A 72,089-nucleotide genomic window follows, 5' to 3' on the forward strand; every position below is an offset into this window, starting at 1 on the left:
CAAGTGAACAAAGTGTAGGCAATAGAGAAATAACATATGCAAAACATGAGCATATAACCACCTCAAGGTCTAATGTACCTTTTATAATTATCGGACTTCCATCTCCCCAACAATTTAATATCGGGAACGGAGGCCCCTCCTATGGCAGCAGCTGTAGCTGCTCCAATACGGAACGAATGAGTTCCATAAAATTTTGGGTCTAAACCCACTTTTATCACCGCACTTTTAAAAATGGCATTAAACTGAAACTTGGACAAAGGAGACCCATCAATGTGTACTAACCAAGCCTCGCTATCCCTAGGCCTTATTCCTGCAAACTTAGTACACCAAGCCACCGGACATATAGCCGTATCATTGCAAGGAGACAAGGTGACCCAATGACCCCTACTAAACTGATCCGTTTTGGATCGTGCAATTTTTACGGAGACCTGTGTACTAGCAACTAAAGTATATTTTCCCAAAAGGGCTGTACCTAGGGAAACTCTCGATTTAGCCACAAGTTCGCTAATTCTAAACGCTCCGTGAAACGCCATAGAAAAAGCTGCGCTGAATAAAGTGGACTCATAGGAGCTAGAAGTGACCTCCGCAAGCGATATAATCAACTGCCTAAGCAAGGGAACCGTAATAGGACGCCCAGAGTCAGGAACCGAAGGGCGGGTTCTAGCCCACCCTTTCATAGCCTTGGAAATAATAAAACCTCTTGTGGGATCAACTTTTGAATGTAATTGGGCCATGAAAGAAATGCCTGCTAACGCTGAGGCCATGGCCGCCTTTTTAACACCCGAGTTATATTTTTCCCACATAAACTCTAAAATCTCCTCCGCCTGACCTGATGTACTTGGGGCCCTGGATTGCAAGAAAGCCTCCCACTGACTCCACGTTGACTGATACGCTCTTGTGGATTGCGCCAAGGATGACTCCGCCAACTCGATCATTCCGACTCGACCCACTGCCATGCATAGAAAGGACAAGGGATGACGGTTAATTGAGCCAAAGGAGCTAGCTCCCTAAAGCGGCGCCATTGGAAACGCGAAAGCGCATCTGCCACCTTATTCACCTCTCCGGGTACATGTCTGGCCCGGAAAATGATATAATTTTCCAAACATTTCAGAACAAGTCTACGTAACAGGTTCACTGCTGGCAATGATGTAGCGCTCTGGCGAGTGATTGCCTGCACAACCCCAAGGTTACCACACCAGAAAACAACATTCTGGCCTGTTAACCTATGACACCATAGATCAATGGCTAAAACTATTGGGAATAACTCTAGAACCAGCAAATTTGACACCAAACCGCTCTGACGCCACCCCTCAGGCCAAGGGGCTGCACACCACTCGTCCTGAAAAATGGCCCCAAAACCATTCGCCCCAGAGGCATCTGTGTGTAATTCCAACAAAACATTCGAGACTTGTCTCTTAGGCCATATCCGCACTCCATTGAAAGACTGCAAGAATGTGGCCCATACTCTCAAATCTCCCTTTATTTCCGCCGATAGGCGTACTCTGGCATGAGGCCTTTTTAAGCCTGATGTGGCCATTTGCAATTTTCTAGAAAAAATACGTCCCATCGATATCACCCTGCATGCAAAATTGAGTGATCCAAGGAGAGACTGAACCTGCCGCAAGGAGCTACCCCGTGAACTAATCGCCTCAGAAACTGCTGCCCCCAACTTGTTTTTCTTTTCCTCAGGCAAACGACAACAACCTGCGATGGTGTCTATCTCTATGCTCAAGAATGACAGACATGTGTTAGGCCCTTCAGTCTTGTCATGCGCCACTGGACCCCCATGATTGTGAACAATGCCGTAGCTGCAAAAAGCGTGTCTGCACACACTGAAGATGAAGGGGGACCTATGAACAAGAAATCATCCAAATAATGGGCGATTCCTTGATGACCCGTTCCTGCTTGTACACACCAATGCAGGAATGAACTAAACTTTTCAAAAAGAGCGCATGACACTGAGCACCCCATGGGGAGACAGCGATCAATGTAGAAACCGTCCTGTAGCCTAAAGCCCATGAATCTGAAAGATTCCGAGTGAAGCGGCAGCAGTCTAAATGCCGATTCAATGTCTAACTTAGCCAATAAAGCCCCTTGCCCAAAGTCCCTAACTAAAGCCAAGGCCTCCTCAAAGGACTGGTAATTGACTGAGCTGAAGCTAGCATCTATTGCGTCGTTAACTGAAAAACCGGGAGGATGAGATAAATGCTGTATTAAGCGGTATTTACCCGCAGCCTTCTTAGGGACAACTCCTACAGGGGAAATTATCAAATCAGGAATTGGGGGGGAATCAAAAGGCCCAATCATACGACCCAAGCTAACCTCCTTCATAACCTTATCCTTCAACACTTCAGGAAGCAAGATTGCTGACTTCAGATTCCTGCCCGACGAAGACCTAATTTCTCCTACTACTGGGAGCTGAAAACCATAATGAAAACCTTGGAATAGACACTCGGCTTGAACAACATCTGGGAAAAAACTAAGCCACTTATCCAGAACTTTTAACTCAATAGGGGATGGCCCCTTAGTTAGCACCTCCTGGCGCCCCGCGGCCCCTGCCCACTCCTGATGACAGTCCTTAGCTGGGTGACTGCCTCGGCATTTGGAGCACACGTGCCTATATCTACAAGATTCACCCCTTCCGCACGAGGCATTGTTATATGCAAAACATCTGTTCTTACTGTTTTGGGGAGTACTACGCCTCCCCTGGCTCTGAAACCTAGGTACCAAAGGGGGCATAGAATCTTCGGTTGGCAGCATCAGCGCCATCCATGACTCTACGTCCTTACACCCGAATGGGATAGTATGCATTTTGTTTGCCTTGCTACGAAAACTCTCATCGTAACGCCTCCAAATTGTACCACCCGCGTTAATCCACAGATCATTAATCAAGTGTAGGTACCTCCACACGTCCGCCCGCGTGTCCGGTCTAGACTCCACATAAATGGCAGCGAATATACAGTACCCCCTCAACCAGTTTGGGAAAGTTCTGTAATTTTCTTCGCACATTCCACCCTTCCCACAGGCAGCCAGCAATTCTTTTTTGGCTGCGGAGGTGAGCATAAACAAATCAACATAGTACCCTTTATCTATCCTATCCTTTGAACTGCGACGCACGCCTCTTAACAAGGCTGTATTATCGCACCGTACCATAGGACCTCCTAGCGCTGTGGGTGGTGCTACGCCTGAAGGGGTCACCCTAGTGGGCTTTGCTAAATGCTCAGTTAAGATTTTTAAAAGCTTGCGCGGACCCTGACCTTCCTCATCTGATTCTTCGCTAGTGCTAGCTAAAGGAGGGCTGCGTGTATGTGAACGATGTGTCAAAACAGATTCACACTCACCTCCTTGCGCAGATGTCCCTGGTAACGCGAGTGCTTGTGTTGATGCTTCTCCTCTTGATGCCGGATCCGCTGCTGACTCTGACTGTAAGGAAGAGCTCCCCGTCACCGTGAGTACTTCTGGCAATGGAGCGGGCACCCCTCCACCCGATGTAGCAGTCACTGAAACAGAATGGATGTTAGCGACTTCAGACACAACCGACTGGTTAACCCTACATGCTGAAATACTGTTCAACGACTCTATAGGGACAGGCGTATTAAAAGCAAAACCTGGGGCTGGTGGACGGGCCAAATCTTGAGAAGTACCCCCATAACAGTGGGGGGTACTATGAACAGGGACGGGTAAGTTTCTAATATTTGCATTCAGCTGATTGGTATAACTTGGGCTATAAGGAGGTGGATAAGGTGCCATCCAATTCTGCGGGGTATGCTGGGCTCTATCTGTATTCATAGGAGGATACGGTAATGACCATGAGGGCGGGTTTCCATGGGGCTGTTCCACCTGCATTCTCTCTGATCCTACCCATGAACGATGCATTATGTTTGGCATTTGTTGAAAACCCCCAGACTGAAGCAACGCCGGGGGATGGTACCCAACATTAATGGAACCGCTATATGAAAGGCCCTGCTGAGGAGCATTAGCAGTTTGAATTGGAGATACGAGGTTATACTGTATAGTGGGAACAGTTTGAGGGGACGAATGCACATATAGTTGAGGTGGTATGATAGGCTGAAGATTAATATTATGAGCCACCGGAGGGCGCCCTCTACCCCTGATCCATCCCTCAGGTATGAGTGAAGGGATCCTGTTAAGGGAGGGGATACCATCCCCACTACTGCTGTGCAACCAGGGCCTAATATGTATGTCATCACCAGGGCCTTGCTGTGACACTGAATCTGCCTCACTGACAGGAATAGTTTGCTGATACACAGGGGAATTATAAGAGGAAGCCAGGGCCTGCAAACCCCCCCTACCCTGTAAGTGTTATGACCTCCCCTGCTGGAAGGTGGTGTGCGAGGGGAACGAGGAGTCTGGCTGGCCCTAACAGAGGAAGGAGAAGGAGATCTCCTCCTCTGTTCTATCTGCTGCCCTGTGACAGCATCGCTACCAGAAACGGCCAGCGCCACTGACCGCTCTGGTGCACGGGACCTGCGGTGACCGCCCCTCCCCCCCTGCCCAGATCTCTGCCGAGACCCGATGACAGGGGAGTCCCCTTCTGCAATATTAACCGCGCTGGGACGCCCGCTCTCAGGCGGAGCGTCCAGCGCTTCACTAGTGGAGGCAGAGCTGTCTGAGGTAACCAGCGGGCGCAGACTCCCGGCCGGGAGCTGCGACCCGTCTAACAAGCGTGCATGGGGGCCCGCTGATCTCCTGGGTCTGGACATAGTGCCAACAGGGGCAAGTACCGGGGAAAAGTGAAAAATGGAGAGGGGGGGGGGGGGGAGATGGGAAGGTGAATGGAAAGGAGGATAGAGAAAGTGAGAAATTGAAAAGAGAAAATTGAATAAGAAGTGAGGAAATTGTAAGGAGATGAAGGAATAGACAAAAGATAAGGCTGAGACAAGGAAAACAATGAAAACAGAGAGAAACAAAAGTTTAAGCTAAAAGCAATAAACGATCTTATCTGTCTCCAGGGAGCTCCTGCATCCGTGAAATCCCGGGAAGGAAAGATCTAGAAGCCCATGGGAGTTTCTAATGAGGTGACTGAAACCACTCCCCATGGATTCTATTGGCTGGGAATGAAACAACTTTAACCCCTAATGGGTAAGGGCCTGAAAAACATAATCCATGCATTTTAAGTGCCCTCAGCTAAAATGGCTTCACTTAACAAAAGTTCTGATAGCAAAATGGGAATAAAGAGTTGGCCAAAACATGGTTCACATCACAGTGTTTCTTTGTGACTTTATTCAAGATATGGAGTCTTCCTGTGTCCCAGAAACACCAAATAAATGTATTTCTTTTTATGAGGACGTGGCATAAGTATAGATTTCCTAACACATAATTATTCTGTCCAATGTCAGTCTAATGATAAAAATCACTGGCATTTATATAATATGTGGCCATATATAGTGAAGATGAAATATTGGAAGCTACCAAATGTAACAATTTTTGTTGTAGTGATTAAGCGTCTGACTGTTTTGTGAGTTTGTCCATCACAAGAAGTACACAGAACCAGCTGTTGCAGGGATGATGGGATCAGTGAGGATAAGGGTGTATGCTGTGTACATCTAGTAGAGGAAAAGAGTGAGTCAGTGGAGGAGTTTGTACAACAAGATGTACAGGTTCAGGATCTATCAGGAGAATGCCCGGGACTTAGACAAGAGATTTTGTAATTTGGAGCACTAAGCTTAAGATCTATTAAACTAAATTAAACAAATGACCCATTATCTTCCCTTCCTTATGAGATTGAATAGCTACTATTATTTCATTGTTATCTATGATTTTAAAAAAATTCTGGATAAATCATTTCCAGGTAGGAGATCTTATACTTTTTTTAATCATGAAGTTGGAAATACCTTGTATGTACTTAGTTTTCTAATATAGTTTCATTCAAAAAGGATTTCCTGTTAAAGTTTCATTGGTATCTGGTAACACTAATCTTGTAAGTGTATTACTGTAAGTTTAGAAGGCATTGCTCAAGCTGTTAACGTGAAAAGTGACCCACATATTATATTTTGCTTGTTTTACTATTTTTCTGTAGATAATGTATTGTCCTCACATGAGGGGCAGTTTGAATGTATTTCCCACGCTTCATTTTCCTTAAATGCTGAGTGAACTGGTTAGTGCTGTTCGCTTCATGTTAGGGAAGATGTGAGGGAGATGTAGGTGGTTGGAGGGAGGAGCTAGCTATGCTCTCCATGGCCACACCCTCTCCAGTGGGACTGGGCTTCTCTTTATAGGTCCTTCAGACTTTCCAGCTCCAGTCCCATGTGGCCCTTATACTGTCCCTGCCTGTAGGAGCCATACCCTGTGCAGTGGTATTAGTTCCTCCACTGCTAATACCGTCTAAGAATGGTGTGGGCCAAAATCCCATTGTTAGGGACCTAACATAGATTAACTATTGATTACAGTTGACTAGATAACAGTAGTGGACTGATGTACATATAACTAAGTGTTGACTGTATTTATTATCTCATGTCAAGCTTGTGACAGCTTCCTAAAAAAGATTGATAGATTAGTTCCTTTATGTAATGCAGCATTTTAGCTGGAGCAGGTTGTCATGGTGATGTCAGTTGTATATATTCAAACTGGCCGTGAGCTCTGGTGCCTGATGGTCCTCACATCTCTGTGGATATTGGACACAGCGACAACTTGCGATTCTGAGCGATTTCAAATATTCATATATTATATTGATTCTGAGCAATTTAAAATATTCATATATTATATTACATTAAGTAATTTATAAATCCATATATATATTTATTTATATTTTTTATATAGCATATTTATATTTAGATCTGTTAGAACATAAGTTACCTGTAGTATATCATTTACTTATAAGATATATTGTTCTTTGATTTAGATAAGTTGTTTAGTCTTTAGTATTGTATATTATTGTGCATCTTCTTGATTTTCCCTTTAATACACCTTCTTTTTTCATTTTATTTTCACTTCATTCTTTGCCGGATACGACTGAGTCGAGGAGAATGGACAGGAGGTAAGTGCACTGAGCCAGTCACTACATATAGTAGGTTATGGGGGGAGTAGTGGAAGGGGTCACAGCGGTAAGTGGCTAAATACATTGTGATGGGGGCTGTGGGTATAGTTGTGTCACATATTATACAATACACAATATCACTAGCTTGGTGAATATTTCTGCAGTGCAGTACTAAATGTATAGATGTGACCTGCATCTTGGAAAGTAGCTGCATCCCCATTTTACAGCAGTAGTTCCCAAAAGCAGTATGTGTCCCTCATGTGCTAGGTGAACAAATAGGAGCATTTTCGCATTAAAAATGAATTATTGTGGTGCATTTATGGATAATACATCACTTCCCTTATCTTTTATTTTAAAATAAGTATTCATTATTTCCATATATAAAATAAAAGAATTTATCACAACAGGACAACAGAAGACAAGCTGAACCCTGCCAAGAGAATTAAACTACATGAAGATCAAAGCCAACATTGCAGCACTGAACAGTCACCTAGCCTAGGACAAGAGAAAGCTGCATTTTACAAACTGCTGGGTAGGACTTTTTTTCTCAACATTTATTAACATTTATTACGACCACAAACATTTATTAAGACCAAATTGTTAAAATTATTTTTCTAAGAACCATTGCAGAAATTTTGTCATCTTATTCCTGTACAACCCCAGGGGGTAAATGTATCATAGTGCGGGTTGTACAAGTCGCCGGAAATCGGCGAGATGACAGCTTAAATTTAAAGCGGCGCTGCCTTGTAAAGGGAAACTCTTTACAAGGCAGCGCCGCTTTAAATAACCCGCACTATGATACATTTACCCCCAGATGTCAGTGACAGTTGGAGGGTCCAGTGATATGGGGCCAGTAAATGTTTTGCCCGGTTTCTAGCTCTGTAGTTTTTCCATATAGTATTCACATGTGAGCATTGCTTGTGCAGCACAGACTTGTCAGCCTGTTTCTGCCACTGTAAGGCAGTGAGTACACCAATTACCTTTGTTATCCCAATATAACATTCTATTGAATAGACTAAATGCTTATTCCCAGCTAATCTGACAGAGTGCAAAACCCCAAAAATGGTTCCTGTCTTGAAGAATTTCAGACCACTTATCCTTTATTGTTGTAAACAACATTATCTTACTGTAGATCAATTACAGAAGACATTTGGCAAACAATAAGTTTGGTTTTGCAAAATGCATCCACACTGATGCTATGGAACATGGAAAATCCGACAGAAAAATGTAAGCAGTAGGACAAGTACCGATAATGGAGATATTTGTGCATCAATTTGCAAAAACAAATAATTTAATTTATAAAGTGTGAAGTAAGAATGTGTACAACTATCAGATTATTACACAATATCACCTTAGACATTGACACACATGTTTTTAAAAATAAAAAGTACCTCTAGTGAGAGTGCCACATATTCATGTTGCAGTACACAGGTCCCTCATTACACCATGGGGTCTGTCATCTCTATCCACCATTGCAAGGGATTTTAAGATAGGAAAAATTTGGGAATGCTTCCATCTAATATATTACCTATGGGAAACTGAGATTTTAGCTACCAAATCACATTATTCTTTGTATAATGAATTTAGACCAATAAATTCAATATTCTGATTAGAAGCCACATTCAAGATAACTGATTGAGTCCATTAAACTTCCTGTTCAGAAGGAGGAACTTTTCATTTATTTATATAGTTATTTGATGGTGACATGTAGAATGAAACAAGAAAATAAAATAGCACAAATGTCAACATCATGATGATATATTAAAACAGTTATATCTTCAGATAATGCTAACAAGAAGAAACAAATTTCGTATGTCCCTCTACAAAAGAAAAGTGCCACAAGAAATGATTTGTTGGATCAGTTCCCCTCCCCCCATATAATGAGGGAAACATTTTAACTATATATTAGAAGCACTAGGTAATTGTAATTGAAAATAAATACAGTTCTCTACTTCTAGGTCCAAACTCCCTAAAGATGAATTTGGCTGAGAGGGGGCCCTGGATCTAAAGGTCAAAGCTTGGGTGGGAGATTTAGAGTTTATATTTCCCAAAACAGACTAACAGGTGGTAGTGTAGAGAGGGGAAAACATCACTATATTCTTGTGATGTATTTATACACTTAAAGGAACTATTTGAGCCAATAAATTCCATTACTAGTAAGAGGCTGCTAGTACCTTTGGGGCACCAGTCCCTGCTGTGTTCCTGTGATAACTGATTAAAGGGCACATTTTAATCCATCCTCGGCTGTCCTGCATTGAGCCCAGAGTCCTGAGTCAGCACTGTCCTGCTACCCAGCAGTCCTGATCCACAGTCAGTGGTCAGGGAGCATTCAGTCAGCACAACCAGCAAAGAGGTGCTGCAGCAGCTACACTATGCACAAGAGTCATGAATGGCTCATGGATCCTTTAAAGCAGCCTGGTGATGGCAGCTATTCCCTCCTACAACTGGGGATATCATATTGGTGTCCAGTTAACACTCAAAGATGGTGAGTTGCTGGTTTGGCCAATTAGTGCCAGTTGGAGTAGTGAGTGGTGACTTGCTTCTGGCAACCAGCAACACCCTATAAACCCATTGCATCATGTTCAACTTTATTATGAGAAAAATCTTTTAGAAAGTCTGTCTAATATTCTACATTACTGCACTTATAGCATATTGAATATTATTTTATAGGTCACACTGTAGAAAAGCAGGTGTCCATATCAATCAATGAGATGCTGCAATTTTCTAGTAGTTTATACATGAAAGTAAATGTCTGGATGGCAGCTATGGGCAACACCAACTCTTCCTCACAGTTACATGTAGAAACGTTGATATAAATATTTCCCACTATATCATATAACATTTGAACATTTCATGCTTTTCATTGCAGAGGAACGTACCATCTACAGTTTCCTGAAAAGGGATTATTGCATGAGAATATCAGACAAGGTATTTATTTTACTGTTACTGAACCATTACTATTTTCTTATAGTTTTACTCAATAGCGTGTAACATATAATGATCAGTCTGATATTATCTTTGGGCAGGGCAGTGCAAACTGAAATAGAGAAAGATAATGTCTGATTGTTGGAATTTGGTTACAAAACTTATTTATACTTTTTGCACCATGTAAACAATTTAAAGGGGATTTCATCTTTATGGGGGATGTTTATTTCACATTATGGATGTAGTCCAGTCACTCCCAGTAAGGGGTTCCTCAACATACACCAAGGACTGTGTCTTCCAGAAAGAGGTTGTGTTGTGTCTAAGTTTATCTGCAATGTGTTAATGCACTTTCAAACCAACTTTTCCAATTTAAACATCAGGACATTTTAAGCCATGCCCCTGATCTGCTCAGCCCACATTTAGATTCACCAAACCTATGGCTCCAAATCCTACAGCCATGTCCCTAATTCTTGGGAACACACTCTTTCTGTCACAGTAAACAGAACTGAACCACTGTACAATAGGACTGCTGGGTATGTACATATGTATTTCTCCATTCTGACTATGTATCTGGTATTTCTATTCTAGTACCTACTGGCAATGGTGTTCGTCTACTTCCAGAGAGCCGGCCTCACAGTGAGCGAATACACCTGCATCAACTTTTACTCCGCACTGTAAGTATTTTCCCTCATGATTAATTCCCTCATGAGCCAAATACATGGGTTATTTACTCACCTAATAAACAGTTTACTGTCTGTCCAGACAATGGAGAATAATGTGTTAGAACTAAACAATCAAATAACAGAGGAACTATGGGTGTAAAATCAGGGCACAGCAATGTACAGGTCATTTAAGGCCTAGAGGTAAAAAGTTCCCCTCTCCCTAATTTTCTGCAAGAAAAAAACACATATCTGTCAGCACACCGGGCGGGCAGCACTGTAGGGTATATTTGTTATTGAAAGACATCATGGCCGAAAGTCTAATCTTTTATCTCAGTTTATCATGACAATATATTAATATACTTATCCCGGTGCTTCAACTTTAGTTTATCACTGTGGCAGCTTAGAGATACTGAGCTGTGATGGAGAAAAATATCCTGAGCCATAAAACTTACTTACCTCTCTAGTGGCCCCTGTTCTCCTCTGAGCATGTGCGGGGCCCAGCACACGCGTGTAACTAGGAAGCTCGATTCAAAAAAAATTCTAGGTGTAAAAATATATTGTAGAACCAGAACACACCCTCCCAGGCACCCAATAAATTGTATATATTGCGTATAGAGCCTCTGTCCCTCCCAATCTTCCCACCTAGTAAACCAACCCCCTCCTTATATATATATATATATATATATATATATATATATATATAATATCTATCTATCTATCTATCTATATATATATATATATATATATATATATATATATATACACTGTACATATGAAATGTGTTACACTATATTTAAAATCCCCCCCTCTCTCTATTCAAGTGTTTTTATTTCTGTCGCAGGGACATTATCCCAATTCTTAGAAAAAGCTATCGGTTAATTAGATTTTTTCATGTATTCTTTCTGTTAATGCCATCCTGAGATGTCGCTTACAGATCAGGGATCATGGTGAATACTTGATAAATAAGACAAACGCTGTAGTGAATATTGTTGGTGAAAATCTCATTAATACATTATGCAGAGTAAAAAGATTTAATTTAAAGCGTTTTCACCAGAAGAGGGCCCTACCTCTATGATAGATACACCCTCTATCTATTCCACACCAGTTTATTCACAGCTTGTACCTTATAGAAAAGGAACTATACAAGATATGGCATCTTCATTTTAATCATGGTAATTAAAACATATTTTGTAAATTTGTTGGCTATATGACACAGACGTACCTACTCCTAATGGTCTTCTGTTTCTGTAGGTTACTTGCATATAAAATGGAAGAGGAAGAATTTTGTTACCATACAATCTACACTTATGGTGCACGACATGCTCCTATCGAGATGTTCCTGAAGAACACAGAAGCCTTATGGACCAGAATGCAGCTCCGAACATTTGTGACTCTGGAACAGTGTGAAGAGGTGTGTAAAATAGTAGGATAAGTAGAAGTAGAAGAAATTCATGGATCACTATGGGGTTCAGCGGAAAATCACCTCTTGTAAGCGTTGTACAGTGTAATATACCTGAAAAAAAACATGTCGTCCAATTGAACAACATTAAATACCGAAGCAATTTGGAATAGTAATAAGTATTGTGTGTTACACAAGGATGCTGTTTTACTATATTCACACAGCAACATCACTAGACTGTGCCCCAGGGTTCCAAGATCGTTGTCCTGGTTCTACTCTCAACCCCAACTTTAAATGACCTATCACTGCTCAGTGAGTGCACAGCACTGTGCTGTCAACGACAGGGTACAACATAGTACATGTAACTGACCCCCAGATAGGAGGGTACACGCTTCCTAGAGACATCATGTGATGTTCTTCAAGCCAACCTCACATCCCATGTCAATGGAGTCACCATATGGTCTGGGAGAAGCATGTAGCACCACATGCAGACATATAAGGACTGCTGCTGAGACTAGCATAATATCCACCCACAGCCTCCACTGCCTCCCACCTTCTCTATACACACAGCCAGCATCAGTGACTCCTGGGGGACACGTGGCTCAGTGATGCTTCCTTACAGAATGATGTAATGTGGAGAGAGGTTCTGTGCACAGCAATTTTACATTGGGGTCTCCTGACACAGTTACAGCATATGGGATCATCTGGCACAGTGGTGCATTAATTGTAATACCTACCTGCTAGTGCTTAATGTCAAGGATATAAGTGTGAGTTCTGTTACTTTCTAAATGGTTATTGACCTTGTGCAATCAGAATGCAATTAGAGCACAATATTGTGACACAGAAAGCAGTGCAAGAAGTGTTTATAAGAGAAGACTGGGACACAGGACAGACTGAGGCGGATGTGACTATAGCAATGTGACTATACTGTACTGTTACATATATTTACTGCAGTAAATAACTACTTATGGGTCTTTGAGTGGTAAATAATAAATTGTTATATGAGGTAAAAATGACGACTTAAGAGCAAGGAGTCAGGTGGGGACTGGTCTGTGTAGGGGATTCTCTGCATGTGATGCTATGAAGACAATGCCACTAACACAGTAACTACCCAACATTGTGGAACATGAAACATAATGATATTGTCCATCTATAGATGGTGATCTCTCTTAGTATTTGCCAGTATCATGCTCTGAATATCTAAAGTGTAAAGCATTGGCTCATAGATCTGTGCATGTTGTCACTAGAAAATAGATCAAACGTTTGAGGTTAAATATAAAAGGGAACGCTTTCCTCATTGTGCATGGACACATTTATACATCATATTCCTATTGTCATTATGGACTAAAAGCGCTGTATCCAGGAGCAATGGTGGTCAACAAAACTGTGGTTCCCAATAGAATGTTTTATATATCTGACAGTCACAGGGCCACAAAACAGATTCTGGACCCACAAGATGTGCACCTCTATTCTAGAGCATGGATGTCCAACTAGCAGACTGTGATCTGAGTGTGACCCTCATAGTCACCTGTGTGGCCCTCTGGCTCCGTATGTTGTATCACATGTTTCTTATTGTATTGTTTTAGGTGATGAGAGACGAGCACCACTGGGCTTGGAGAAGAAACCGCAATAACCATCATGATGGAGCAATAAGACAATATTCCAGGAGACCGTGTCGTCTGTGTTACCCGCCTCATCCCTTTCCATTTCCCTGTTACCGGCCCTGTGTCCTGCTCTGGAGTATCACCTAAAAATAACAAATGTTTTTGCAAATCCCAAACAAAAATAGTCAAAATTAACTTATCAAAAATAATTTTTTTAAATATAGAGGATAAAAGTAAACATGTAGACACAGACACAACATTATAAGTGTAAATACATCTCAGAGGTACTGAGAGAACTGCATTAAAAATATATAACGATACACAAAGCCTAGATATTACAGTGATTGCAGGGACTTTTATATGTTTCCATGTATATTTTTGGCTAAATGATTAAACTAAATGACTCATTTAGAAAAATAATCAGTTATAATAAGATCATATATGGTAGGAACTCATTTACCACCATTACATAGTACAGTGTATTAGCAGATAAATTATTACAGTACAACATGACAGGATGTAAACTAGAATAAAGATGTTAAAAACAGCAACTGAGATACAATAATTATCATGTATTATATGAACAAATAGAAACACTTCTATTAGTGTTATACACACAGGTATAATGTTAGTATATGCTAGGATTAGTCAGAAAAATACCATTTTAAATATATTGAATTAAAAAGAATAAAATATATTAGAATATTCAAACAGTTAATAAGCAGATTACAACAGGCTATTTGAAGATAAAATATTGTATTGTATAGGACACTATTAGAACACATGAGCTGATTAGGAAGATGTAAGAATATTGAATGGATACAAAGTAAGGTAAGATATCGTAAGGTGTTAGTAAAAGCATGATAATATTTATCAAAAGATTGAATAAAAAAGAAATAGACTATTAGAAGATATAGTATAATGTTAGGTTAGGGCCCTGCTGCAAGAGTCTACCTTGACGTGGTGGCAGGCTTAATAATCGTTTGGTCAAAAATATTCAGTTGTGTGGTAATGGTCCATCTCTTCATCCCTTGTAGCCTAGCGAGATAAAAGCAACATATGGATCACATCAATATATAGATGGTAGAATAACAACTAGCACCGGTATAGTACATTTCTCCAGGAACACGTTCTCACATTCTTATATATATTTCATGGTAACCTGCCCACCCTTCATCACTGAATGTTATTGCTAGCATAAGTTTAATTACAGAGAATACCCTTTAATTTTGTAATTACAAGTCTCCATAATGTAAATCACGTCTATTAAAAAAATAATGTAAAATAAAATATTTCCGCTTTCTCATATTTGCGTCTTTATAAGTTTCAGTATTAATTTTATCCGCATACATGAGGTGTATAAGTCTTTTGTGCTTGTAATCCAAATTGTATTTGCATGTGCACTGGGTGTATTTGAGAACAACGCTAAAAGAGATGTGGAAACAGAGAAAGTGTAAGTACGCTAAAATCGGGCAACAGTGCAGATGAAACAGTCCGATACTATGAGCATGTCAGCTCTTGAGACAAGTGGTGCAAACATATAAAAGTGTTTAGTGCTACAGAATTTGTACAGGATAACATGATTATTTTCTTGTAATGTGCCAAAACAACATGGTTTGTATTGCAACAAAGTCATTTGTGCTAGAGAGAGAGTTGAAGGCATACTTGCCTACTCTCCCGGAGTTTCCGGGAGCCTCCCGAACTCCCAGAAGAGAAGGCGACCTCCCGGATTCTTACAGCATTCACTATAAAATAGCTAAGGATGGGGTTTAATGACAGCATTAAACACCTCCCCATTATTCAATGTCATGAATTTCGGCATTGCCTAACAGGGGGCGGGGCTGTGCTGATGTGACAATGCTTCCACGCCCCCTCCTACCCCTGCCATATGACCTGTTCTCTGTGCTCTCCTGGTGGACAGATTTTAAAAGCTGGCAAGTAAGGTTGAAGGACTGTAAATAAAATGAAGCTACATCATTTATTTTTTTCAATGAAGATGGCTCTTTTTCATTTCATCACTGGTAACTGTACACTACTACCAGAGGAGGCAGATTGGCCATAGACCTTACCAGGACTTTTCCCGGTAGGCCGATGGCTTGCTGAGGCCGCCTGGAGGAAGTAACAGGCTGTGTGCACATTGTGAGCAGGGTTGCCAACTCTGAAATGAAAAACAAGCAACCTCTTAGTGAAAAACAAGCCCAAACAAATCCTAAAAAATCCTAAAAAGCCCAGGGGACCGTCCCTTTCTATAACACTAATTTCTACACTGAATCTCCATTTAGAAAACCTTTATAAACAGAAGAGGACACATTTCTACACTGATATGGCAAAAGAAGAAGCAAATGCAGTAATTCAATAATCATCCCCAAATACACACAGTTTCTTATTAACCATAATTACACCACAGCATCGCCCTGGCAAGTAAAAAAGACTAGATCCACGACATACATGGACTTAATATAAGCGGAATTGGCAACTATGATTATGAGCTGCAGCAGACCCTGCTCGGCAGACCTGCAGGTCTTGTAATCAATAGCCGAGCCTGCAGCCTTTATTTATTGGTTAAAAAAACATACTGGTAGGTTAATTGACTGCTAGCAAAATTGACCCTAGTCTCTGTGTGTGTGTGTGTGTGTGTGTGTGTGTGTGTGTGTGTGTGTGTGTGTGTTAGGGAATTTAGACTGTAAGCTCCAATGGGGCAGGGGCAGATGTGAGTGAGTTCTCTGAACAGCGCTGCGGAATCAGTGGCGCTATATAAATAAATGGTGATGATGATGATGATGATAATATGTGCCTGAGACTGGCTTCCTGCTTGATCAGTTTCTCTGGGTTTGACTAGCTAAGCCTGGCCAGCCCCTGCCGAGTGAGACACGGGCTGGGAGATGAGAGGGACACATGGTGACCACCTAAGGTTAGAGGAGAAGAAGTTTCACAACCAGCAAAGGAAGGGGTTCTTTACAGTAAGGGCAGAAAATATATGGAATTGACTGCCAGGGAAGGTTGTGATGGCAGATTCAATTGATATGTTGAAGAAAGTGTTAAACAAATTTTTAGTGGAAAAGGGTATCCTGGGCTATGATCATTAATTATAATGAAGAATAGTAGTGGATCCAAGGAGAAATAGGACTGCAATATTGGGTTAGGAGGGATTTTTCAGATTGGCAGTTCTTTATTTGGATCAATTTCAAAGATAAGATAGGGATCGCAGGAGATCCAAGATAGGTTGAACTTGATGGACCGGTGTTTTGTTGCATAAATATCCATTTAGTACACAGCATCTAACATAGTAACATTAAAAGACCAACATAAGAACAACATAACTGATCAGCATACCATACTATACCATACCACATGACATGAGAAAAGAACTAGTATATATCTTGCTAACTTGCAATAGGCACAGGAGAGTTTATGGGTTCTATCTACTGAGCATTCAAAGACCTTCACAGCTTGGCTAAAAGCATATACTGCTCTGGAGGTAGTTCTGCCACTGATTGAGCACAATGACAGAATCCTATATATTTCAGATCTAAAAATGACAGTCCAGTATTCCTCCTAAATCACAGCATATTCATGCCATTATTGCAGCAGTGGATTATAATGTATCAACACTTCCCTGCATAAAACATTCATTAATAATTATATTGCACTGAAATTTCTCACCACCTGAGCCGATTCTGTAACAGGCCATACAATCATTTATATACAACAATATCCAAGTCTATGAAAGCATCAGTAATTACCATAACTGTAAAGCGAAAGCCTGATTGAGAATAAATGGGGCCCTAGATAGCATAACAATGTTATAGTTTTCACCCATCTCAGCAGTTAAGCCTGTTAAATGGTGAATATTGTACTGGAGGCACAGAACAGTTTCACCCACTCCTTTGTGTCACGGTCGTCTGAATTTCTTGATCCGATTCGGGACCCTTGGGACTAGCTGGAGCAGGAGTGAAACAGAACTTAGCAGCCTGGATGAACTTCTTGCTCATGTTCTTGCTGATTGTAGAATATAGCAGGGGAATTAGCAGTCTGGAAATGTAGACAGGAACAGTGCACTAGTAATGGAGACAGGAACACTGCACTTGTAATGCAGTCAGGAACACTGCACTTGTAATGCAGTCAGGATTACTGCACTTGTAATGCAGTCAGGATTACTGCACTTGTAATGCAGTCAGGAACACTGCACTTAGGAATACAGACAGGAACACTGGAGCCAAGAACTATCCTCTGGAGAGAAGTGTGTTGTTCTGGCAATGAACAGATCACAGCAGCAGGTTTAAATAGGGTGTCCCAAACAACTATTGGCTGATCAGTTCATGTGATCACAGCTGCAGAATCTGGTTGGTCTGGAATGATCACCTGACTGCATCCAAGATGGCCGCGCCCATGCAGCAGAACAAACAGTATGTGTTTGTTTACAAACGGAGGTGTGGAGGATGGGAATGCTGCAGACGGCCAGAAGGGACCCAGGTAGCCGTGATATGACAGCGGCGGATGAGGTAAGTGCGGCTAAGATCCCGATTTGTGACAGTACCCCCTCCCTTACGAGTGGCCACTGGACACTTAGATTGGGGTTTAGTTGGAAACTTGCGGTGAAATTTTCTGATGAGAGATGGAGCATGGACATCAGAAGCTTTGATCCAGGCTCTCTCTTCTGGACCATAGCCCTTCCAGTCGACTAGATATTGTAAGGTCTTATGTCGAAACCAAGAGTCCAAGATCTCTTTAATTTCATATTCATCACCATGTTCAGTCTGCACTTCAGGAGAAACCAGTTTAGGTGTATAAAACCGATTTAGCACCAATGGTTTTAAGAGAGAAATATGGAAGGAGTTGGGTACCTTGAGGTAAGATGGTAAATGTAATTTGTAGGACACTGGATTGATGACCCGGGAGATGTTAAACGGTCCAATAAAGCGGGGAGCGAATTTCATAGATGGAACTCTGAGGCGTAGATTGCGAGTTGACAGCCATACTCTGTCTCCCGGTTTCAAGCTTGGAATGGCTCGTCGCTTTTTGTCGGCCTGAATTTTGTAGCGTTGGGATGCTTTAAGTAGAGATTCCCGTACTTGGCGCCAGTGGCCTGCAAAATTCTTTAGGAAAACTTCAGAGGCAGGTACTGAGGCTGTAGGAAGTGGAGTAAACAAGGGTACCCTGGGGTGTAGGCCATAGACCGTATGAAATGGAGTGGAAGCAGAAGATTCGTGATAATGATTATTATGAGCAAATTCTGCCCAAGGAAGCAGATCTACCCAGTCGTCTTGTGAAGAAGATATGTACAAACGGAGAAATGTTTCTAGGTCCTGATTGACTCTTTCCGTTTGCCCGTTGGACTGTGGATGATAGGCCGAAGAGAAGTTTAGTTTGATCTGTAGTGCTTGGCATAAGGATCTCCAGAATTTCGCCACAAACTGAACTCCTCTATCTGAGACGATTTCTTCAGGACACCCATGCAAACGGAAGATCTCCTTTATAAATTGCTGAGCCAGTATAGGTGCTGATGGGAGGCCACGGAGAGGAACAAAATGCGCCATTTTAGAGAATCGGTCAACGATGACCCAGATGGTATTGAAATTATTAGAATTTGGCAAATCAGAAACAAAGTCCATAGAAATATGGGTCCAGGGTTTGGTGGGAATAGGCAGAGGCAAAAGTTGACCAGCTGAAGATTGTCTTGAACTTTTATGTTGGGCACAGCTGCCACATGCGGAAACAAATTGCTGAACATCCTGATGAAGAGTAGGCCACCAGTAGCTTCTCGATATGAAAGATTGAGTTTTGCGGATGCCCGCATGACCGGCAAATCTAGAACAATGTGCCCATTGGAGCAATTTTTTACGCAGATTCTCAGAAACAAAAGTTTTTCCCTGGGGAGGTGTATTGTCGGGTCTACTGACTGCGATGCTGAGTGGGCTGATAATAGGCCGTGGATCCACAGTGATGGAATCTTCCTCTTTCACCATAGAACGTGACAGAGCATCGGCCTTGCGATTTTTGGAACCGGGACGGAAGGTGACATGGATATCAAATTGAGAAAAGAATAGTGCCCATCGGGCCTGTCGTGGATTCATGCACTGTGCAGTTTTAAGGTAGAGCAGATTCTTGTGATCCGTGTATATTGTGACAGGATAACGAGCTCCCTCAAGTAAATGCCTCCACTCTTCAAGCGCCAATTTGATGGCAAGCAGTTCTTTGTCCCCTATGGCATAATTTCGTTCAGCTGGTTAAAATTTCCTGGAGAAGAACCCGCAGGGATGCCATTGCTCATCAGCTGGTTTTTGGGAAAGAACTGCCCCTACTCCGACAGATGAGGCATCAACTTCCAAGTAGAATGGACAGGTTAAATCTGGTTGCCTGAGTATGGGAGCAGAAATAAATGCTTGTTTCAGAAGTTGAAAAGCTGTTTGGGCTTCTTCAGACCACTTGGCAGGATTAGCTCCTTTTCTGGTGAGAGCGGTGAGTGGTGCTACTACAGTAGAGTAGCCACGAATAAATTTTCGATAATAGTTCGCGAATCCCAGAAATCGCTGTACTGCCTTTAGTGTAGATGGTTGAGGCCAGTTAAGAATAGCTTGCACCTTCTCTGGGTCCATACGGAGACCAGTACCTGAGATGATATACCCCAAGAATGGGATGGATTCAACTTCGAAGGTGCATTTTTCAAGCTTGCAATACAGTTTATTCCTTCTGAGACGGCTGAGGACCTCTTTAACATGTCTGCGATGGGACTGGATATCAGAGGAGAAAACGAGGATATCGTCCAAATATACCACAATAGTATGGTACAGTAAGTCCCGAAAGATTTCATTTATGAAATTCTGAAAAACTGCTGGGGCATTGCTCAGACCGAATGGCATGACTAGATATTCGTAGTGCCCATCCCTGGTGTTAAAGGCGGTTTTCCATTCGTCGCCACGCCTAATGCGAATCAAATTGTAGGCCCCGCGGAGATCCAACTTTGTGAATATTTGGGCACCTTTGACTCTGTCAAATAACTCTGTGATTAGGAGCAGAGGATACCGGTTCTTGATGGTAATGTCATTGAGACCTCTGTAATCGATGCAGGGACATAATCCACCATCCTTTTTCTTTACAAAAAAGAACCCGGCTCCTGCTGGTGAAGATGATGGACGAATGAAACCCCTTTTCAAGTTCTCTTTTATATATTCAGACATAGAGTTTGTCTCAGGGATAGAAAGAGGGTAGACTCTGCCACGTGGTGCGGTTTTACCTGGAACTAGATCAATGGGACAGTCTCAATCCCGATGAGGTGGTAGAGTTTCAGCAGCCTGCTTACTGAAAACGTCTGTGAACTCTTGGTAGGCAGAAGGAACTGTCAAAACTTCTTTATCAGAGGTGGAGCAATGTGGAAGAACACATTGTAAACAGGACTCGAAACAAGTTGGAGCCCACGCCAAGATTTGTGGAGTCGACCAGTCGATATGGGGGTTATGCAATTGAAGCCATGGAAACCCGAGAACCACAGGACTAGTGGCTTCTGGGATGATCAAAAAGGTAAGGGATTCAGAATGCAGAACTCCTATTTGGAGAGTCACTGGAGAAGTCTGATGCGTAATGGTACCCCCTGGAATACGGCTACCATCAACCGCAGAGAGAAAGATGGTCACTGGAATTTTCACTAGTGGAATGGCTAGTTCAGCAGCTAATTTGGCAGACATGAAATTCCCAGCTGCTCCTGAATCCAGCAGGGCTGAAATGTATTGGGAGTCTTGAGCGTGTTTCAGGGTGACTGGGATAATACAGTCCTTGCCTTGTGGGGAGCGAAGGGCCACTCCTAGGCTCACCTCCTCATAGTCAGCTAGGAGGGTATGTTTACCCGGTTTGCGAGGACAATAATGTAGCAGATGTCCGGAACTGGCACAGTATAAGCAAAGTTTCTCTCTAACTCGCCGTTGTCGCTCGGTGGGTGAAAGACGTGCTTTGCCTAGTTGCATGGGTCCTTCAGGGAAAGGAGACAATGCGCAGACCCGTTGAATAGGGAGGAACTTGGGGTGTTTCAGCCTCCTCTTTTCTAGAGCTCTCTCTCTGAAACGAATATCAACCCGATTGCAGATGGTAATCAATTGGTCTAGCGTTGTAGGTAAATCCCGAGATGCTAATACATCTTTAATGTGGTCAGACAGGCCCTGCCAGAAGACCGCAACAAGAGCATCGTTATTCCAAGACAGCTCAGAGGAAAGTGTTTGAAATTGAACGGCATATTGGCCCACGGACTGCTGCCCTTGCCGAAGCCACAGAATATCTAAAGCGGCTGACGCTGTTCTTCCAGGCTCGTCGAATATTCTGCGGAAGGTAGACAGGAAGCTATCAATATCAGATAAAATTGGGTCAGATTTTTCCCAGAGCGGTGATGCCCATGCCAGAGCTTGCCCTGATAGTAGCGAAACAATATAAGCAGTTTTGGTACGTGCAGTAGGGAAATTCCCGGGTTGTAATTCAAAGTGTATACTACACTGGTTGAGAAACCCGCGGCAATTCTTCGGATCGCCATTGTATTTAGCTGGCGTGGGAAGATGGAGTCCGGATGAAGTGGGTAGTGAAGCAGGTATTACTGGCTCAGGCGGAGTATGGGATGGTTGACTGCGGAATAACTGCAAGGTATCCATACGTGTAGAAACATCCTGCAGCAATCTCAAAATTTGCCCCTGGTTAGTTTCTTGTCTCTCAATGCGTCCAGCTAATATTTGGACAGAGTCATCCCTCGGGGTATGTTCCCCTGGCGGATCCATTGGGCCAGAACAAACTGTCACGGTCGTCTGAATTTCTTGATCCGATTCGGGACCCTTGGGACTAGCTGGAGCAGGAGTGAAACAGAATTTAGCAGCCTGGATGAACTTCTTGCTCATGTTCTTGCTGATTGTAGAATATAGCAGGGGAATTAGCAGTCTGGAAATGTAGACAGGAACAGTGCACTAGTAATGGAGACAGGAACACTGCACTTGTAATGCAGTCAGGAACACTGCACTTGTAATGCAGTCAGGATTACTGCACTTGTAATGCAGTAAGGATTACTGCACTTGTAATGCAGTCAGGATTACTGCACTTGTAATGCAGTCAGGAACACTGCATTTAGGAATGCAGACAGGAACACTGGAGCCAAGAACTATCCTCTGGAGAGAAGTGTGTTGTTCTGGCAATGAACAGATCACAGCAGCAGGTTTAAATAGGGTGTCCCAAACAACTATTGGCTGATCAGTTCATGTGATCACAGCTGCAGAATCTGGTTGGTCTGGAATGATCACCTGACTGCATCCAAGATGGCCGCGCCCATGCAGCAGAACAAACAGTATGGGCTAGATTTACTAAGCTGCGGGTTTGAAAAAGTGGGGATGTTGCCTATAGCAACCAATCAGATTCTAGCTTTCATTTATTTAGTACCTTCTACAAAATGATAGCTAGAATCTGATTGGTTGCTATAGGCAACATCCCCACTTTTTCAAACCCGCAGCTTAGTAAATCTAGCCCTATGTGTTTGTTTACAAACGGAGGTGTAGAGGATGGGAATGCTGCAGACGGCCAGAAGGGACCCAGGTAGCCGTGATATGACAGCGGCGAATGAGGTAAGTGCGGCTAAGATCCCGATTTGTGACACTTTGCCAGAACCATTACTTGCTAACCATAATGCTCAGATACTACTAGTTAGTTAGATTCCTCAGTGCTTCCAAGTAGGTTTGCAAGATCACTCTCAGACAAACATTGGACAGTTGAAGAGTGCAGATATAGAGCCTGATTCATCAAGGCATGTATGTGCCAATTTGAAGCGTATTGTCTGCAAAATCACTCTACGCATGCCAAGAACCATCAGATACGGCCTTGAATGCAGCCTTATTCCGTGCGCCTGTGAGTGCAAAGGACACTTACTACAGTATCCAAGATCAGGGAGTGAATTGAGTGCTGAAGAGGCGTTTTGCCATACCCATTTTACAGTAGGGGCATGCCAAACTTCAGCGCATGCAGCCACGGACGTATTAAGCTCCGTACGCTTCAAAGTTACTTGTTTTTCTGCAATATCTCTTGCACCAGCTAGGGGTCTAGTTTAACTTCAGCCAGCGGGTCTGGTGGTCCCACGCTGTCAGTGAGAAGCATGGGAATCCCCATTAGATTATGAATAGACCTCGTGACCTTCAATATTTCATTTTGCTGCGTGTGTTCCTCCATAGAGTAACTAAGTATCATTGTGATGTTTATGGTATCTTTTTTGCCAAGCCATATCTTAAAGATTTTCTGGGGTTCTTCGAGAATTATTTTTTCTAACAACTACCTGTGGGATATTTTTTGGGTTTGAATTTTATGGACAACTACAGGACTTAGGATGGTATTTATTTTTGCTCAGCTACAGGTCCTTGGAATTTTTTGGGCTTTACTATGGACTCAAGCTTTAAGGATCAACAGCTGTTGGTAAGTATATCTGGGATTTTATTATTTTTAATGAAATTATGTGGCATAAAAGAGGTATTTGCTTTACTTAAATTTTAGTGTGTGTGGCACTGCATGGTTCATTGGGCCCTGGGTGTCCCTTGGTTGCTGTCCTGGGGCAGACTTAGGGCGCAGAGATCTGTGTGCCCTGTCTAGGAGTAGTTCATCATCTGTAGCATCTGTTAATATGGCCTTCAACAAGCCAAGCAGAAAGCCAGGGAGAGCCTGAGTGTCTACTGACTCTGGGATATTCTTAAGGAGGATGTTATTCCTCCGGGCTTTGTTTTCGATGTCTTCACATTTTTCCAGGGATTTTATTATTTTTAATGAAATTATGTGGCATAAAAGAGGTGTTTGCTTTACTCAAATTTTAGTGTGTGGCACTGCATGGTTCAATGGGCCCAGGGCATGATCGCTCTAGTGGTTCCAGTGCTAGCATGCTCTGGCTGCAATGGGTATGCTTGTGCTTGTAGTTCTACAAGCACCTGCATTCCTAGACTGTTATTGGCAGCCTGGCTGTCTAGGACCTGTAGTTCCACAAGCTAGATTTGTGTTTAATTAATTTTTTCTATTTTTTTTTTACACTTTTATTACCCCACACCCACGGCCCATGGTGTGGGAAGAGCGGTAGTGCTTCCAGCATGGGGCAGAGTATCCCAAAGGTGGACCCCAACTCCCTAGGAGATCCAGACAGCGCCGGTGCTAGGGTCCTTGGCGCCTTAGGCACACTGTAAAAGTCGGCTCACTTTAAATATCGGCGCCCCCCCCGCCGCAGGTACCATGTCAATCAAAATCGGCGCTTCCCTCCCCTCCCCACGTCTTTCCTTATATTACCTGCATTAACCTGCTCCTCTCTGCTCTGTCTTCTCCCTTCCACTCACAGGCACTGTCGAGCCGTAAATGTATTTCTTTTTTGGAGGACGTGGCATAAGTATAGATTTCCTAACACATGTTTATTCTGTCCAGTGTCAGTCTAATGATAAAAATCACTGGCATTTATATAATATGTGGCCATATATAGTGAGGACGAAATATTGGAAGCTACCAAATGTAACAATTTTTGTTGTAGTGATTAAGCGTCTGACTGTTTTGTGAGTTTGTCCATCACAAGAAGTACACAGAACCAGCTGTTGCAGCGATGATGGGATCAGTGAGGATAAGGGTGTATGCTGTGTACATCTAGTAGAGGAAAAGAGTGAGCAAGTGGAGGAGTTTGTGCCTCAAGATGTACAGGTTCAGGATCTATCAGGAGAATGCTCGGGACTTAGACAAGAGATTTTGTAATTTGGAGCACTAAGCTTAAGATCTATTAAACTAAATTAAAAAAAATTACCCACTATCATTGTTATCTATGATTTTAAAAATTTTTTGGATAACCCATTTCCAGGTAGGAGATCTTATACTTTTTTTTATTCATGAAGTTGGAAATACCTTGTATGTACTTAGTTTTCTAATATAGTTTCACTCAAAAAGGATTTCCTGTGAAAGTTTCATTGGTATCTGGTAACACTAATTTTGTAAGTGTATTACTGTAAGATTGGAAGGCATTGCTCAAGCTGTTAACGTGAAAAGTGACCCACGTATTATATTTTGCTTGTTTTACTATTTTTCTGTAGATAATGTATTGTCCTCACATGAGGGGCAGATTGGATGTATTTCCCACGGTTCATTTTCCTTAAATGCTGAGTGAACCGGTTAGTGCTGTTCGCTTCATGTTAGGGAAGCTGTGAGGGAGATGTAGGTGTTTGGGGGGGAGGAGCTAGCTATGCTCTCCATGGCCACACCCTCTCCGTTGGGACTGGGCTTCTCTCAATAGGTCCTTCAGACTTTCCAGCTCCAAGCCCATGTGGCCCTTATACTGGCCCTGCCCATAGCATCCATACCCTGTGGAGTAGTATTAGTTCCTAAACTGCTAATACCGTCTATGAACAGTGTGGGCCAAGTGCCCATTGTTAGGGACCTAAAATAGATTAACTATTGATTACAGTTGACTAGATAACAGTAGTGGACTGATGTACATATAACTAAGTCTTGACTGTATTTAATATCTCATGTCAAGCTTGTGACAGCTTCCTAAAAAAGATTGATAGATTAGTTCCTTTATGTAATGCAGCATTTTAGCTGGAGCAGGTTGCCATGGTGATGTCAGTTGTATATATTTAAACTGGCCGTGAGCTCTGGTGCCTGATGCTTCTCACATCTCTGTGGATATTGGACACAGCGACAACTTGCGATTCTGAGAAATTTGAAATATTCATATATTATATTGATTCTGAGCGATTTAAAATATTCATATATTATATTACATTAATTAATTTATAAATACCTATATATTTTTATTTATATCTTTTTATATAGCATATTTATATTTAGATCTGTTAGAACATAAGTTATCTATAGTATATCATTTACTTAACTATACTTTACTATAAGTTATATTGTGCTTTGATTTAGATAAGTTGTTTAGTCTTTAATATTGTATATTATTGTGCATCTTCTTGATTTTCCCTTTAGTTTCTCAATTTATTGCCCATTTTTACCTACACCTTCTTTTTTCATTTTATTTTCACTTCATTCTTTGCCGGATATGACTGAGTCGAGGAGAATGGACAGGAGGTAAGTGCACTGAGCCAGTCACTACATATAGTAGGTTATGGGGGGAGTAGTGGAAGGGATCACACCGGTAAGGGGCTAAATACATTGTGATGGGGGCTGTGGGTATAGTTGTGTCACATATTATACAATACACAATATCACTAGCTTGGTGAATATTTATGCGGTGCAGTACTGAGTGTATAGATGTGACCTGCATCTTGGAAAGTAGCTGCATCCCCATTTTACAGCAGTAGTTCCCAAAAGCAGTATGTGTCCCTCATGTGCTAGGTGAACAAATAGGAGCATTTTCGCATTAAAAATGAATTATTGTGGTGCATTTATGGATAATACATCACTTTCCTTATCTTTTATTTTAAAATAAGTATTCATTATTTCCATATATAAAATAAAAGAATTTATCACAACAGGACAACAGAAGACAAGCTGAACCCTGCCAAGAGAATTAAACTACATGAAAATCAAAGCCAACATTGCAGCACTGAACAGTCACCTAGCCTAGGACAAGAGAAAGCTGCATTTTACAAACTGCTGGGTAGGACTTATTTTCTCAACATTTATTAACATTTATTACGACCACAAACATTTATTAAGACCAAATTGTTAAAATTATTTTTCTAAGAACCATTGCAGAAATTTTGTCATCTTATTCCTGTACAACCCCAGGGGGTAAATGTATCATAGTGCGGGTTGTACAAGTCGCCGGAAATCGGCGAGATGACAGCTTAAATTTAAAGCGGCGCTGCCTTGTAAAGGGAAACTCTTTACAAGGCAGCGCCGCTTTAAATAACCCGCACTATGATACATTTACCCCCAGATGTCAGTGACAGTTGGAGGGTCCAGTGATATGGGGCCAGTAAATGTTTTGCCCGGTTTCTAGCTCTGTAGTTTTTCCATATAGTATTCACATGTGAGCATTGCTTGTGCAGCACAGACTTGTCAGCCTGTTTCTGCCACTGTAAGGCAGTGAGTACACCAATTACCTTTGTTATCCCAATATAACATTCTATTGAATTGACTAAATGCTTATTCCCAGCTAATCTGACAGAGTGCAAAACCCCAAAAATGGTTCCTGTCTTGAAGAATTTCAGACCACTTATCCTTTATTGTTGTAAACAACATTCTCTTACTGTAGATCAATTACAGAAGACATTTGGCAAACAATAAGTTTGGTTTTGCAAAATGCATCCACACTGATGCTATGGAACATGGAAAATCTGACAGAAAAATGTAAGCAGTAGGACAAGTACCGATAATGGAGATATTTGTGCATCAATTTGCAAAAACAAATAATTTAATTTATAAAGTGTGAAGTAAGAATGTGTACAACTATCAGATTATTACACAATATCACCTTAGACATTGACACACATGTTTTTAAAAATAAAAAGTACCTCTAGTGAGAGTGCCACATATTCATGTTGCAGTACAAAGGTCCCTCATTACACCATGGGGTCTGTCATCTCTATCCACCATTGCAAGGGATTTTAAGATAGGAAAAATTTGGGAATGCTTCCATCTAATATATTACCTATGGGAAAATGAGATTTTAGCTACCAAATCACATTATTCTTTGCATAATGAATTTAGACCAAAAAATTCAATATTCTGATTAGAAGCCACATTCAAGATAACTGATTGAGTCCATTAAACTTCCTGTTCAGAAGGAGGAACTTTTCATTTATTTATATAGTTATTTGATGGTGACATGTAGAATGAAACAAGAAAATAAAATAGCACAAATGTCAACATCATGATGATATATTAAAACAGTTATATCTTCAGATAATGCTAACAAGAAGAAACAAATTTCGTATGTCCCTCTACAAAAGAAAAGTGCCACAAGAAATGATTTGTTGGACCAGTTCCCCTCCCCCCATATAATGAGGGAAACATTTTAACTATATATTAGAAGCACTAGGTAATTGTAATTGAAAATAAATACAGTTCTCTACTTCTAGGTCCAAACTCCCTAAAGATGAATTTGGCTGAGAGGGGGCCCTGGATCTAAAGGTCAAACCTTGGGTGGGAGATTTAGAGTTTATATTTCCCAAAACAGACTAACAGGTGGTAGTGTAGAGAGGGGAAAACATCACTATCTTCTTGTGATGTATGTATGCACTTAAAGGATCTATTTGAGCCAATAAATACCATTACTAATAAGAGGCTGCTAGTACCTTTGGGGCACCTGTCCCTGCTGTGTTCCTGTGATAACTGATTAAAGGGCACATTTTAATCCATCCTCGGCTGTCCTGCATTGAGCCCAGAGTCCTGAGTCAGCACTGTCCTGCTACCCAGCAGTCCTGATCCACAGTCAGTGGTCAGAGAGCATTCAGTCAGCACAACCAGCAAAGAGCTGCTGCAGCAGCTACACTATGCACAAGAGCCATGAATGGCTCATGGTGCCTTTAAAGCAGCCTGGTGATGGCAGCTATTCCCTCCTACAACTGGGGATATCATATTGGTGTCCAGTTAACACTCAAAGATGGTGAGTTGCTGGTTTGGCCAATTAGTGCCAGTTGGAGTAGTGAGTGGTGATTAGCTTCTGGCAACCAGCAACACCCTATAAACCCATTGCATCATGTTCAACTTTATTATGAGAAAAATCTTTTAGAAAGTCTGTCTAATATTCTACATTACTGCACTTATAGCATATTGAATATTATTTTATAGGTCACACTGTAGAAAAGCAGGTGTCCATATCAATCAATGAGATGCTGCAATTTTCTAGTAGTTTATACATGAAAGTAAATGTCTGGATGGCAGCTATGGACAACACCAACTCTTCCTCACAGTTACATGTAGAAACGTTGATATAAATATTCCCCACTATATCATATAACATTTGAAGATTTCATGCTTTTCATTGCAGAGGAACGTACCATCTACAGTTTCCTGAAAAGGGATTATTGCATGAGAATATCAGACAAGGTATTTATTTTACTGTTACTGAACCATTACTATTTTCTTATAGTTTTACTCAATAGCGTGTAACATATAATGATCAGTCTGATATTATCTTTGGGCAGGGCAGTGCAAACTGAAATAGAGAAAGATAATGTCTGATTGTTGGAATTTGGTTACAAAACTTATTTATACTTTTTGCACCATGTAAACAATTTAAAGGGGATTTCATCTTTATGGGGGGATGTTTATTTCACATTATGGATGTAGTCCAGTCACTCCCAGTAAGGGGTTCCTCAACATACACCAAGGACTGTGTCTTCCAGAAAGAGGTTGTGTTGTGTTTAAGTTTATCTGCAATGTGTTTATACACTTTCAAACCAACTTTTCCAATTTGAACATCAGGACATTTTAAGCCATGCCCCTGATCTGCTCAGCCCACATTTAGATTCACCAAACCTATGGCTCCAAATCCTACAGCCATGTCCCTAATTCTTGGGAACACACTCTTTCTGTCACAGTAAACAGAACTGAACCACTGTACAATAGGACTGCTGGGTATGTACACATGTATTTCTCCATTCTGACTATGTATCTGGTATTTCTATTCTAGTACCTACTGGCAATGGTGTTCGTCTACTTCCAGAGAGCCGGCCTCACAGTGAGCGAATACACCTGCATCAATTTTTACTCCGCACTGTAAGTATTTTCCCTCATGATTAATTCCCTCATGAGCCAAAGACATGGGTTATTTACTCACCTAATAAACAGTTTACTGTATGTCCAGACAATGGAGGATAATGTGTTAGAAGTAAACAATCAAATAACAGAGGAACTATGGGTGTATAATCAGGGCACAGCAATGTACAGGACATTTAAGGCCTAGAGATAAAAACTTCCCCTCTCCCTAATTTGCTGCAAGAAAAAAGCACATATCTGTCAGCACACCGGGCGGGCAGCACTGTAGGGTATATTTGTTATTGAAAGACATCATGGCCGAAAGTCTAATCTTTTATCTCAGTTTATCATGACAATATATTAATATACTTATCTCTGTGCTTCAACATTAGTTTATCACTGTGGCAGCTTAGAGATACTCAGCTGTGATGTAGAAAAATATCCAGAGCAGTAAAAGTTACTTACCTCTCTAGTGGCCCATGTTTTCCTCTGAGCATGTCCAGGGCCCAGCACACGCGTGTAACTAGGAAGCTCGATTCAAAAAAATTCTATGTGTAAAAATATATTGTAAAACCAGAACACACCCTCCCAGGCACCCGATAAGTTGTATATATTGCATATAGAGCCTCTGTCCCTCCCAATCTTCCCACCTTGTAAATCAAATCCCTCCTCATATATATATATATATATATATATATATATATATATACACTGTACATATGAAATATGTTATATTATATTTACAATCCCCCCCTCTCTACTCATGTGTATTTATTTTTATCGCTGAGACATTATCCCCATTCTAAGAAAAAGCTATCAGTTAATTAGATTTTTCAATGTATTCCTTCTGTTAATGCCATCCTGAGATGTCGCTTACAGATCAGGGATCATGGTGGATACTTGATAAATAAGACAAACGCTGGAGTGAATATTGTTGGTGGAAATCTTATTAATACATTAAAGTGTTTTCACCAGAAGAGGGCCCTACCTCTATGATAGATACACCATCTATATATTCCACACCACAGTTTATTCACAGCATGTACCTTATAGAAAAGGAACTATGCAAGATAGGGCAGCTTCATTTTAATCATGGTAATTAAAACATATTTTGAAAATTTGTTGGCTATATGACACAGACGTACCTACTCCTAATGGTCTTCTGTTTCTGTAGGTTACTTGCATATAAAATGGAAGAGGAAGAATTTTGTTACCATACAATCTACACTTATGGTGCACGACATGCTCCTATCGAGATGTTCCTGAAGAACACAGAAGCCTTATGGACCAGAATGAAGCTCCGAACATTTGTGACTCTGGAACAGTGTGAAGAGGTGTGTAAAATAGTAGGATACGTAGAAGTAGAAAAAAATTCATGGATCACTATGGGGTTCAGCGGAAAATCACCTCTTGTAAGCGTTGTACAGTGTAATGTATCTTAAAAAAACATGTCGCTTCAATTGAACAACATTAAATACCGAAGCAATTTGGAATAGTAATAAGTATTGTGCGTTACACAAGGATGCTGTTTTACTATATTCACACAGCGTCATCACTAGACTGTGCCCCAGGGTTCCAAGATCGTTGTCCTGGTTCTACTCTCAACCCCAACTCTAAATGACCTATCACTGCTCAGAGAGTGCACAGCTGTCAGCACTGTGCTGTCAATGACAGGGTACAACATAGTACATGTAAATGACCCAGATAGGGGGGTACACGCTTCCTAGAGACATCATGTGATGTTTTTCAAGCCAACCTCACATTCCATGTCAATGAAGTCACCATATGGCATGGGAGAAGCATGTAGCACTACATGCAGACATATAAAGACTGCAGCTGAGACTAGCAGAATATCCCCCCACAGCCTCCACTGCCTACCACCTTATATACACAGCCAGCATCAGTGACTAGTGGGGGACACGTGGCTCAGTGATGACACTTGAATGGCTTCCTTACAGAATGATGTAATGTGGGGAGAGATTCTGTGCACATCAATTTCACATTGGGGTCTCCTGACATAGTTACAGCATATGGGATCATCTGGCACAGTGGTGCATTAATTGTAATACCAACCTGCTAGTGCTTAATGTCAAGGATATAAGTGAGCTCTGTCACTTTCTAAATGGTTATTGACCTTGCCCAATCAGAATGAAATTAGAGCACAATATTGTGACACAGAAAGCTGTGTAGGAAGTGTTTTGAAGAGAAAACTAGGACACAGGAGACACTGAGGCGGATGTGACTATAGCAATGTGACTATACTGTACTGTTACTTATATTTACTGCAGTAAATAACTACTGATGGTTCTTTGAGTGGTAAATAATAAATTGTTATATGTGGTAAAAATGACGACTTAAGAGCAAGGAGTCAGGTGGGGACTGGTCTGTCTAGGGGATTCTCTGCAGGTAAACTGATATGGAGACAATACCACTAACACAGTAACTACCCAACATTGTGGAACATGAAACATAATGATATTGTCCATCTGTAGATGGAGATCTCTCTTAGTATTTGCCAGTATCATGCTCTGAATGTCTAAAGTGTAAAGCATTGGCTCATAGATCTGTGCATGTTGTCACTAGGAAATAGATCAAATGTTTGAGGTTAAATATAAAAGGGAACGCTTTCCTCATTGTGCATGGACACCTTTATTCATCATATTCCTATTGTCATTATGGACTAAAAGTGCTGTATCCCAATGGTGGTCAACAAAACTGTGATTCCCAATAGTATGTTTTACATATATGACAGTCACAGGGACACAAAACAGATTCTGGACCCACAAGATGTGCACCTCTATTCTAGAGCATGGATGTCCAACTAGCAGACTGTGATCTGAGTGTGACCCTCATAGTCACCTGTGTGGTCCTCTGGCTCCATATGTTGTATCACAGTTTTCTTATTGTATTGTTTTAGGTGATGAGAGACGAGCACCACTGGGCTTGGGGAAGAAACCGCAATAACCATCATGATGGAGCAATAAGACGATATTCCAGGAGACCGTGTCGTCTGTGTTACCCGCCTCATCCCTTTCCATTTCCCTGTTACCGGCCCTGTGTCCTGCTCTGGAGTATCAACTAAAAATAACAACATTTATTGCAAATCCCAAACAAAAATAGCCAATATTAATTCATCGAAAATTATTTTTTAAATATAGAGGATAAAAGTAAACATGTAGACACAGACACAACATTATAAGTGTAAATACATCTCAGAGGTGCTGAGAGAACTGCATTAAAATATATATAACCATACACAAAGCCTAGATATTACAGTGACTGCTGGGACTTCTAGATGTTTCCATGTATATTTTTGGCCAAAGGATTAAACTAAATGACTCTTATTTAGCAAAATAATCAGTTATAATAAGATCATATATGGTAGGAACTCATGTAACACCATTACATAGTACAGGGTATTAGCAGATAAATTATTACAGTACAACATGACAGGATGTAAACTAGAATAAAGATGTTAAAAACAGCAACTGAGATACAATAATTTTCATGTATTATATGAACAAATAGAAACACTTCTATTAGTGTTATACACACAGGTATAATGTTAGTATATGCTAGGATTAGTCAGAAAAATACCATTTTAAATATATTGAATTAAAAATAATAAAATATATTAGAATATTCAAACAGTTAATAAGCAGATTACAACAGGCTATTAAAAATATTGTATTGCATAGGATACATGAGCTGATTAGGAAGATGTAAGAATATTGAATGGATACAAAATAAGGGAAGATATCATAAGGTGTTAGTAAAAGTATGATAATATTTAGCAAAAGATTGAATAAAAAAGAAATAGACTATTAAAAGATATAATATAATGTTAGGTTAGGGCCCTGCTGCAAGAGTCTACCTTGACGTGGTGGCAGGCTTAATAATCGTTTGGTCAAAAATATTCAGTTGTGTGGTAATGGTCCATCTCTTTATCCCTTGTAGCCTAGCGAGTTAAAATCAACATATGGATCACATCAATATATAGATGGTAGAATAACAACTAGCACCGGTATAGTACATTTCTCCAGGAACACGTTCTCACATTCTTATGTATTCCATGGTGACCTGCCCAACCTTCATAACTGAATGTTATTGCTAGCATAAGCTTAATTACAGAGAATACCCTTTAATTTTGTAATTACATGTCTCCATAATGTAAATCATTATTATTAAAAAAATTATGTAAAATAAAATATTTCCACTTTCTCATATTTGCGTCTTTATAAGTTTTAGTATTAATTTTATCCGCATACATGAGGTGTATAAGTCTTTTGTGCATGTATTCCAAATTGTATTTGCATGTGCACTGGGTGTATTTGAGAACGACGCTAAAAGAGATGTGGAAACAGAGAAAGTGTAAGTACGCTAAAATGGGGCAACAGTGCAGATGATACTATGAGCATGTCAGCTCTTGAGACAAGTGGTGCAAACATATAAAAGTGTTTAGTGCTACAGAATTTGTACAGGATGACATGATTATTTTCTTGTAATATGCCAAAACATGGTATTTATTAGAACAAAGTCATGTGTGCTAGAGAGAGAGTTGAAGGCATACTTGCCTACTCTCCCGGAATTTCCGGTAGCCTCCCGGACTCCCAGAAGAGTAGACGACCTCCCGGATCCTTACGTCATTCACTATAAAATGGCAAAATTCAAGGAATTGAATAGTGGGGGTGGGGCTTAATGACAGCATTAAACCCCTCCCCTTTGTTCAATGCCATGAATTTCGGCATTGCCTAACAGGGGGTGGGGCTATGCTGATGTGACAATGTTGCCACGCCCCCTCCTACCCCTGCCATATGACCTGTTCTCTGTGCTCTCCTAGTGGACAGATTTCAAAAGCTGGCAAGTATGGCTGCAGGACTGTTAATAAAATGAAGCTACATCATTTATTTTTTTCAATGAAGATGGCTCAGTGCTTTTTCATTTCATCACTGGTAACTGTACACGACTACCAGAGGCAGATTGGCCATAGACCTTACCAGGACTTTTCCCGGTAGGCCGATGGCTTCCTGAGGCCGCCTGGAAGCAGTGACAGGCTGTGTGCACATTGTGAGCTGCAGCAGACCCTGCTCAGCAGACCTGCAGGTCTTGTAATCAATAGCCGAGCCTGCAGCCTTTATTTATTGGTTATGTGTCTGAGACTGGCTTCCTGTTTGATCAGTTTCTCTGGGTTTGACTAGCTAAGCCTGGCCAGCCCCTGACGAGTGAGACACGGGCTGGGAGATGAGAGGGACACAGGCTGAGAGAGACACGGGCTGGGAGAGACACACGGGCTGAGAGAGACACACGGGCTGAGAGAGACATGGGTTGAGAGAGCTTAGGCAGAGACAGGCTGAGAGAGAGAGAGAGGCTGAGAGGCAGCTATGAGAAACACAGGTTGTGAGGTATAATAGATTAAGGCTGAGTGAGACACAGGCTGATGAGAAATGAGAGGGACACTGGTTGAGTGAGACATGGGCTGAGAGCTGAGGCAGAGACAGGCTCAGAGAGAGGGAGGCTGATAGGCAGCTATGAGAGAGTCGTTCTGTGAGGTATAATAGAGTCAGGCTCAGAGAGAGACAGGTGTGAGAGACAGTCTGAGAGAAAAGGTCAGCTATTAGAGAGCCAGGCTGAGAGATAAAAGAGAGACAGATTGAGAGCTTAGACATATGGCTGTGAGAAACAGGTTTATAGAGATAGGATGAGAGAAGCAGCTATGAGAGAGACAGGCCAAGAGGTGAAAGAGACAAACTGAAAAATACAGATTGAGAGCTTAGAGAGAGACAGGCTGAGAGAGACAGTTATGAAAGCATCAGGCTGAGAGAGAAACAGGTTGAGCGCTTAGAGAGACAGCTGTGAGAAAGACATGTTGAGAGAGACTGAGAGCTGAGGAGTATTTGGGTGGAGGGTGATGTCTTTCTACAACACCCTCCTGATCAGTATGTTTACCGAGCTCTGAGTCACTGGCGCTATTAGACATCTTAATGACCAAGTCCCTACTCAGTGTATACATGAATATACTGCCATCCTAATCACTGACCCTTCACCTGGTGTATATGTAAAGTGTATTTTATGGGGTCACTTGGGTGCTCTCTCTATGGTATATCAGTAATTGGGATGCTTTTTGCATTGTATGGTGGTCACTTCGATTTATTAACATTTATTTTATTCTCTCTGTATTGTATGTCGGTTTCCAGGATGCTGTCTGCATTGTACGATGGTCACTGGGATGTTTTCTGTATTGTAAAGCAGTCAATAGGATGCATGTAATATTATATATTTGTCTCTGGGATGATCTCTGTATTGTATATGGGTAATTGGGATGCACTCTGTATTGTATATCAGTCAATGAAATGCTTCCGGCATTGTTTATAGCAGGGTCCAGCCCGCCTGTGAATGTGGCCCAGAAGGAGTTTTGGTTGTGGCAAGGGGGCAGCACTGTTAATGGAAAAAAAATCCTGCAAAAAAATTAAAAGAAAATACTTACCTTGCGGTCACATCAGCTGGCGCTCCGGCTCCCTCCCTGGGGTCCTCCTCCGTGCGGTGCTCGCAGTGAATGTTGGGCGTGATGTCATCACGCCCAACATCCATTGCGGAGCGCAGCACAGAGGAGACACCCGCGCGAGAAGAACAATCAGCAGCACAGAATTGGAGAAAAGAAGAGAAGAGGACAGGAGAACAAGCAGATTAAAAGGTTAGTTAAGGGGGATTTTTTTTTATTATTTCAAGGGACGCTGACCAGTGAATAAAAGTCACCTGGTCCTGGAGCATCATGGACCTTATCTCCCTGCTACATACTTCTACTTGTAATACTAATGGGACATTATATATTATTCTCTTTGGCCCATTATAAGTTGTTATCCCTTAACTAACATAGTGGTGTAATTAGCAAAACAGGTCACAATTTGGGGTCACAGTGATGTATGTCAGGTACCGCAGGCCTGGTCAGGGCACCCTGATATACAATATCTGGCTTAAATGCACTTTATTGATATTGCATCGAAGCAATACAAAAAGTGATTATAGTATAATAACTAGAGAGGATTTTTTGAACAGGGCGATTGAAAGGTAAGTATAGGGGGATTTGAAAAAAAAGTGATATATATATATATATATATATATATATATATATATATATATATCTATATCACTTTTTTTTCTCATATATATATATATATGTTAACTATGTTTTCTATGGTTTTTTGGATGATCAGCTATCGTTATTGTTAGTGTATCTTATGTGCAGCCCAAACCAACTCGTCGTCTGCCAATGTGGCCCAGGGAAGCTAAAAGGTTGGACACCCCTGGTTTATAGGTTCCTAAAATGCTTTCCTTTTATAGAAGTCCCTATAATGCCTGCCATTGTTGTTTCTCTGCCTACCATTGTGTGTTGCATTGACCTTGTCTACCACTGACTTGTCTACCACTGATATGGCTAGGGATAATGGTTTACTAACCATGCCTAAATTTGTATTGGCTCCGACTGAAATTTATTTGGTCCCGCCTACATGAGGCCACTTTAAGTTTTCAATCCGCTCCTGACTACTGCACATGTGGCATCTACCCTATGACTTTACTACTGCTACAATACTTGCAAGTGCAAGGACACCTGTTTGCTGAAATCTAAAACACAAAAGGTGACAAGGGCGCCCTCTAGTGTGATAATCTCTTAATGAGGACAATAGTTCTTGTAATAAAAAAATAAAAATGTGAAGGTTGGCCCTATACTGGAAATGTTATTCAAAAGGGCTTATCTGTGATCTGGCCCTTTTGGTCACTCTATACCAATCCTGAGGCAGTATGTATAAATAACATAAAATAGCTATGTGATTAGTATTTAAAATGTATGAACACTTTAATTGAATAGATTAGCATGCCTACAGAAAATCAAGATAACCGCGTCTCATGTAAATCCCATCACCAGATGCAATTTACACCAAAATCCATTCACATTCAGTGTCCCAGTCACCACAATGCATTTCTTCTATTATGAAGTAAACCTGCATGTGCAGGGACAACTGTTAGATGATTTGGGTCGCATGATCCTGAGATGGGAAGGACTGAGCTACAGCAGGGGGTTGAGCCAATGTTACTAAGGTAGGAGTGAAGGACAACACACTACTACCATCAGCACCTGTCGAAAGGCAAACAGGGGATACATGTATATACAATACATTTCATGTTTGCTGGTATGACCACAACTTACCCACCTGCTGTCACCTAGACAGTACCTGTGGTGGTTTGATCATTGATGCATTCAATCCAGCTGATGCTTTATTTATGAGTGATGACAGTCGGGGAAACAGAATGTTAACAAAAAAACAACTGAAATAAATAGGTGCAATGAGGACTGTTCAGCCGCCCTTATCAAAAAGACCTCATCCACAAAAAGGTCTCATAAAACAATCATAAAAACATTGAAAAATTGATAGAAGACGGCGCTAAAACAATATGTCCTTATATATCAATGAATAAATAGGTATAGTTCATATCATTTATCACTGTTTTTCAGTGCAGTGCTCTTCATAAAAGTTCTTTCTCTTATTTGAAGTGTGAAATCCTCTTTGCGTGATTCAACGTCTCATATGTGAAAGAATATCTTTTGGTCTTGCCCTGCCATCTCCTCCTTCTGAGATAAAGTAGCTACACTCCTTTCCTCCCTTCTTCAATTCCTCCTCTGCTACTCTATACAAGATGCTGACGTCCGCTCTGCAAAATTGGCTTCACATGTTCTGGCGGCTGCTAGGTGCCTGATAGCCAAATCTTGGAAAAGCGCAGTGCCTCCCCGCATCTCTTCTCTAAAATCCTATGTCTAGTTTACTGCTAGTATGGAAAAAATCACCTTCCACCTACGAGATAAAGATGACAAGTTTCACCAAGTCTGGGCCCCCTGGTTACACCAGTAATGCCCCAAATACTTCCCCTCCTATAGATTGACTCGTCCACGCCAGATGCTTCTGCTTATAATAGTCCTACAGACAGTTACTCACTCTGATGTGTGAGATACTGTCCTGCATTATCTCACTATCTCAGACGACCCCCCCCCTCTTCCGCCCACACCACCCCTTTCCACCCATTACCCTTTAAATATAATGGATATTGCTTGTATCAATACAACTCTTCAGTTATGTTCCATATGTTGCTATGAACAGCAATTACTAACATGTTTTGTGACAGTGGTTGTTTTTTGGGTTTTTTTTTGGATGTTTTATTTTTCTGCTATTTTTTGTATGTATGCTGTCACCCATGTTGATTTAATAAAATTTGAGTTATAAAAAAAAACCAACGATAATTAGAGCTTACATATCTCAGGTGCAGAGACGACGCATGGTATCATCAAAATCAGGAAATTGCCCTAAATGCCGGAAATCTAATGCTACGCTAATACATAATTTGGGGTCGTGCCCAAAAATTAATACATTTTGGAATAAATTAGTTACCTTCCTGAATTTTACATTCTGTTTGCAACTAAGTCCCCATTATAAGGCGTTAATAATTCCTGTTTCTGACGTCTGGAATGAGCATATAAAACACCTCCAGATAATGCCATTACTGACAGTTATTATTACATTGGCAAAAAAGGCCATATTGGGCAGGTGGACCTCGCATGCATCCCCCGACTGTAACAGAACTGAAAGCGGAGCTGATGGAGACTCTGTTATTGAAAGACATACCACATTCTCTGACTTGGAAAAAGGAGTCAAAAGCTTCCACACTAAGTGGGGAGCCTATATAGATACACCAGATGAATCTGTTCAATCTCATATCATGCAATTTTTGAGGGAACCACGTGGTCCTTACTGAGGCGTTTATAAGGAAATGTATTTTGAATAAACCTGTAAGCTATTGTATATAGCGCTAAGCTGGTATCATTAACTGAGTAGGAGAGCCGGAGATTGTTCCTTCTACACCCTCATCCATTTCCCTTCTTTAATACTTAAAAATTATTTCTCTTTATAATTACTTCCAATATTATTTTTTAAAAAAGAGTTGAGTTTGCAATTTGACTGGTAATGTGATTTATTGGATGTTTCATTATAATATCGGATTATTGACATTGTTTTCTTCTGGATTCCCCTCCACACACACACACACACACACACACACACACATACCTCTATCTACTATATAAATGCCTAGTGGCGTGTGTGAAAAAAACAAGCTGCAGCGCCACCTGCTGGGCAGAGTTATACACTGACCTATATATTTCTTGAAGGAGAAGTGACAGTTGGGAGTGGTTGGTGGTTGCCGGGGGTGACAGTGGGGAGTTTTTAACACCTTAAGTAGCTTGATGAAGGTGAAGGATGAGGTGATGACATGTGGACAAAACCACGTTAAAAAAGGGCGCTTGCGTCGGGAAGTAACGCTCTTCCCCTGAGGAGGCCTGGGCTAGGCCCAAATGCATGACAAGAACCTTTTTAACACCTTAAGTAGCTTGATTTGACTAGAATGCATGAGTATCATGCACGGGTTAACTTGTTTTCTTATAACTGCTTAATTGTACGGATTGTGATCATGATGTAAATTGTATACTGTGATGTAAATTTCTTTTCTCTGTACAATGGAAAGTTTTTTTAAAGAAAAAAAAAAAAGGAAAGCAAAAAAAAATGGATATGTAGCAATAATTTGAAATGATCGTATTTGTTTGCTGCCATGATATGGGCAGCCTGGTGGTACAGTGGCTAGCATTGTTGCCTAACAGTTCTGGGATCATGATTTAGTTTCAGACCAGGGACCTATCATTGTTAAGTTTGTATGTTCTTTTTGAGTGGGCTTCCTTCCACAATCCAAAAATAATTGGGTCTGTCGATAGGTGTGAAACAACTTACATCTTCTCTGCTTCATTCCTCTCTTTCAATATTTTATTTTCCTCAGCCAGACACTATTATACCAAATATTTATCCTAAATGGCAATAAGCAAGTTCTTCCACATATAGGGATTTGTGTATGATATGACATTGTTATATACAATCAAAGGACAAAAGTATATGATACTGGGGTGACCAACATTCCGTGTAACACTGTCCTACATTTTTCTACAACTGCTTGACATGCATGTAGAATTTGTGAGTGGCATATCTTTTACTCTTTTATAGTTTGTTTTATTGCTAGATTTTATTTTTTAGTAGTTTAGTTTGTGCTTTGGGAGACCCTTTACAGAAAAGAGTGTCTGGTGGATCTAACCTGCTCTTCAACAGTGTTAGATCTAGTGCTATATAGATATAATAGCCGCTTACATGTAAGCTTCAATTATATTGTGTTGATGTCAGTGGAGATCAGATCTGGCCTGTTTCTGCCCTGATACACAAATGCTCAGGCGCTTCAGCATTTTGAACTCAATGTGAGCGCAGTGTTCAGACGATTGAACCAAGTCAGTTGTTTGCTATACAGTCACTGCACCCTTGTACTCTTACTTACATACTTTGAGCACATGACCACCTGTACCGCCGTTTATTTATGTCAGCTCAGAGTCATGAGACAGATGCAACGCAGGAGGTCATACACTGCCTTAATAAACACAAGCGTTTTATTACAATGTACTACCAAACAAAAGCCCAGCCTGTCTCAGATACAGCAATCTTAAACAACTGGCTGTGACTGGAGTTACCTTTGTCACTTACCAATGAAAACACCTTTTCTGCCATTCACCAAACCCACTTAGTAATATTACATACTTAAATCACATACATATGTAGCATGAGCCTTACTTGGCTTCGTAAATTCACAAAGAATCACAGAGAATATGCTAGATTAAATGTATTTAATCTGAAAAATGTTTCCAAGGCTTAAATACAAAACAGTTAATAACAAGACATACAAAATAATTTGCACAAATAAGTTTCAGAAATAAAATAGGTAATAAAATCAGAGTCACTAACTTATTAGTCTAAGACATGGCATGAGAGGAGTACACTTTGGGAGAGATGGCACATTCTAACCTGGACACAGGTCTCTTGCATAGAAATGCAAACATGTCAGGCAACGGATTTAACTTCACAACACTGCTCTCGACTCCACTTTTGGAGATTAACTACCCACCAACAGAAGTTACCTACCTGACAGTTCTAATTCTGTTAACAACATGACCATATATCCCACCCCGCAAGCTCGCTGCCTAGGTGTGATTCTTGACTCACAACTATCCTTTGTTCCCCACATCGACTCTATATCTAAATCATGTTATATACATCTAAAAAACATTTCCAGAATACACACATATCTCACACAAGAGACTGAAAAAACTTTAATTCATGCACTGATCTCCCACATTGACTACTGCAATTCCCTCCTTACTGGTCTTCCCCTAAACAGACTCAAACCCATACAATTTATTTTGCATGTAGCGGCCAGACCTGTTTTCCTGCTGAGCCACTCTGTCAGTCTCTACATTGGTTGCCTGTTTTTACCAAATGCAATATAAAATTCTTCTATTAGCGTACAAGGCCATCTATAAACTGCAACAACATACATCACCTCACTTGTCTCAAAATATCTCTCCCAACTCAACAACATCATTCTTCACAAGATGTGCGTCTCTCATCCATTCTCATTACATCCTCCCATTCCCTGTTACAGGACTTTTTCGAGCTGCACCCACTCTGTGAAATTCCCTCCCTCACACAATAAGACTCTCCTCTGGTCTACAAACTATCAAGCGTTCTCTGAAAACCCACCTCTTCAGGCAAGCTTATAATAATCCTCAACCAACCTCGTAACCTCACTACCCTATTACCACCCTTTACACAATTCACACAAGACAACAAACCTCTGATCTCAGAACAACATTGCTATGTGACTGGATCACATAGCATACAAATCACTTTTACCTTTGCAATTTGGCTGGACGAATATGCAGTATGTAGACTTAACCTCATATATCTGACTCTCATTGACCTATAGATTGTAAGCTTGCAAGCAGGGCCCTCTTACCTCTCTGTCTGTATGTATTACCCAGTTTTGTTTATTACTGTTTGTCCCCAATTGTAAAGCGCTACGGAATTTGCTGGCGCTATATAACTAAATGTTGATGATGATGAGGATGAAGCCCTGTCTCTCCTGAGAAAAACAATTGGTGTTCTATAACTCATCCATTTGTTGAGAACATTGGGCCTGATTCATTAAGGATCTTAACTTGAGAAACTTCTTATTTCAGTCTCCTGGACAAAACCATGTTACAATGCAAGGGGTGCAAATCGGTGTTCTGTTTTGCACATAAGTTAAATACTGTCTGTTTTTTCATGTAGCACACAAATATCAACTTTAAATTTCAGTGTACAAATAAGCTATCAAGTTCTTTACCTCTAGCTGTGACAAAGCAGAAGATACCTTGAAGGCTCTATTATCCTGAAATGTAAGGTCCCCACTGAAGTGAGAGGGCAGCAGACTTATGCATAGTAGGATGCTCATTGTACAGGACGCTTCTAAGTGAGCTGTCAAATAACCTTATTTCCAGATTATATTTTCCAGTTCTTTGCAGTCAGTAGACTTTATTGCCATATTTGCATTCACACACATGCCTGTATGGGCGCTATTGTGTTGCAACTAATGTTATAAATAGTAAAGCTCTTAATAAACAATAGATAAAATACTACCACATCAAACGAAGTAGAATGAACAAAATACCAAAATATATGTCCCTTACACAGCAGGTTTCCTCTCACCTACTTTAACCTCTGCCAAAGTATAGAAACAAATACAATATCTCTGTAGATGTCACTATATACTAAAGAGTGACCTGAACAACAGCTACAAGTTTCCTCCACTATATATATATATATATATATATAGTAAACTTGCAAGCAGGGCTTAATTACCCAGTATTGTTTTTTTATTGTTTGTTCCCAGTTCTAAAGCGCTATGGCTCAATAAGTCTTAAAGTGGCACATTACCCCTCATACGTGTATTAAATTATGTAATTAATGTAGAGAAAAATTAAGCCTTTGTTGTAGGTGTCTGTATCAACTGACCAACAAATAGCAGCTGACAGTGACACAATACTCCTGATAAAATACAATCTTCGTTCTTGCTGTACTAGTGCATTTAAAAAATTTCAGTGTAATGGTGCGCCACCTGCTGGCCACATAAAATACAGATTAATATGAGTTCTCATACTCCGCAAAGTTGACTCAACTAACAGAATAACAGAAATCAACTTGTGGGTCAAACTCTCAGGTGTTATTAACCAGGGAAATGATAAATTAACAGGTAGTGGTAAACCAGAGCAACATACTGTAACAGAGTGAGGAATGAATCATGTATGGTAATAATGCTATAGACTGCTGTGAAATAGGACATGTATTGGTCTCTGACATGTTAATCGCTGGTAGATTACTTATCATTTCTATTAATTATGTTGGGTTTAATTTTTTTTGGGGGGGGGGGTGCTCACTGCAAGCGGAAAGTGACAATGTTCTGTGTAAAATGGTATAGCTAGTGGCCGGGCATCTATAATCTTCATAGCTGACCCTAAATCCAATAATTGTACTAATGTTTTTGTTATTTGTTTTTATTCTTTGAAGCATACCTGTCCCCATGTTTGTTCAGTGAGATTTTTATTTTATTGTTTAATTACTACATTGCACCTTGTGCATCATGTAGTGCACAAATAAAAAAGAATTTTAAAAATAAAAACGACCTAGGAGAGAGCATTTTGTTGAGTGAGCGATGCTGTCTCAGAAGATTTTCTCCAGCCCACACAGCAGAGAGGCATTTATGATTTATTTATATAGTGCCTGTTTATAGTGCCCGTTATGCTTCACAATGCTTTATAATTAGTAACAAAGGGCCTGATTCATTAAGGAAAGTTCAGTAAAAAATTGAGTAAGTAGTCTCCTGGACTAAACCATGTTACAATGCAAGGGGTACATATTAGTTTTCTATTTTGCACATAAGTTAAATACTGTCTGTTTTTCATGTAGCACACAAATACTTGATAGCTTATTTGTACACTGAAATTTAACGTTGATATTTGTGTGCTACATGAAAAAATAGCCAGTATTTAACTTACGTGCAAAATAGAATCATAGTATGTATAGAAAGAAAATAACTGTGTTATATAATCTTCATGATGAAGCTCTAGTACATGCACTAAACATCAGCGGGAGCTCACAGACAGGTGCACGGGTGCAAGTAATTATGTAAATGCTCAATAAAACCGAATGCACCAGGGTTTTGGTGTATTTTAGCAACAAAAGTAAATGCTTGTGTAACTAACTTTTGTATTTGTAATATATATATATTTTTGGACATTTGAAATGCAATTACTTTGTGTTAATTTTCAAATCTAGTTTGATTTAATGACATAAAATGGGGGGAAATTCCAAATAGGTAAGATACCTTTTATAGTCACTATATATCTATCATTTGGTAGCAGAACCCAGCTGTTCCCTCTCTATAAAATTCACTCTTACTCTCATGTTTTGTTCGTTTCTTATACTGGTATCACCTTGTAGGAAAATTACCCACAATGCATAGTTCTGGATTTAGAAGAGACGGAAACAGCCCGTTAAGGATGTAGCAGTAGTGCGTAAGATGTAGGCGAGATGTCTGGCAATCACATGGTTCCCATTCCTGATCATCTCCTCGTCTGATGGAGATGATAATGTCAATAAAAGCCAGACGGGCTGTTTCCTATTACCTGTATTCGCAAAGAAATAGTTTCTATATAAAACCTTACAGCCCAATTTGAAGGACAACCCTTACAACACAGTGCTTAAAGCATATCTATGTGGTTCCAGAAAGGCATAGCTTAGAGATATACAGTATGTAAATGAACATTGAACACATCTCTAAGGAGCACTGTTGACTTGCATCTCCAGGCCCTTACTGTACTGAGCTTGCACTCAACTCAAATTCCGAGAATAAGTAGTGCTCAGGTGCAATGACCTTGTCCATAGCTGAAGTGAGTGTGCTGTTGCAGAGAGACCACTCACATCAGCGTATAACAGCTTAGTCATAACTAGAGATGCTCACTGACCCCCGTGTTTTGGTTTTGGTTTTGGATCTGGATTACCGTCTGCACACAAACCTGATTGTCTTCCTCTCCATCTTAACCTATTGGCAATGCAGCCATCGTCTTTCGGTGTATATTACACCCTACACTTATAGTTAAATATATAAAGAAATGGACAAAGTCAGTTTGGTTTCTGTCTCTCTAGGCCCCCCTCCACTTGTAGAAAATACTAAAAAATTCAGCCGTTATAGACTGTACAATATTAATTGAAATGGACAAAGGCAGTTTGGTTTCAGTCTCTATAGCCCCCCCCCCTCCACTTGTAATTAAATAGCAAAAAAGCAGCCTGCATAGACTGAACAATATAAAAAATAAGTGGACCAAGGTAGTTTGGTGGCTGTCTATGACCCCCCCCCCCCCCTCCACTTGTAGTTGAATAGAAAAAAAGCGGCCTGCATAGTCTGTAGCATTAGAATATAAAAAGAAATGGACAAAGGCAGTTTGGTATCTGTCTGCATCAGATCCCCTCTCCACTAGGAGTAAAATGGAAAGCTGTTCAGCCGTTATATAATCTAGAATATAACTAGAAATTGAGAAAGGCAATTTGGTATCTGTCTGCATCATAATCATCAACATCATCATTAGCGCCCTCGGCGCCTACACAAATCTCCCCCTCATCCTCTTCTAATTCCAAAGTGGCATCCTCAATTGGTGTATCACCGGCTACACTCGGGCTGTTCAGGCACACATCAGCAGAATGCTCACGATTAGACATCCCACTGTTGGATGGACTCTCCACAGGGATTGTTGTCATTTCTGTTTCAGAGCATACATTATCCTCTAATGCCTTACTGTTTTCTTGCAGCTCGGCTTTGACGCATAACTGTAGTTGTGCACCACTTTTAGACTCCAAATTACTTGGTCTTGCTTGGTCAAGAAGAAGGCTCTGTAACATTTTTGGATCTGCCACTAATAGAGAAAGGCGAAGGCCTCATTCTTTCTTTGCCACTGCGTGTGTAGAATGGCATGTTGGCATTTTTTTTTTATCAGCAGTTAACTTTTCCTCAGTTACACTTCTTTTTCGCTTCAACGCGGTAACATTTTTTTTGGTGTGTGTTTTTTTTCCCCTGATTTAAAAAGACTATGTACTTTTACATCGCCTTTCCCAGATGACGTACTGGGAACACTACCATCAGGACTGGTGACAGAACCTGGTTGCTGATTCTGCTCATATGTGGTCTGCTTTGAATCCATTTTAATGAGCCGAAATCACTTGTAGTGCAAAATATTGTCTTATATAGATACTGTTGACAAATATGACTTTTTTGGACAGCCAGAAAAAAAAGTGCAAAACACTGGGGAATATTGGAAACCCCAAATCACTTGTAGTGCAAAATTTTGTCTTATATAGATACTGCTGACAAATATGACTTTTTTTGACAGCCAGAAAAAATAGTATAAAACACTGGGGAATATTGGACACCCCAAAGCACTTGTAGTGCAAAATATTGTCTTATATAGATACTGCTGACAAATATGATTTATTTCGTTAGAACCCTTACTCCAAATAGACTAAATATAGAATTAGACCTTACCTTGCATTGATGTATAGATCCATCCTTTCCACGGTAGTGCTGTCTGTATGACACCTTGCCAACGGCCAGGCTCTGTTACATCCATACATGGGAAAGGCTTGAGACCTACGGGCATACCACCCTGGCTATGCCCAAATCCACCCGAACTTGGAAGCCAAGCAAGGCGGAGCTAGGTAAGTAACAATATAGGAGACTACCCGAGAACACCTAGTGCAGTAGGAACTCGCCTCTCCATTTGGACTGTTGTCCACACTGGTCTATATGGGCAGGTGGCTTTACAAGAAAGCCTACTGGTAAGAACATGAAGAGTATATACATCATAATAACATTTATCATGATAACATATATCATGATAATATACATATGATTGAATGGAGGTACATCATAACATTCAGCTCATTAGGTCTTGCTGTACGTAGGGAATTTATCAGATTACAATTATGCCTGCATGACACCTTGCCAACGGCCAGGCTCTGTTACATCCATACATGGGAAAGGCTTGAGACCTACGGGCATACCACCCTGGCTATGCCCAAATCCACCCGAACTTGGAAGCCAAGCAAGGCGGAGCTAGGTAAGTAACAATATAGGAGACTACCCGAGAACACCTAGTGCAGTAGGAACTCGCCTCTCCATTTGGACTGTTGTCCACACTGGTCTATATGGGCAGGTGGCTTTACAAGAAAGCCTACTGGTAAGAACATGAAGAGTATATACATCATAATAACATTTATCATGATAACATATATCATGATAATATACATATGATTGAATGGAGGTACATCATAACATTCAGCTCATTAGGTCTTGCTGTACGTAGGGAATTTATCAGATTACAATTATGCCTGCTCGGCTGGGTACTCGGATAGGCAAAATTCGCATGAATTCGGATCTCGGGGAACTGAGCCCGCCCATCTCTAGTCTTAACAGAGAGGAATAGAGTTAGTGAAGTGTTTAGGTGTCGCTGTGTATGTGGATTTTGAGTGTGGGGGAAACCTGGGGTGAGGTGAAGCTGAAGGAAAGGAGGTTGTGGTTGGAGAGCGGGAAGCTGAAGAAGCTAGAGATGAAGCAGAAGCAGGAGAGGATGAGGTCAGATTAAGGGTCCATCACAAGGAGATGAAATCCACTGGGACAGTTACCAAAGTTTTGTAGTGGCAGAGACAGCGAGTCATTAAGGAGAGCAAAGTATAAAAAAGGGTAACTCTGCACCTGGGCAAAACCATGTTGCACTGGACGGGGAGTTGAATTTAAAATGTAGGGACAGATTTATAGTTGGGACAGAGCATGTCCTAGATCAACTTTAAATTTCAGTGTAAAAATAAAGCTATCAAGTATTTGTGTGCTACATGAAAAAACAGCCAATATTTAACTTATGTACAAAATATTAAACTAATTTGCAGGGGAGGGCTGGCAGACTTTAGCCTGGGGGGCAAGCACACAGCACTGGCCCATAAGTAGTGGCCCATCCTTAAAGGGTAGTTTTTGATACAATATATATTTATCTATATAAAAAGAGGCTATTTTAGTGTTGCTTAATCCATATGTATATTTTTATGCCCAGGCCCAGAGCTGGATTAAGGCTCTGGAGGGCCTGGGCACTTTAGACAGGGCAACCCCATATGATGTAGCATGGTTATAATTTTAGACAAATACACAGGCAATACTGTGTACACTACTGTTCGGTGCACACAGTTCTGAATTCACGAGCAGTACACGGTGAAGCGGAACATACCTCCCAACTGTTCTATGCGAAACAGTCACCCAAATTTAGGACTGTCCCACCAGATTCAGGACAGTTGGCAGACTGTCCTGCTCTCTCCTACCTGTTCTTGACACTCACCGCTTGTGGCTGCTGGTTACTTTAGCTCATTTGCTGGTTGTCTGGATCCTGGAATATTGGAGGCCCTATTTGGAAAAAAAATGGGTACATGAGATTTAGAAAACTCCAACCAGTCCCGGGGCTAAATGTATCAAGGTGAGAGTTTTCCGGCGGGTTTGAAAAGTGGAGATGTTGCCTATAGCAACCAATCAGATTCTAGCTGTCATTTTGTAGAATGTACTAAATAAATGAAAGCTAGAATCTGATTAGTTTTTCAAACCCGCCGGAAAACTCTCAGCTTGATACATTTACCCCCCGATGTTAAATCAATAGCACCCACATTTTATAATTAGGCCTCCCTCCAGCCACAACATTAAAATAATAATATTCACATTTGCTAAATAGATCTCTTTCCCTCCAACCAAACATGACATTAGATAACAAACACATTTAATATATAAACCTATTTCCCTCCCTCCAAACAGCCCCAGAAATAATTTAAATAGCATTTACTTTTACCATTTCCCACAGCAATCACAGGCATTAAATAATACATAATCACATTTAATAAATATACCTAATTTTCCACAAACAGCCCACAATCAATAAATTGCTCCCAAACCACCCAAGCATTAAATTAAAGGTCCTTTTACCCCATTATAAATTCATAGGCCCCAGTATTAACTTAAATAACCCCACAAATAAAATAGCACCCAATAATTAGCCCCCACCTGCACTCCACAATTAAATTAATACCCCACCTCCCACATTATATTAAAACCCCCCTCCCCCTACCTCACACACACTGCATTCATTTTCTGGCCCCCTCAAACACACTACATTCATATGCTGCCACACACACACACACACTACATTCATATGCTGGCCACAAACACACACTACATTCATATGCTGCCACACACACACTACATTCATATGCTGGCCACAAACACACACTACATTCATATGCTGCCACACACACACACACACACACACTACATTCATATGCTGGCCACAAACACACACTACATTCATATGCTGGCTACAAACACACACTACATTCATATGCTGCCACACACACACACACACACACACTACATTCATATGCTGCCACACACACACACACACACACACACACTACATTCATATGCTGGCCACACACTCACACACACTACATTCATATGCTGCCACACACTCACACACACTACATTCATATGCTGCCACACACTCACACACACTACATTTATATGCTGCCACACACACACACACACACTACATTCATATGCTGGCCACAAACACACACTACATTCATATGCTGGCTACAAACACACACTACATTCATATGCTGCCACACACACACACACACACACTACATTCATATGCTGCCACCCACACACACACACACACTACATTCATATGCTGCCACACACACACACACTACATTCATATGCTGGCAACACACATACACACTACATTCATATGCTGGCCACACACATACACACTACATTCATATGCTGGCCACACACTCACACACACTACATTTATGTGCTGCCACAAACACACTAGATTTATATGCTGCCACACAAACACACACTACATCTATATGCTTCCACACACACACTAATGCACCCCCCTCACTAACCTGGTTCCATCCGTGCACCAGGCAGTTTCCTCCTCTCTTCTTCACACATGGGACGGCACTAGTCACGTGGGGCGCGTCCCATGTGACCACAATAGGACGGCAGACAGAGTGGGAGGCAGATCTAAGGATCCGCGGCCAACGGGAGAAAGTGGCTAGTCCTGGGGATGGGCCAACCACCTAATCTGACTGTAGGGACCGGCCCAAAACAATCTTTCTTTGTCCGGCCCAGCCCGCCCCTGCTAATTTGCACACTTTGCATTGTAACACGGTTATTCAGGATCAAACTTACTCCTTTTTTTGTTTTGCTCTCCTTAATGAATCAGGCCCAGTGAGTTTATTAATGGGTATGTCGAAAGCACTTTGTATGAAAGTAGACAGTTTAAAGGACTGGAAATATGTGCGCCAGGAAGCAAAATTTAAATCCGAGACTGTTCCTGAGGGACGATAAATGACAAGAAGAGAACGGATGGTGTGAACTTTAAAGGAAGAAAAGGAGGGAGAGTTCCAGGGATATCACTCGAAAAAGTGCAGGGAGGAGAAAAGAATACATTATGGCTGTATATTACTTTATTTCTAAAAAATCTTGCATTCTAGGGTGCACAGGAAAAAGGAATGAAAGTAGTTGAGTGACATGTGTTATCTTACAAGGATTGATAGTGGGAGGTGGATGGAAAGTTTTGGGGGGGTGGAAATAGAATCATGAGCATATAGTGGGGGTCAGGGGTGTATACTATAACATTTGGAGACCTATAGTAACATTTTAATTGGGTCCCCAAGTTTTCTATGGAAGGACACCCATGTTTTTAACTGTATTTCAGTTTTATTTAGCACATACATGTGAGTGTAAGAATAAGAACTCTTGACCAGGGTTGCCAAGTGTCATTCAATTTACTGACCATATCAGGGGGACACCCCAAATAGAGAGCAGGCAATTTTCCATATGGGTGCTTGCCTACCTGGTCAGGGATGTGTGGTGATGACCCTATCATGTCATTAGGCCCCATCCACCTCAGTGAGCACTGAGTGGGCAGGTGCGGTATGATGTATGCGATCATACACCTTGAGCCCATTCACAAGGGGACTCAAATGGACTCTTCTTTTCACCGATACATTTCCTAGGAGATACGAAAAGTAGGCAAATATGTTCCATAGAATTTTAACAACACATAGAACAAATATTCAGAAACACACAGTGTCCAAAAAAACAATCCTTATTTTCAAGTACACTATGAGCCCAATGAACTCCTTTAATGGAGATAAATGTGGGATGCCAACCTCATTAAACACTGAGGGCTAGATTTACTAAACTGCGGGTTTGAAAAAGTGGGGATGTTGCCTATAGCAACCAATCAGATTCTAGCTGTCATTTTGTAGAATGTACTAAATAAATGACAGAGAATCTGATTGGTTGCTATAGGCAACATCTCCACTTTTTCAAACCCGCCGTTTAGTAAATCTAGCCCTGAGTTTCCATATTTTACAATAACTGCACTCATTGGGTATTAATGTTGTATACTTTGTTTAAAATGTTCCCAAGTGCTTTTCAATTTTCAAAATACAATTAGCATGAAGAGGCCCTTGAATACCTGGAAGATACACAGAAAAATGATGCATGACGTACGTACAAAGTAACAAAGGTAATTGAGGAAGTGCATCTGCTCCCTGGATGGGTTTTCTAAACTTTACTTTGCTAATTGATTGAATCAGAGAAAGCGCGGCTCTGCAGCTACTAGCATTGGCTGAAGTGAGCCTTACAGAGGGAAGGCAATTCATTGACCAAGCAATTGATTACACTTAATGCAGCTGCCACAATAGCTTTAATATCCTGGAATTTCCTAAAAACGGTATTTGTCTTGTTATGTGTTCTCATGGCTTCTAGTAAACACATTTATTTCATATTACAGGCTAAATTTGGTTTCTCTGAAAGATAGCTGTTAACTTGGTATTTGAAGTGCAATAATATATAGATGGTAACTTATATTTATCCTATCTTTACATGTGTCTGCAAGGGAGGGGTGGCAACGTTTGTCTTGAGGGGCAAAACACAGTCAAGTGGATCTTCCAATGAGGTGCTGCACCTTAAAAATGGGGGTGACAACAATGTGAGTGTGTGGTATCAAGAGCTATAATCAAATACAACACCTATTGGCTCCATCAGACTACTATTTGATAGAGAGGCTATCCATACAACACAGGGAGCATTATAGTGACTGATAAACAATACAGAGAGCATTCTCCGAAGTATCTGCAATGTTAAAAATACATTTTGTTTACTTTTTCTTTATGCGTCAGCTCACCTGCCTCCCTCATGTGTAATATCTATAACCTCTTGATAATTAATATAAATGTTGCCCCCATCAGGATAAAATAATTGTTAGCCCCAGTCATAAACTTTATAACTGGCTCCTTCATAATATGTCACAAAAACAATATCTGATAAAGTTTATAAGACAAGATTCTTGACCTTTCAATCTAACATTATTTTAATATGGGGCCATTAATATGATAATGGTATGTGTGAGCCTCCATTATAGTTTTTGTAAAGCGTGTAGAAGCCTCATTGGATAATGGATAATACAGTCAACATTAATATGTCTAATGTGGCTTCACTTATGTTCATAATGGCAACATAGTTCAACCACAAAGATGAGCCACAAGGATTGGGCTAGTAAAATACACAAATAGTGAATTTGATAGTATTACTATTTAGAAGAATATGCTGCATATGGCTGGTGATAGCATAAATGGAAACCTGGTGGATAGAGTCTGAATGGTTTAAATATAGAAAGTGATTTGAAGAGTTTTATAACTGTCACTGCTTATATATGTTTTAAGATGTTTTATTGTTTCTTTCAGTTGCATTTAGTTTAAATAGTTACATGGTATATAAATATATCATTTATGTCTACAACAATACTGAGGTTGCCATGAATACTAAACCAGTTGGATGCAATTGCTAAGAGAGAGGTCATCACACTTGTGTCCAGTCGAGCGGTCAGCTGTTTCCTTGTCTCAGATACCCTATGAGTTATGATGTTTGGGAGGAACAGTCCTGATTTTGAGGGACCACTCTGCCAAGAGCCAACCCAGCCTTTTGTCTCGACCACTAGGAATGTTGGGACGTATGCCACACTCACAGCGGTGAACAGGTACTGCACTCTTGCCACTAATGCATGCGACATTCCAAAGTTGTTTTAGGGGAGATGAAGAAACCTGGGGTCATCCTAGCACCTCCAAAGTACTTGCCACACTTCCTGCTTGCATAGGGACACACACTCTTATCATAATATACCGATTCCAAAAATTGGAATGTTGGGATTTATGCATTTGGATGGAGCAGAAGCCTTTGATCTAATAAACAGTCATTGATATATTAGCATGTGTTAGCAAGTTACAACATAGTTGCCTACTCTCCCGGAATGACGGGGAGACTTCCACATTTCAAGGAGTACTCCCAGACTCCTGGGAGTGCAGGGCAACCCGGTCAGTTCAGTAAGTTGAATGGAGGGGATGGAGCTTAGTGGCGCGATTCACCCTTCATCTCGTCCCTGCCCCTATCTGTTATAGGCCAAAAATGGCGAAGACTGTTTGGGGGTGGGGCCTATGAAGCTATTTTCCAAGCTCCTCCCCCACATGCCCCCATGCTCCTGGACCTCCCTGAAAACCATTTACCAAAGTAGGCAAGTATGAGTTACAAACTATTATTATGTGGTGAGAGCAGTAGATCTATAAGCCTGTGTGAAATTACTGAAGATAGTTGTTAATTTCTGAGCCGTCTTACCTGCTGCTGTACTCGATTACACTATTACTCAATTCCTAGAGCTATACTGTTTATATTTGATTTTTTTTTCTGTGGCTCTGTCAACCTTGAAATAAATAAACTTTTTAAAAAAAAGTATTAAGGCTTTACCCTGACTCTCTCTGTTCCTATCATAATACAGTTCATTGATGATTTAAGTTTAGGGGTATATTTACTAAACTGCTGGTTTGAAAAAGTGGAGATGTTTCCTATAGCAACCAATCAGATTCTAGCTATTATTTATTTAGTACCTTCTACAAAATGACAGCTAGAATCTGATTGGTTGCTATAGACAACATCTCCACATTTCCAAACCTGCAGTTTAGTAAATATACCCCTTAGACTGTTATCATTATTTCTATTTAAGTGAGTGGGGGTAGCTCTGATGTACACTCAGTGGCTGAAGTTTAAATTTAGAAGTGACGGTATGAAAAATATAATAGGAATGTAAGTGAATGGGATTTTAAAGTTTTACTTTAAGGGCAGTAGAAGAAATGGCGGTATGGCATACCCCCGTATACACCCCTACACTGACCACTGCGTACACTATGGTACACCATTAAATATACAGATAAGCAGTAATGGCTGATATTTTCATGTTCCATTCCAATATTTGTGCATCATGGGTAAGTCATACTTAGTTCTGAGAAAGAAAAAAAAAGGAAATCACTGGAAACATGTTCTCTATGAAAAATTTTCCTGCTTGTTAACAAAATACAACGCGCTGAAAACAGAATGGGTAATATATTTGGCTTATTGAATTTTACATGTATTTGGCTTAATTTACAATTGTGTATAATGCTGGATAAAAGAAAATGACATATATACACATATATACTAGGGATGTGCACCGGCGACTTTTGAGGTCTCGTGTTTTGTGTTTTGGATCCGGATTTTCGTTATTTTTGAGGTTCGGATTTGTCTCGCAAAACACTTGACGAAAGGTCTCGGTTCGGATTTAAGGTATTGGATTCGGATTTTTTTTGAAAAAAACATAAAAAGTTTAAAAATCAAGTTTTTGGGCTTATTTTCACTCCTAGGCTATTATTAACCTCAATAACATTCAATAACAAGCATTTCCACTAATTTACAGTGTATTCTGAACACCTCACAATATAGTTATTAGTCCAAAACGTTGCAACAAGGTATCTTTCTGGACTGCGTAGAGGAGTGGGTCACCACAATATATATTAAAAACCCTGAACTTTTATGATTCGCACCAATAAATGTACCTGGACTGCGTAGAGGAGTGGGTCACCACAATATATATTAAAAACCCTGAACTTTTATGATTCGCACCAATAAATGTACCTGGACTGCGTAGAGGAGTGGGTCACCACAATATCTTAAAAACCCCGAACTTTTATGAATCGCACCAATAAATGTACCTGGACTGCGTAGAGGAGTGGGTCACCACAATATATTAAAAACCCTGAACTTTTATGATTCGCACCAATAATTGTACCTGGACTGCGTAGAGGAGTGGGTCACCACAATATCTTAAAAACCCTGAACTTTTATGATTCGCACCAATAAATGTACCTGGACTGCGTAGAGGAGTGGGTCACCACAATATATATTAAAAACCCTGAACTTTTATGATTCGCACCAATAAATGTACCTGGACTGCGTAGAGGAGTGGGTCACCACAATATCTTAAAAACCCCGAACTTTTATGAATCGCACCAATAAATGTACCTGGACTGCGTAGAGGAGTGGGTCACCACAATATATATTAAAAACCCTGAACTTTTATGATTCGCACCAATAAATGTACCTGGACTGCGTAGAGGAGTGGGTCACCACAATATCTTAAAAACCCCGAACTTTTATGAATCGCACCAATAAATGTACCTGGACTGCGTAGAGGAGTGGGTCACCACAATATATTAAAAACCCTGAACTTTTATGATTCACACCAATAATTGTACCTGGACTGCGTAGAGGAGTGGGTCACCACAATATAAATTAAAAACCCTGAACTTTTATGAATCGCACCAATAATTGTACCTGGACTGCGTAAAGGAGTGGGTCACCACAATATATTAAAAACCCTGAACTTTTATGATTCGCACCAATAATTGTACCTGGACTGCGTAGAGGAGTGGGTCACCACAATATAAATTAAAAACCCTGAACTTTTATGAATCGCACCAATAATTGTACCTGGACTGCGTAGAGGAGTGGGTCACCACAATATATTAAAAACCCTGAACTTTTATGATTCGCACCAATAATTGTACCTGGACTGCGTAGAGGAGTGGGTCACCACAATATCTTAAAAACCCTGAACTTTTATGATTCGCACCAATAATTGTACCTGGACTGCATAGAGGAGTGGGTCACCACAATATCTTAAAAACCCTGAACTTTTATGATTCGCACCAATAATTGTACCTGGACTGCGTAGAGGAGTGGGTCACCACAATATATTAAAAACCCTGAACTTTTATGATTCGCACCAATAATTGTACCTGGACTGCGTAGAGGAGTGGGCACTGGGCACCACAATAAAATATATAAAAAACCTTCAACAGATCTGCATTACACTACACATACGGCTGCTCCTCCATCCTCTCCATCATATACATGTTGGAGTTTTAGCGTGTGACAACCTCTTGTTTTTGATAATGTCAGTGCATTTTGAATATTTTTCAATTTGCCCCACACCACTGAATGTACTTTATCTATGATACGCAATACGCATCTATCTATCTTGACTGCGTAGTGTGGTGGCCCCGGTACACAATTTGGTACCGAGGCCACAATATAATTAAAAAACCCTCCACGTGTCTGAATTCCACCAAACAAGTATCTGGACTGCATAGTGGGGTGGCCCCGGTACCCAATTTGATACCGGGGCCACAATACCTCCTCCAAACATGGTACAGACAATTCGTCATTGAGATCCCAGACAGACAGGGTCAAAGTGTTATTGTTTGACTTTGTAAACCCAAAAAACTGTCCCTGTTGCACATAGTCGTGCAATGAAGACTGACTTTTTCATTTAAAGGCACGATCTTTCAAGTGTAGTGTTTGTAAGTCTAAGTCATATTATACTTTTGGTAAAATTGGTTTATTTTGTTCCTCTTTATGGTAATTAATTAGTAATAGAATTAAAGTATGAAATAGAATTAAAGTATGAAATAGAATTAAAGTATGAAATAGAATTAAAGTATGAAATAGAATTAAAGTATGAAATAGAGTGGTATAGAGTTGTAGTGTGGTATAGATAGAGTGGTCCACACAATATAATAATAAAACCCTCAACTGGTCTGAATTCCACCAAACAAGTATCTGGACTGCGTAGTGTGGTGGCCCCGGTACACAATTTGGTACCGAGGCCACAATATAATTAAAAAATTGGGCATCAACTGTCACCGTTGTTTAATATCTGATACACCTAAATATGGACTGCACAGTGGAGTGGCCCCGGTAGTAAATTTGGTGCCGGGGCCACAATACCTCCATCAACCCTCTAAATCCCACTCCACTGATGGCGGACACCGGGCGCACGTCTAACACCAACATTGCAGTTACAGCCGCAGTTATACGCTTTGCAATAGGGTGACTACTATCGTATTTTGTGGTCATGGCAAACGACTGTTGGACGGTCAATTGTTTTGTGAAAGACTTAGCGGTCTTACGACTTCCCCTCTGGGAAGATGACCGACTAACAGCAGCAACAGCAGCAGTGGCAGTAGTAGGCGTACCGCTGCAGGATTCCTCGGATGAATCCCGTATTGAGGAGGACTCAGTCTGGCTGCTGACTTGGGCTGCAGGACTGAATCTGATGGAGATTGTGGAGGAAGTTGACGAGGAGGGTGTTGCTGGTGTGTATCCAACTGGACCACGGGATTTAGGTGTCCCTGTACCGATGAGGGTCCTAGCCCCAGTTCCTGAACTAACCACTGAACTATGAAGGTTATTCAGGTGACGTATAAGGGAGGATGTTCCTAGGTGGGCAAGATCCTTACCCCTGCTTATTTGAGCTTTACATAAGCTACATATGGCCATACATTGGTTGTCTGGATTTGGATAAAAATAACTCCAGACCGAAGAGGTGCATTTTTTGGTCTTCTGACCAGGCATGACGATGGGCTTTTTCATCCCATGGACATCAGCTGTTTCCCCCCCTGGTGCCTCATTTACAATAACCACATCACCATCCTCATCATCAAGTTCCTCCACAGCGCCAGCTACATCATCAATAGCCTCCTCCCGAGCCACCTGTTCCCGTACAGTGATGGGAAGGTCAGGCTTGACAACCACCAACACCCTTGGACTCGCCTTGGGGATTTGTGATAATTTCTCTTTAGAAGGCAGAGTTGTTTGCTGTTTTGTTGCTGACAGCATAACTCTCTTCAATTTTTTGTAGGGGGGGGGAGGAGGAGGAGGGCTAAGATCCGTGGGTGAAGCTGAACCACTAGTCATGAACACGGGCCAGGGCCTAAGCCGTTCCTTGCCACTCCGTGTCGTAAATGGCATATTGGCAACTTTACGTTTCTCCTCAGATGATTTAAAGTTTCTCTTTTTGCTACTTTTTCTTAACTTGGGCTTTTTGGATTTTACATGCCCGGTACTACGAGATTGGGCATCAGGCTTGGAAGACGACGTTGATGGCATTTCATCGTCTATGTCATGACTAGTGGCAGCAGCTTCAGCATTAGGAGGAAGTGGGTCTTGATCTTTCCCTACTTTATCCTCCAAATTTTTGGTCTCCATTATATGTAGCACAAGATACTGCAGAATGTGTGAACTTGGTAATATTGCAGTACCAATGGACTTATACTGCTGGATTGGTTTTGCAAATTTGGTTATAATTATTATATTTTTTTTATTTTTTTTTAATTTTTTATTTTTTTTTACTTTTTTTTTATTTTTTAAAAACTTGGGAATAATGGGGAAATAACTATGCCCTTAGAAGCACAGAGCACAGGACACAGCACCACTGGACTGAACAGGACACGGCACAGGACCCAGCAGCACTACGGAACTCAGCAGGACAGAGCACAGAACACAGCACCACTGGACTGATACTGCAGAATGTGTGAACTTTGTAATATTGCAGTACCAATGGACTTATACTGCTGGATTGGTTTTGCACATTTGGTTATAATTATATATTTTTTTTTTAATTTCTAATTTTTTATTTTTTTTTACTTTTTTTTTATTTTTTAAAAACTTGGGAATAATGGGGAAATAACTATGCCCTTAGAAGCACAGAGCACAGGACACAGCACCACTGGACTGAACAGGACACAGCACAGGACCCAGCAGCACCACTGACCTCAGAAGGACAGAGCACAGCACACAGCACCACTGGACTGATACTGCAGAACACAGCACAGCACAGCACAGCACAGCACAGCACAGCACAGCACAGCACAGCACAGAACAGAACTAAACAGCACAGAACTAAACAGCACAGAACTAAACAGCACAGAGGACCACCTAACACACCCTCCCTCTACCCTGATCAATGCCCGAGTGAAGATGGCGGCGACTAGCGGGGAATTTATAGGATCCGAGTATCGCGAGATCCGACAACGGGATTATGAGTCAGAGCCTCAGTTTCACTTTTGAATTTGGCGCCAATACCCGGATCTGTCTCGGATCCGACTCGGATCCGCAACGTTCGGGTGGGCTCGGATTTCATAAATCCGAGTGCGCTCATCCCTAATATATACATATATATATGTATATAGATATACAAAGCCAGGGGCCACTTCTCCCTTCTCATCCTCCTTGACCTCTCTGCAGCCTTTGACACCGTTGACCACCCCCTCCTCCTTCACACCCTCCAGTCTTTCGGCCTCTCCGGCCCAGTCCTGTCCTGGTTCACCTCTTACCTTACTCACCGTTCCTTCTCTGTCACCACCTCTGGGTCTCTCTCCACCCCATCCACCCTTCCAGTCGGGGTCCCTCAGGGCTCTGTTCTGGGACCCTTACTCTTCTCTCTATACACCTCCTCCCTGGGTGAACTCATCAGCTCCTTCGGCTTCAGCTACCACCTTTACGCTAACGACACTCAACTATACCTCTCCTCTCCTGATCTCTCTCCCTCCCTCCTCTCTAGGGTGTCCGCCTGCCTCTCTGCCATCTCCTCCTGGATGTCCTCTCGATTCCTCAAACTTAACCTTGCCAAAACTGAGCTCATAGTTTTTCCTCCCTCTCATACCCCATCCCCTTCTGACCTCTCCATCACTGTCGACAACACCTCTATCTCCCCTGTCCCCCAACTTCGCTGCCTTGGTGTCATCCTCGACTCCTCTCTCTCCTTTGGCCCCCACATCCTCTCTGTTGCTAAATCCTGCCGCTTCCAGCTCCGCAACATCGATCGCATCCGGCCCTTCCTCTCCCAAGATGCCACCAAATGCCTTATCCACTCTCTGATCATCTCCCGCCTGGACTACTGCAACCTCCTCCTCACTGGCCTCCCCCACTCTCATCTCGATCCCCTTCGATCCGTCCTTAACGCTGCAGCTAGGCTTTTTTTCCTCTCTCGCCGCTCCTCTTTTGTCTCCCCCCTCTACCTAGCCCTTCACTGGCTCCCATTCCCTTTCAGAATCCTCTTTAAGCTCCTCACACTCACCTACAAGGCCCTCGCCAACTCCACTGCACCCTACATCTCCACCCTCCTCTCTATTCATGCTCCATCCCGCCCTCTCCGTTCTGCCTCTGACCGTCGCCTCTCTTCCCCCCTTATAACCTCCTCCCACGCGCGTATCCAAGACTTCGCCCGCGCTGCCCCCTCTACTGGAACAAGCTCCCTCCCTCCATCAGAACTTCCCCTAATCTGTCCAGTTTCAAACGGGCCCTAAAAACCCACCTTTTTCTTAAAGCCTTTCTGTCTCCCACTTAACTTCCTACCTTATCTTCTGCCTCTGTCCCCCTACTCTCCCTCTCTCCCCTGCATCTCTCTGTCTGTCCACCCCTCCCCTTAGATTGTACGCTCCTCTGAGCAGGGCCATCTCTCCTCCTGTTTCCATCACTTCTAACTCTGCTCTCCAGCTACTTAGCCCTCCTCCTCGAGGGTCCTCCACCCCACGTCCACTCTCGCTCCCTCCTCCCCCCTGGGGGTCTCCCTGTCTTCCGCACCCTCCTTCTTGGGCCCCGTCGTTTGCGGATCCTCCCTCCCCCTTCCCCGCCCTCTCTAGCTGTGCATAGAGCTTACTGAGTTGCTGTGTTTACTGTACTGTGCTGTCTCCCATTGTATTGTAATTTTGTTTGCCTCTGTACGGCGCTGCGGTTGCCTTGTGGCGCCTTATAAATAAATATTAATAATAATAATAATATATATATATATATATATATATATATATATATCTAGATATACAGTACATATATATATATATATATATATATATATATATATATATATATATATATTGTGATAAAGGTACTGGATTAGTGTATGAGGGCAGGTATATTTCACCTATGTTCCTAACCTACTTGTTTTAACACAAAAGACTTGACAATTATGTGCATAAATGTTTTAGGTGTGGTATGCCAGGACAAGTTGTGGCTAATTGTCTGGCCATACAAGAACCCATGCAATGTGATGCTTGCTTTTTAAATGAATGTCTTTCTTTGTCAGGTTAGCCTGTACTGTATTAGCTCTGGCGGAGCCAGTAAGAAAAATATGTGTAATTCAGATGAATGGCAACCAGATAGATGCATTGCTAGACTGTATACATGGTGACACCCAGCACTATGTCACTGCTGAGGTCAATATTGAGACTTTTTGTGGTACAGCTACTGTTAATGCACCAAGGAAGGGACCAACCTGACTTTATGTTATAATATGGAGAGAGAGTTTCCCCATTCTTGTAAGTTATAGAAATCCCGTAAGGTCTCAGGTGTGAAGGGTATAGAGCCGTTTGACTGCACTGATGGTCCACCGATAGTGGGTGTGTCCTGTGAACTCAAGGAACCATTTCCTTTTGATAGTAGGGCTGGGGAAATAAGGAATAATGAGGACCAAAATGAGGCACCTCCTACAGAGGCAGGGGGAGCTATAGACAGAGCTGAACATATACAATCTTGAGGTGAGGAAAGAACTGTTTTCTTCAGAGAAGTTTAGAGACACCACCCTAGTAAAAGCCAGAAAAAATGTAAAAGTCATTAATGGGAAGCCAACAGAACCTGACCAGGCTTCCGTACCCTCACATGGACACAGCCGTGACAGACAAGACAGAAGAGACAAGAGAAAAACAGAAGAGAGGAAATCAGAAGAAAAAAGACAATAGAAAGGTAAGTGAAGGGGAACAAAAGCAGCATGACGGAGGGCACAGTGTGAAACGGGAGACAGAGGAAGGGGAACAAAAGCAGCATTGAGGGCACAGTATGAAACGGAAAACAGATGAAGGGCAGCAAAACCAGCATTAAAGGCGCAGAGTGATGATGAACGTGGCACAGTGTGATGACAGGGGTGACAAAACTGCATATGAGACCTTATTCTTTTTCTTGCGGCCCACACAATCTTAGACTTTGTTTATTTACCCTAATTGGGGTTTTGAGTTTGACATGCCTATATTAGAAGGCATGAAATTGACAAACAGCTGATAATCACATTCTCTAAATCATATTTTGGTCTCTGTATTGGGTGGAGGTCTCATAGCTGCCCTCTGTATTGTGTGGTGGTCACAAGGGTGCTATGTATTGTGTGGCGGTCCCTAGGATATTATCTATTGGGTTGAGTAATTGACTTACTGTAACCTTGCTGTCAGCTTGAACCAGGCTGGCCATTCTCTTCTGATGTTTCTCATTAACAAGGTGTTTCCACCCACAGAACTGCAGTTCTGGTCTTGAGCACTGTTCTCTGTAAAATCTAGAGACTGTTGTGTGTTAAAATCCCAAGAGATCAGCAGTTTCTGAGGTACTGAAACAACCCGTTTGGCACCAAAAATTATTCCTGTGTAAAAGTCACTTAGATCACATTTCTTCTCCATTCTGGTATTTGGTTTGAACTACAATTGTAATTTTTGTCAATGTCTGCCAGGGGAGGGCTGGCAAATGTTAGCCCGAGGGGCAAGACTCGACTCAGCAGCCTATTAGAAACATTTGAAAGGAAAAAATGCAGGTAGCCCAGTGACCCAGCCCAAAATAGCCCATGGGACTGGTCCGGAGAGCAGATGCCCCCTGCCCTCAGCTCATCCAGCATCTGATGTCTGCATGCTTTTATGCATTGAGTTTCTGTCACATGATTGGCTCAATATTTGCATTAACCAGCAGGTGTTCAGGAATATCTAATAAAGTGGACAGTGACTCTTTATATATTAGGATCAATATAGATACATACAACGAGCAGTATACTTGTATATATATTTATACATAGATTCAATTTTTATTTATTTATTTTTCTTAAGTTTTCAGCACCCTGTATATTGTTCAATGCTGAAAACCTGAAAATTTGCATTTTTATGCATGTTTCTGTTAAAGCACTTTATAGATAAACAATTATCAACCATTGTTTGCATTTTTTTCTTCAATGGTCAATAAAATAACTTACCTTTACCTCTCAACTGTCCATATTCCATCAGGATAGTCCTGATTTTACAGGACTATCCTCAGTAGCCAGGAGCTTGACCTGGCATGAGGGACAGATGGGATGTATTTCCACTCTTCACTTTACATACATGCTGTGTGAACCAGATAGTGGAGCACTCTTTGTATAAGGGAAAATGGAAGGGGATGTTGGAAGCAAGCTATGGCCTCCCATGGTGTTGGCGATGCCCACACACAGCTGACCACACCCGCACATCACAGGCCACACCTCCAGTGGGATGGCACTTCTCACAATAGGCCCTTTACAATTTTCAGCACCAGGCCCATGTGGCCCTTAATCTGGCCCTGCAAGTGACAAAAAGGGGTGAGGATGTGATAGAACAACTTGTAGTTCCCCGTTCATATAGGAGAACTATTTGTCCTAGCTCATGGTCACATCACAGCAGGATACTTAGGGGCAGAAAAAAACACTTTGAGGATCTTACAGCGGTTCTTTTGGCCAGGGAGGCACAAAGAGGCATTTGATTATTGTGTTTCCTGTCCCATGTGCCGGTATCATGCCCACTAGTGCCCATGCCTATTATAGAGGCCCCATTTGACGGTATAGTCATGGACCTTGTAGGGTGCTTGTTAACATTTGTGTGCAGCATCAGTATATTCTAGTAATACTGGATTATGGAACCTGCTATCCCGAGGCAATCCACTTGCGCAATATTTTAACTAAGAAGATAGCTAGAGACTTGGAGCATGTTTTCAGCTGGGTAGGAATACGTTAAGAAATTCTGACTGACCAAGGCACCCCCTTCATGTCGAGAATCATGAAAGAATTGTGTAAATTGTTTAAAGTCGTGTTAGTTCAACTCACCTGCAGGACATCAGTTTATCATCCCCAGAGTGATCGTTTGATGGAAAGATTGAAGACAATCTTAAAAACCATGCTTAAAAAAGTTGTAGGCAAAGATGGGAAAAACTAGGACTATTTGTTGCCATATTTGTTATTTGCCATTAGAGGAGTTCCTCACTGTATTAAAATATTCTTAAGTTTACATAACTAACAGAAAAAGAATGTGGACTGCAGTTGATACATTTATTTAACGTGACATATTGCACACATTAATAGACTATAACAATATCTTGTTTAGTTTGCAGCAATTGTCTGGTCAATGAAGCTTCTGAGTTCAGTGACGCGAGCATACACCCCGGGAGATGATGGAGAGCAAGAGGAGCTTCCCCAGGACACTATGCCAACCAATGTCCAGCTTCCATTCTTCTGGCACACAAGGGGTCCACCAGAGTCACCCTGAAATTTTACACAGATAAGAGGTATGATGTAAAATCATATGCGCTTGTGTATTCGATGTGTACATATACTGTCAATTATGGTTTTCGCTACCTGAAAAGTGCTCAGGGAAAATACTGCTTTGTGACCTCATGTGCCTATATTTGTGAAATGCACCCAGCTTTATGGAGAAACGCGTGGATTTGCCATCCAAGATAGCACCATCTGTGTGGATGCATAGGTATGCAACAGCTGATAGAATGAGATTTAATTTTGCAGGACAGGATCATAATAATGAGATAATAGTTTGGAGAGGGTGCATGTACAGGGGCATTTCCATCTTTTTGGGAAGGGTGCAAAGTCTTTTCCTCCAAACAAAATCACTTGAATTCTCTGACACCTCTGAGGTCCTAGAGATCAGTTCTTGTCCCAATACTATTAATGGATCACATTTTGCATCTCTGGCAGACAAAGCCTACTAGGACTTGGGAGCTCCACGACAGCTAGAAAGCACAGGTTGTCTCCCTTTAATGTGGCATCTGTTTTCTCATCAACTGAGCATCCTAGCTGCTAATTCCTAGATCATCTATAATATTCACAATGATAGATAATAAGACTTGGCCTGTCACAATGACAGCTCATCTCACCATGCAGGAAGAAGCTCCATCAGCTCCAGCACAGACCATGACATCGTGGATCTTGCTACCCCAATATTTCTTGCATTCTGTGTTAGTGAGGAGGGGGAGTGCCACCTGCTGGAGCCTGGCTGGGGTTTGGCTAGCTGAGAGAAGAAAGAACAATACATTGATTTTCATTAATGTTAATTTCCTATGTCATTTTTTCTGTTTATTAGCCTACGAGCATTTATGGCCACTCAAATGTGTACTTAAGCTATTTAAATAAAAAGAGATAACAAGTTGAAACTTATAATAAGACAATGTTATATAGCGCTTACATTAATCAAATCCTAAATATGACCCTACCTGAAGTATTAACCCTACACCCAACTTAAGTGCAAACCCAAATCCAAGTACTAACAGAAAACCCAACTCAAGCTATAAAACTATCCCAAGTCCAAACAGATCACTGATTTTCCTACCTGAATTGGTAAAGTGTAAGAAACTTCTGCAACGTGATTTGTATAAGTGGTTCTGTTAAACTTAATATCCTTAAAATAAGTATGGTGCCCACTAATGTCACCTCTGTATAGAGCCACCTAATTTGATCATTGCCCTAGGTCCACTAATGTATTAAAGTGGTCCTTAGCTTGATAAAGCACTCACTTTTCTTCTGAGGGACTATAGTAGTGTAAACTTATCACAATGTGTTGTTTATCTTACCACCATTATTTAAAATGTGTACGGTCTCCCAGCTATCACAAAGGAGAACGTCAACAACAACTCATAATCCAGTTTGGGTTGTGCTCCTTAGGATAACTAATGATACTGAATATTACTTCATCCTGATCAATGTTTTTAATGGACCAGCAATGTTCTGTTTGCCTTGTCTGCCACTTTGCTGTTTGGTTCAACCAGTCGTGTTGTTAAAGTCCTTCCTCCATAAACAGTGAATTCATAGCGGACAGGCTTTGACAAGACAATGTTGGTATCAGGAAAGGTCAGGCTCAATGTGAGCGAGGAGAGTGCCGCTGGGCTCTTAGAGACATCTGGGGACCCACCAGAATAGGAGCAACACTAAACCTCAGTAATATTATCGTTTCATTTATTGAATGGCATCTAAAAAAAATTTTCAGAAATTTCTGAAATATTTCAGTGAAGTTATCCTTTAAATAAAAAGTCAATGGGAAGTTTGCAGAAAGCATCCTTTTTGATTCTATTCTTACATCAGTAGAGGTAACTTAATTTGTATATATCAGGTATATAAATTGGAGATCACCAAATATGAATTTAAGATTCATATTTATCCTAAATCCTCAAAAATGGATTTGGCCAAATTTTGAACTGAATTTAAAATTTTCTGGGAGTTTTTTAATAAAAAAATAAACATTCTATCCAAGGACATACATTTCTATAGGATGCCACAACATGCCCATCAAACGTAACAATGCCCCCTCCCCTGCACAGCAAATAGGTCACAGGCACATATAGTACAGGGATAAAATAATTGTTGCCTGCCTTATATTTAGAGGCACTAGACACCTCCCCAGGTGTACGACCACACCAAATCAAATCTACCAAATCAAGCGATACAATGTGCTTTGGTACAATAAAACGAGATTGTGGGAGTGTACACACTGTTGCATTATCTGACCAAACCGATATTTATCATGTGATCTGCATGACAATTGCGTCAGAGTGTGTACCCAAGCTTTAGATCGGATTAGTTGACCCAAGTACAACTTCCCATAGTTTAATATCCTTTTATATTATATAGTCCTAAACATTCCAATGATATACGAATGGAGAGCTCTCAATAAAAGGAGAAAGAGAAACTTCCTATAGATCAAGATCTTAATTTATCAAAGGGGCTTATAAATTTACAATTTAAATGAGATGATTACATGGTATGGAGCTTCATTAAGGGGCTGCTCCTCGCCACTCAAACAGCATGTATCCGACCAATCTGGAGTGACTGAACGTGACCTCAGATAAGATGTATAGAAGGCAATGTGTTTAGAAGGGGTGAAAAAGGGCATTGTTTTGAATAAACATTACCTGACGTTACTTTCAGTGAATCCTGATTGGTTGGTTACATGAATTGTGCTTTGGTTTCACAACACCAAAAATATTCGGAAACCCTTCATTTTCACTGCATTACTTGTACAATCTTTTTAATTTAGGCTGCATTATTGTTTGCTTTTTTGTTGCTTTTCACACTTTTTTTTTAATGATAACCCAGGATCTACATTGCCACTAGTTGTTGCCCCTCCTTAAGAAGCAATACAAGATGCTAAATTACTGGGGAAACAAAAACCGAGCATGCTGTATTTAAAACAAACAAACACAATAGCAAATGACACATTGTGCATATGTCCTGCATCAGTGCTTAAAAAAAATGTTTCTATACAGGATTAAACCACTGATCATTAAAATGCTTGTGTGCTTGAGGCATTTGTCTGAAAGGGTGTATCCATTCTAGGAAATATATTATTTCATTATATGAATATAAATTATGCTAATCTTGCATTATGTAATGAATTCCAAGAATAGAGATACAAATAATTGTAAGTCATGTAATTATGTAAACAACAGAGGAGGAAAAAGTCTAGGGTTCCTAGAATTAGGGTGACTAGCTTCCAGAACTTGTTTCCCTTTTCGAAAAGTGGCTGTTTTCTCAATATTAGAAATGGAATGTGAAGATGTTGCAGTGAATCGCTTCAATCTGTCCCATCTATTCCAACACATGTGGCTTCTTCCACAGATCAGGACAGAAGAACCATACTTCCCTTTCAACACCATAGTCATCCAGCGCTGCATTACTGGTCTATTATCTCACATAGAGCGAAGACCCCTTGATTACTATTTATCAGTGTCCAGTATGGCAGGTTGGGATTTATGCTGATTTTTATCTGACACCATAAAATTCAAGACATTCACTCAATAAACACATTGTAATTTGTACACTAAGGCCACAGATTATCCCTTGCATAAAAATGCAAAAACACAAAAGAAACCTCCAAAAACATACTGGTAGGTTAATTGGCTACTAACAAATTGATCCTAGTCTATGGGGGTATTCAATTGTAACGAAATCCCGCCGCGTAAAACTACTACCGTTATTACGGTAGCAGTTAGCTTTATTTCAGCTCGCGGCTCAGGGAGCTGCGAGTTGAAATCCAGCGAGAAAACTACCGTAGTAACGGTTTTTCCTGCGCACTTTTACCCTAATAACGGGAACAGTGCGTGGACCGCAGGATTTTCTGCGTTTCCGCTGACAATTGAATACCCCTCTACGTGTCTGTCTGTGTGTGTGGGTGTGTGTCTATCTGTGTGGATGTGTGTCTGTCTGTGTGTGTGTGTGTGTGTCTATCTGTGTGGGTGTGTGTCTCTGTCTGTGTGGGTGTGTGTCTGTGTGTGTCTCTGTCTGTGTGTGTGTGTGTGTGTGTCTGTCTGTGTGTCTGTCTGTGTGTGTGTGTGTCTGTCTTTGTGTGTCTCTGTCTGTCTGTGTGTGTCAGGGAATTTAGACTGTAAGCCCCAATGGGGCAGGGACTGATGTGAGCAGGTTCTCTGTACAGCGCTGTGGAATTAGTGGCGCTATATAAATAAATGGTAATAATAATAACTCTATGACATGACCATACACCCCTTTAATATGAGTGACGATTTGATCCTCTGGAAAGTTGGAAGATACAATAAGATATGAAATAACAGGGTAACATTTTTATATTACTAGTAAATAAGTAGATTTATAATATGCAAGACTAATAATGAAAACCTGCTCTTGACCAGAAGAGTTCTGTGGTCAACCAGGCAGGAGTTTGCTATAATTTCTAGCAGTGCATCGGAACCCTACTTCATCCAACACTAAGAAATGATTACTGAGGTTTGCCAGCAGAGAACCTTAGCAATTGTAATCACTTGGAGTGGGGAACCTCGGGAACGACCCTCACATAACACTAGTGGTAGGGAGAAAAGAAAGAGCCAGGTTAAGACCCTATGGGGTTTCCGGCACGATATTGCCTACTCAGATCGTCCCAGCCAAAATGTCTTTTCTGTAGCATCCCCCTACTCCTTTCCACCATACCACTTGATTAACTTACACTTGTTGACCACAATGCTGCGGCTTCCCCTTTCTCTTTGCCGCTTAATGCTCTCTTTTAGAATGTTACTCTGATGTGATTGGTTGTTCGAGGCAGGAGGAGGAGTCATCAAATTGCTAATGAGACCAGAGTTGCTAAAAGTGTGCCAAAGTGTTGCCAGAAGCAGGGTGGAGATCACCCATGTGCCAGGGTTTGAAACTAATTGGAAGCCACAGGAGTGGGAGGAAGAGAAAGATGCTGGACCAAAGGAAACGGTTAATCTAGATCCATCAATAAATAAGAAGGCAAAGAAACAAAAATCATAAAAACAGGTTAGGGTAATTCAGGCCCCTCAGTGCCCGCTGGGTCCAAGGCAAGAGCCTAGGTTGCTGAGTACACGAGGAGAAGTAGATCTAAAATACATTTTTGTTACTTGGAAAAACCCATTAATTTTGTTAAAGGAAAGTACTGAACATGTTTATCAAATCATACCAGAAGAATCGGTCAGTCCCCATCCAGTGGTGACACATTTCAGACCTCCATTAAAGTTGTCAGTTGCCTCCGCCACACAAACAGGGGACACTTGTGGTTGAGAAGTGACGGGAGAGGCCAGTTTGAGTAGAGTGATATCATTCTTGATCGTAAGTGAGCTGTAATTTGGGTGCTTGAAGACCTTGAATAGAAATCAGATCATGGCTTATTTGTGCACAAGTCTATCGCAAACGCTGTTTGTAAACTTATTTTACACAATTATTGGGAGGTTGTGTTTTACATAACGAACTGGGGGTAGATTTACTAAAACATCTAATAGCTATAATTTTCTAAAATGTACAACTCCACGTTTCCGTTTAAGAAGTTTTAGTAAATCTACACCCAGCGTTTTAGTTAAACACTTCATGTCAGCGTTTAGTAACATTACTGGCAAATGCTGTATATTTATCCCCTCATTGACCTTAAAAATAAAGGTTTCTCAACTTCAGTCCTTCAGTATCCTTACCAGGTCACACTGCATAATATATCTGTGCATGGTCAAAAAATTTAAAAACATGGCTCATTGGACATGTCAGGATTAAATTTGAGTATCATTAATTTGGGGTAGGTGCATCATACAGGATCTTCCAAAACAAACCCCTGTAACGTGACAGTGGAGTTGTGTTTCTCTTTCGTTACCGTGTGTCACTATGTGAGAAATATAGCTCTTATAAGCGCTGTATTTTTCTTGCTGGCAAAGAGCAGTATTCAGTCATTGCTGTGTGAAGGCCCCTTCTATTAAATTTAATGCCATACTGGCAAGAACAAGACAGAAACCTACAGAGTTTATAGGACTTGATGACAATCCATTTCCCACCATTGATGTTTGGTGTATAGTTGAAAGTGCTTATGTTCTCACTAAACATTAGCTTCCAGTTTTCAATATTGGAATGAGTATAAGAAAATGCATATTACAATGGATAAAACTATATTTATATATGTTTGTACAATAGTTCTTAATGCAAGTTAAGTAATAAAGCATTTTATTATACAAGACTTTTTATGTTGCTAATAGGCAAGTAAAGGTCTCTTGATGTATACTAT

General features: G+C 41.0%; 2 protein-coding genes and 1 long non-coding RNA gene across 3 annotated transcripts in view; 2 read left to right on the forward strand and 1 right to left on the reverse strand.

Moving 5' to 3' along the window:
- The first annotated feature begins 9,871 nt into the window (after positions 1-9,871).
- LOC142103508 (speedy protein 1-A-like) lies at positions 9,872-13,809 on the forward strand. Its single transcript, XM_075187541.1, has 4 exons — positions 9,872-9,925; positions 10,511-10,596; positions 11,836-11,995; positions 13,570-13,809. The coding sequence occupies exons 1-4, from the start codon at positions 9,908-9,910 to the stop codon at positions 13,732-13,734; spliced, it is 429 nt and encodes a 142-aa protein (XP_075043642.1). The 5' UTR covers positions 9,872-9,907; the 3' UTR covers positions 13,735-13,809.
- Positions 13,810-29,518: 15,709 nt separating this feature from the next.
- Positions 29,519-31,502, forward strand: LOC142103509 (uncharacterized). The gene is made up of 3 exons (XR_012679384.1): positions 29,519-29,571; positions 30,158-30,243; positions 31,397-31,502. It is a non-coding gene; the product is annotated as an uncharacterized LOC142103509 (long non-coding RNA).
- A 34,163-nt stretch (positions 31,503-65,665) lies between these two features.
- LOC142103380 (chymotrypsinogen 2-like) overlaps positions 65,666-72,089 on the reverse strand; it is a 9,858-nt gene continuing 3,434 nt past the window's right edge. The window contains exons 5-7 of the mRNA XM_075187444.1: positions 71,007-71,187; positions 66,463-66,596; positions 65,666-65,836 (exon numbers count right to left, since the gene is read on the reverse strand). Coding sequence (XP_075043545.1) covers positions 65,675-65,836; positions 66,463-66,596; positions 71,007-71,187 — 477 coding nt within the window. The 3' untranslated portion in view covers positions 65,666-65,674. The remainder of the gene's footprint in view (positions 65,837-66,462; positions 66,597-71,006; positions 71,188-72,089) is intronic.

Source organism: Mixophyes fleayi, chromosome 10, assembly GCF_038048845.1.
Source record: "Mixophyes fleayi isolate aMixFle1 chromosome 10, aMixFle1.hap1, whole genome shotgun sequence".
Taxonomy (NCBI): Eukaryota; Metazoa; Chordata; class Amphibia; order Anura; family Limnodynastidae; genus Mixophyes; species Mixophyes fleayi.

Bases quoted from the DNA above. Each gene is read 5' to 3' on its own strand.
- LOC142103508 (XM_075187541.1), top strand. The intron at 10,597-11,835 runs GTAAGTATTTTC...CTGTTTCTGTAG, and splicing joins ATCAACTTTTACTCCGCACT to GTTACTTGCATATAAAATGG. The intron at 11,996-13,569 runs GTGTGTAAAATA...GTATTGTTTTAG, and splicing joins CTCTGGAACAGTGTGAAGAG to GTGATGAGAGACGAGCACCA.